This window comes from Poecile atricapillus, chromosome 2 (genome assembly GCF_030490865.1).
Source record: "Poecile atricapillus isolate bPoeAtr1 chromosome 2, bPoeAtr1.hap1, whole genome shotgun sequence".
Classification (NCBI taxonomy): domain Eukaryota; kingdom Metazoa; phylum Chordata; class Aves; order Passeriformes; family Paridae; genus Poecile; species Poecile atricapillus.
Genome location: NC_081250.1, coordinates 114,294,543 through 114,366,631, shown reverse-complemented (window position 1 = coordinate 114,366,631; position 72,089 = coordinate 114,294,543). Strand labels below are relative to the sequence as shown.

Below are 72,089 nucleotides of genomic sequence, written 5' to 3'. Positions count from 1 at the left end.
AATAATTGAAATATATCTTTAAAATCTATGCTGACTTTAAAGGATGACCCCTGCAACAGTGTTATGACAAGGGAGTAACTCTCCGCAACCAGGTATGTTTTCTCACTATTCTTTTTTACTGGACAAAGTTATTTTGCAGTTAGCAAGAGTGTAATAAATTAAAGTAAGCTGATTGCTCTGATCTAATTTCTCTGATGATCACTGATGATGCATAAGGCAGTTCTCAACATTTTCAAAGGAGAGCAAAGTCCCTCAAAGTGTGGATTCTCTCAGAGTTCAGGTGCACAGTCAGATAATTTGCTTTAACACACTTTTTCATTATTGAAATTCAGGTCTAATGAAAGTTACAAGCTCAGCCTCTCTTGGTATCTATGTGAAAATTCTCCAACTGCTGTTTTAAGGGGGCATAATTATTGAATACTTAAAACTTAAATATTATTTTGACATTGTAAGGTACTCAAGACACTTCTGTCTGTTATTTTAGGGGTCATAATTGTTGAATCATTAAAGCTTAAGGAAATAAAGTGATATTTTTAGGGAAAAGTTATAGTTGTCCATCTGAAAAAATGCAAAGAAATGAAGTATGTCCATATATATGTGAATATGAAAGCAATATCTAACTTAATTTCAGATAGCAGAACATCTATTTCAATTTCAACAGCAGAAGCATCTTGCTCCTAATTACAGCTTTTCTGTATTAAGACCTTATGGTAGCATATGCTACTTAAGCACTTTTAAAATACAGAATAGTCTGCTGGGAAAGCCTCACATCTTTGGGATGTGTAATGTGTTCAAGCCATACAAGAACACTCAGTCCTTGCAATGACCAGATGAAATTATTATAATAATAATAATCATTATTATCATTATTATAGTTATTATTATAATCATTTTCATAATCATTACTATCACACAGTAATTTTATGAGGACTCCTGTTCCAAACAAATGTAAGAGAAGTGAATTCTGCAAGGCCACTAGGATGGTAATTAAAACGAGAATCCCTACCAACAATTGCTGCATCATGTGATTGCCCCGAGTCCTGTTCTGATGCACAGAGCTGTTCAGGGTGCTGAATGGCTGTGAATAGCTGCTGCCAGCCTGCTGTCTGGGTAGTGCTGTAACACACTCTATTGTCTCCTCTTCCAAGGACCCCATTGAACTGGCAGGTGTGGAGTTGCAGAAATGTGTTTGAAAATACACATTTTCTGATGTTTATCAGAAAATTAGAAAGGATCAGCAAAAGGTACCTAAAATCAGAGAGTAGTGCAAAGATGATCCTGAGAGAGATGTTTTGTCAGTTGCTCTTCCTCTGCTCTGTCTGTCTTTACTCAGCTGCCTGCTCAGGCTCTCTTAAATAGATAGGACCCTATTAGTTTAAGAGTTACTCACCACAGAAATAATGAATGAGGTCTGTGAGAGCATCCCAATATATTTTCCTTTCATCATAAAAAAACCCAAAATCTTTCTGACAAGATCCAAATTTCTTCAGTATGGAATCTGTTTTTCCAGTTTTTCTTTTCTTTGTTGCCATTGCTTTTACAAATATAGAAAGGTTTATGTTTTCTTATGGGACTGAAAGAAGAGTCGGTTATCAATTCCTTCAAATTAAAATGTAAAATTTCCACTGTAACATAGGTTTTGTAGCAGTCTTCCATGAACATTTGTGCTTACATGGATATAGACTGTTACCCCAGTAAAGGTGGTACAGCTTGGTGGAAATGGATGATATTTAGCACTGGAGGGGACTATGTCCCTTCCTTTCACACCAATAACTTAGAATCATCTAAATGGTACCAGGGAGTCCATACTTTTTAACTGATGAAAATTGTGAGGATGTTTCTGTGAAATTGTTGCATTAGAAAGTCAGCTCATCTGTTTGTAGCATCAGAAAAGCAGCTGTAAATAAATAATTTTATATTCTGGTTTTTATGTCTTTATTGGAAATAAACATTCCATATACTAGAAAAAGAAATAAGATGCATTGAAAAATTATTTGCTTGATTATGTTTGATACATCATTAATATGCTTTCTGGGCCAAGACTTTAGCTAGATCTTCTGTATATCTCTATTTCAGTCATTAAAATCTGCATCCACTGATAATTACATCTCCCAGCATTTCCATTTGAAGTACAGTCTGGACAAAACTGATGCATGAAACCTGAAGAGCTTACAAGAGGTCACTTGTCTGTCATTGGTATTCAAATATTAGCATTTTCAAGATAAGAAACTTTTACTTCACAGTGGTAACAGGCGCATAATCCAGTCTTTGTACTTTGTCTTGTATATTTATGACTGATTTTATTATTGACCCAAGTTTACAAGCAAAAGCTGTGGAAAGGGAAAGGAAAAATGTCTTAATGCTCAATGCAGTGCTTTTTCTACACAAAGCAGTGACCAGGTAACAGGAAGGGAACATGCTATTTTTGAAACAAAGAAGCAGCAGAATTATCTATTATCTATTTTAATATTGAATAGGTAGATCATCAAATCCTTCTTAAGAGTCACAGAATCCTTCCTGGTAAGAGGAGGCTTCAGGAAGATCTAAGTGCAAACAGTCTCACTGGAGCTTAATCTTTCAACAGGTCAAAGGAGAGTAAAGCAGATGTTGAATACAAAAAGGAAAATAATCTCCCTTCCTCAGTGCAGCATCTGCTCCTTTTTATTTGCCAGAGGCTGCTACACTGCTGCTTCCCACAGTTCATAAAATGAGCTAAATAGATTGAAAAAGTTCACTGCTATTCCTTCAAATATATGTATTTTCTACAATTAAAACTGTAGGTGATTGACATGCTGAGAATGAATTTTGGAGGGCCTGTTTACATAGAGGCTCAAATTTAAAAATTCCTATGTAAAAATTTTTTTTGCAAAGATGAAAGCGAGTGGTCAACAGAAAAGCAGGTGGATAAGGAGGAGAAAAACAGATAACTCACAACAGTTTAAAATAAAACTTCTTGATGAACTAAGCTCTTTGAATTAACTGTTTGTAGTGAGGAGTCCATAAAATGGTGGTTTCTAAGGAATTTGTTCTTTCTCGGCCAGGAAATCTTCACCAGTTCCAGATAACAAAACCTGGAGGGGATTTGTGTAGTCATAACACCAAAGAGTGAGCACTTGTACTGTGTTACTGTACTGGAGACCTCTGGAAAAGTTTTAGGTCGAGGTTGCTGTAGTTTTCTTTACTCATAGTGTTGGAAGTGAAGGGAAATGAAAGAGTGAGTTGAACTGGGAAAACAGGGAATTCAGTAAAAAATACTGGATTACAGTGAAACTCTGAGATATGCAGCAACTCTCAATGCTGACCCCATGCATCTTTCTACAAAAAAAAAAAATAGATGTACACATATACTTATCTATAAACCTCCTAAATATATAATAAACTATTAATTATTTATGTATTGTTTACCCATATTACTTATATCAAAATTATAAAAAAAAGATATATACTCTGTCTGTCTCTGTACATATGTTTTCCTATTTAAGTGCATGAAAGTGTAATAGAGGAATAGCCTCCCCAGTTCGTACAGCTTGAATAAATTTGGGAGGTAAAGCAGGAAAGCTAATGATATTCTTTCTGGCAAAGAAACATGAGACTCGATAAAAGCAAGAACATGAGCTAATAACAAACAGACTTTTGTTTATTTCTCACTAACCTCCTGGGTTTATTGTACCCCCAGATGCAATATTTCTAGGGAAGCAGCGGTATTTTACAGCCTCACCTGGTCTGTACTCTGGTGTGTCAGGACAGGAAGACTTCCCTTTCCCTTTCTCTTCCCCTTCCCCCTCTCCCAAACCATGGTAACAGAATTAAAATGAAATTAAACAGAGCTATAGCTCTCTTTAGCTATAGTATCTTAAAGTACCATATTATATTTATAGGAAGTGAAACTACAAACCCCACTTCTGGGCTGAAGTATTGATTCACTATATTTGATCCTATTAGAGAAAAACTCTGGGGAAAATGACAGTCCCTGTTCATGAAATCATGTTATACAATTCCTTCTTTTATGGCTTGCAATTTCTCCCCCAGAAGTTTCCAGTCCTTACTGACATAGGATAATAGAATGGCCACACACTGGGCACTGATTCTTTAAACCTGTTTTTTTTTTTTTCCCCAGTTGGATCTGATCATGGAATGTCTTATTGATTTTGGTTATTAACCTGAAGTCAGAAAGGTGCATGTACAGCTGGTCAGACTGGGAATTAATCCATGGTTATGATGCCTGTTTGGGTTTTGTCTTTTTTTTTAATATGTTCTCTGTATTCTTCACACATATATTTGTAGCTTTGTAGCCTATTGTATTTGTGACTCACTTTCCCAGTACTTTTCCATGGCCTTTCCCTAGGCAGAAAGACAAAACAAATTCCAGAGCTCCAAGCCCTGGGAGATACAAGGTCCCTATCCCATCTTGGTTCTTCCTGGGAACCAAGACCAAGAACAACTCTTCAAAGTACAGTCTCATGGACAAAGTGCAACTGGTTCTGAAGGGGGGCTTCAGAGAAGGGGCTTGACCTGGGGGGGGGAGAATTGCATCACCACTTGTCCTCCTAATTGGTGCTTTTTATCAATTATTCTAATTTCCTAAAACCCATAAAAATGTACTCACCTCTGGTGGGGTGGGCTTTTGTGGACATCCTTCCATAACTGCCTCTGAAGGCCTTCAAGTAAAGATCCCCTTTTATATTACCTCCTTACTAAAATTATCTCAAGTTTCATTTTCAGGTTGGGAAAAAGGCAACAGTTAGCAACAATCTCTCTCAGTGCCACTTTCCATTTTATGTGGCCTTTCCGTAATAGTCTTGTTCAAGATGGTAAGGAACCTGTTTATGCTAAAATATGGAATAAAATGCAAATACTGAACTTCTTCCAGAAGAGGATTGCTGTTTAAGAAGCTGGCCTTTGTGGAGAAGACCACTCAGCCTTCCCTTGAAATCTGGGGCCTGACAGACAGCTACAAGACCAACTGGTGAGCTGTAAGGAGTCAGTACAATCCAAAAGGGAACTGTTGACCTTAAATGACCTTTTTCCAAACTAACAGTAGAGGGATATGAGCTCTGCAGGAGACCAGTGATGACTGGATAAAATCATGACAAGATGGTTGAGGAAATATCCAACCAAAAGCCAGACCAGTGTTCATTAAGAAAAGCCCAAGTCATGGTGGATCAAGGCTGAGAAGGTTCCTTCACTCACCCTCCACAACCTGCCCAAAGGAGAGAAGCAGCAAATATTGACCCTGGAAAGGAAAGTTGTCCTGAGTCAGAGTTAGTCACCCACCATCTCTGGCATGGGTACATTTTGCAGCCACCACCAGTGTGGTAGGATTCCAAGGTGCTGGACTTGCCAGGTGCTGCCCCATGGAGCTGGTGGTGGCAGGAAAGGTGGTGGCTGTGTGCCAACAGGGAGGTTAGTGACTGCACTTGGTGTTTGGGTTGCTGTATGTGCCATTTTTGCATTGGGTCATAGAATTGTTTGTGTGGCAAAAGACCTCCCCTTCCCCTGCTCCCAACTCTCCTTTGCAGTCTGTCCCTTCATCAGCAGGAGTCTGAAAAACAGGCATGTGGGATGAATAATGCATTTCTGAAAGGAAATTTGGGTGGCATTTTGTGCTTTTCCACAGCTTAAAAGGGAGTATTCTTCATCAGCAGTAAAAGGGGACAAGCTCACTGATATCCTCTAGTGGCACACCAGACTTTTGTGTTTGACCAGGGCAGCTGATGCCCAGCATGGCCAAGAGTTGGGCCCCAACATGTGGCAAATGTGTTCCTCGTGCTTTTTCAGTGTTGCCCCAGTGCTCCTTAGAGAAAACCACAGCAGTGTAGAATGGCTTGGAGCTGGGCAAGGACAGGAGGACACTTCCACTCCAAGTAGAGGCTGAGCAAGAAGTCCATTGTAAAGGGAGAAGACTGCAGTAAGCTGTGTGGGTCATCTGATATTCAGAATTTGATTCTTTGCTCAGTGCAGATATTTCTGTAAAAAAGCACTTGGAAAACTATTTGTCCTAAACCAAAGACATCTTATTTATTGAGCAGGTTCTATACAAGCTGATGTTTTTACACTAACATTGATTTTTCCAGATTCCAACTTAGATAGAATAAATCATTGTCACTTCTGAGGAGCTACCTATGCTAAAGCTTCACTTTCCTTCAAATGAATAACTTCAGTTTGCACTGGCTCTCAAACTGTCCTAAGAAGTTACAAGTTAATATCTCAGTGATATTAATATAGATTTAGTTGAATGTTATGCATACTCTTATGAGTGAGGAGAATGATCTTAATTACCTTATTTCCTTCTTTTCCGCGCTCTTCTGACTAGAAGCAAGCAGAAACAGTTCTGCATAAGTGATAGACCTATGTCTCAAATTGAACCTCGTGCTCAGTAATAATAAAAATGAAAGCAGTGGATTATAATTAATTCTTCTCTGTGTAAGTGGATGTGGAGTTTTAGAAAGAAACTCTTAGAAACAAATAAACCCATTTTAGCAAGAGGAATCTGCCTCTTGGGAACTTACAGAACAATATATGTAATGTTTGGAAGGTTATCCATTATCACTTCTGCCTTATTTGCTCAAGTGCTGTGTTAAAAATGAATAGTGCTTTGGCTGGGATAAGGGAAACTTACACTTGGTATTTATGTTTGCAGCTTTACTCCAGTTTTTGGATCTCAAGATCTCTCTAGGACTATTAAAGTCAGAACATAGTTTTTGGTTTTTCACACAAAATCCTTTTTTGTTGAGCCTTTCTACTGCACTTCTGGCTGGGAGGCTCTTCACCTATTAGTTAAAGACACCTCTAAACTTGTCCAGAAATGCAGGCTTTACAAAGAAGGTGGGTGAAAGATTTTGAAATATTTTGTTGTCAAGAACCCTTTATATGTGTCCTCCTTATCACGCAAAGAACTTTGCTGTTACTTAAATTTGGCTATGTGGCCTAAGAGCATGGACTGAACTGTGTATTTATATATAGATATGTTTAAGTACATCTTGGTTATGTAACTGCTTGAAGCTATGTCTGTGGGTGAGAAATAAACAATCAACTTGCCACAAATAAGCAACACCTTATCAAATATTCATAATGAATTCTAAGTGACACACTGCGCTTATCAGAATGAGAATGTTTAATTTACATTGACAGAGCTACAATAAAGGAGACATCCAACAGGGAATTAACCCAACTTCCTTTCTCTTCCAGAAGCCCATTTGAAGAGTCACAGCCCAAAAAGGTACCCCAATACCCTGTGATCAGGCTGTTCAGGGGGTGTTGTTTGAGAACTGGAGCTCCTGAAGGTGTTAAGGGCTGATGCTGCACAAAGCTCTCCTTGGTCCGGAGCAGTTGGACTCACCGTGGATTCAGGAGCCTGGATTGGCACTGTGGTTACCTGCTGTGAATCTCTGTGCAGCATGGTGGACCTTGTTACAAGCCTCTGTGCAGGACATGGGGGAAATCTGTATTTTGTGGTCAATTGAAGGCATTAACTTTATCTAATTTCTGAAGAGATGGCAGAAAGATGCAGCAGAAATTCAAAATAAATTCACACTGACACAAGGTCTAAGCACCTGCTTTATGTAACGGTGAGCTGAGGTGACACAGCTGCAGTGACACCTGTAGTTTAAATGACAGTTCCATAGGCTCTAAACCAGCTGGATAATTTAAAACCCCTTTGCTGTCTGAACCGATGCATTAGATGTATTATGGGAGTACTTTACATTCAAGGCTTGTGGAAGATGACAGAATGATAGTCCTAGACTGTGGAGTCTGCTAACTTAGAAAAGGTGCAGGAAGAAGCCAGCCAAGCTTCCTTTTTTATTTTTATCTATGTCTATATATCTATATCTATATGAACTTCAGTCAGTTGGAACATACAGATCTTTGGGAAATACTCTGCTAGCAAAATAATGTCCACAGGAGTGAAATTATGCAAAACCCATTTAAATCAGAAGAATAACTCAGTGCTACCTAGACAGATTAGAGCTGGAGACAAAACACTCTAAAATCGCATTTAAATTGAAAAAATGCAAATGGGAGTGGAAAAGAGGTTGGAAAGTTCCATATGAAGCACAAACCTTGAAAAATGTAATGTCAAAAGATCTCAATGTGACAGTGGGCAGCAGTCCAACTATAGATGGTGATATTCTTAACCCTTTGTAATCCTGTGATACTTGATTATGACAAATCATACAAGCACAGAGGAAAACCAGACAGGTTTCTGCTGGTCTAAAGGTACAGGAAAATACTATCAGAGGACATAGGTGTTTTTTCTACTTAACAGATCTGTAAATGCAGTACACTTGACAGTTTAAAAAAGAATGCTTTTAGCAAACAGGAAGGAAGAAAGGACTAATTTGGAAGTACAAACCGTCTTCATAATTACATGTTCAGCTAGACCAGAAGTTTGACTGGATGATCCTGAGGGGTCCCTCTCAACTCTGCAAATTCTATAATTTTATGATTTTAAGAGTTTATGGTATTATCTTTATTTCAATTAAAATTGGATTGATACTTCTGAAGGTAAAAATGCAAATGCCATCTGTAGTTTATGCACTGTAGCTTATGCACTGTATCGTCTGGAATAGTGTTTGATGATTATTTTAATTTAGGCTGCAGCATGTTTTTAGCATTCCCTGAGTCTCAGATGCTTGTAATGGCAGCACAGATGTACAATTGGAAATATGAAATGCCTGCTTCAGAAAGAATGTCTCCTCTCTTTATAGGTATTTTCTCCTGACTCTTAGCAACCTAGGGTGCCTGGGCAAAGAGCAGTTAATTGATATTTTGGCTCCAGGGAGGCAACATTTCCAGTGAACAGGAATTAGGCCAGAGATGGTGTGCTCATCAGTTTGGCCCTTGGGATGTCTTGAGTCTTTGGGAGGAAATTTCTCCAGGCACCAAGGAAAGCCACAGAGCAGTTTCAGACTCGAACCAAAGTGAAAATGATTTCACTGTTATATGGAGGTGTAAATAAGAGTGGTAAAAAAGTGACCACTAAAAGAAAAAATGTATGTTTAATCATAAAAGAGCTGCATATAGTGGAAATCGTATTGTTCAGGCTTCTAAAATCAGAGCAGTGAAATATTGCAGAGAATTATCCTGCCTGAAGAGCTTTGTTGGGTGGATGGATCAAATTTGCAACCAAAAGGGCAGTTGTTGAGATTAAATCCAGGTTCTACACTAAAAAGGGAAAACTTGAGTGGTACTGAAATAAACCAGTGCAAATCAGGAACTGCAGAGTTTTATTACAATAACAACAGAGCAGGCCATTTGAGATGCTTGGATATACAATTTGAACAGCAAGAATGATGCTGAGTGAGAGATGCCACTCTTTTCCAAGGAGGTCATCATGCTTATAGCACCATGATACCAATTTGCTCTTTTAGCTGAGAGAAGAAAAGCCTTCTGACTGAGCTTTTGGTATGAGAACTGCTTGACATGAAAGTTTGACATGTACAGGCAGAGCTACTGATTTATAAAGCCCCAGATTTGGCATACTTATTTTAAGAGGAATTGAAACTATGGGTGGGCATAGATGTTCCTTTCGCTGCTTTAGTCCAGTATCCAGGTATCAATTTTGTCAGGTTTCTTCTCCCCAGGTTGACAGGGACCTTTAAAGGAGGTGTTGGTGTGATGTATTCTCTTCTGAAGCTTGGGGATTGGTAAGGTCATGGAGCTAAAGGCTTTTTTTGAAGGAAAGGTCTGGACATGAGCAGCAGTATTCTCTAGAGCTGTGGTAGGTGTTAGCTTGGAGGACTGGAATACTTAATGATGCCTAATCACCACTGACACAGAGAAACTTACATTACCCAAGTTATGTTTACAAAGTTTGCACAAATTTATAGAATGTATAAACCACGTGTATGCACGATGGTGGGAGCAGGGCTGTCATCACAGTCCTTTCAAAACTTGTTAGGAGCAGAAAGTAGATGCTGCTCTGCTGTGAAATCAGGAGGTGTCTAAACAGCAATTGACTGAAACAGTCACTGACCTCTTCAAACAGTGATCTGATGTTTCCTGCGATGAATTCCTTTTGGCCAAACATAACAGTTATTCTTGTGGCCCTGTTGTTTATTCTGCTGTTGTACTACACAGAGAGCTGCAGAGGCAATCAAAACTATTTTATTTTAATTTGCTGTGGAAAAAGGGTAATTTAAAGACTAAACCATGAGCAGTAGAAACAGCCCAATTACTCCATAGGGTTCAGACTGGTATTTCTTTCTACTCTGTTTGTCAGTAGACTTTTATTTTCCTGACTCGTAATACTGGTCTCCCATGGATTATTGGTCACTTGTCTCTCTTTTCTGCCTGAATGTGTATTTTATTGTTTTAGAGTCATGAACACTTATATGGCCTGACACAATGTAAATAGTCTCATGTGAAAAAACAAGCCCATTCAGTCTGATTTTTTTCTTTTTGTGACATCTGGAAGGTGCAGCTACTCAGACAAGCAAACTCAGGAAAAATCTCACCATCAGAAAAGGCCTAGCATGGACAACAGCATAGTGCTAATTTGCTGTTTATCAGACAGTTTCTCTGGCACTGCCAAACCCTAGAACTGGGGGGATGTTGGGCTCAGAGGTTGGTGGTTAATGGGATGTATGGTGGAGGCTGGAGGCTGGTGGGAAGCAGTGCATCAGAGGGGTCTGTTCTGGGACCTTCATATCTTTATCAATCACCTGGAGGATGCAATACTGTTCACTCACTCATCAGATGAGCAGATGGCACCCTTTATCTGAAAGAGATCAGTGAGGAAAAAGAGTCACTCCTACTTTCTTGGGAGTTTGCTGCTTCCAGAGCCCAGGAGAAAAACCCAACACATAATATTTGTATATATTTCATTTCACCTTTTCCTCTGTATTTTATTTTATTTTATTTTATTTTATTTTATTTTATTTTATTTTATTTTATTTTATTTTATTTTATTTTATTTTATTTTATTTTATTTTATTTTATTTTATTTTATTTTATTTTATTTCCAGATAAAACTGGACTCCTTAGCAGAATTATTAGAAATTTTCATTATTCTCTACATCTGGATATTTTTTCCAATGTCTGGTTTGATTTATGTCCTATGTTCAGAATTATGCTTCCTAGATTAGCAAAGACTGTATACATCCTACAAAGTGAATCTGACTTCTGTAAAATTTTTATAGGATGTGTAAAAAATAAAAAAAAAATATTTGTATATATGGAATTTACATACATAAAAAGTATTAGTCAGAATAAATTTCTTTAGTCAGAAATTTCTTTTCTTTGATTTACGAGGATTAACATTTATGCTCTTTTTATGACAGCTCTCAATCAGTACTTCTGTTTAAAATGACAGGAAAAAAATTGCATTCTTATTCCCTCATTGCTTATGATCTGCCTCCAAATGTGTTTTGCACTTCCTCAAGAAGCAAGTGCGAAAGATGTGCCCAAATTTGTTAAGAGGAAATGTGCAAGTCTCTTTTGCCTGTGTGAAATGTATTTGATGTCATATAGATCAACTGATATGTTTAGTTCAAACTACTGGGTTTTAATCTGCTCATTTGACCTCTTTGATATACTAATGATGACACTGGTGCTTGAATAATGAATTTCATGTGTTCTAAGCGCTAAACTGATTTACACACCTCACAGTGGGTTTAAAAAAGTGTCATGTCATTCAAGTGGTACTGAAAGAGAATGATGAAATATTATGGAGGAAAATGATAAATATTGCCTTTAGCAAATGTCAAAGATACTGAGGCAAATACTTTGCAAGAAGATTAATGAAATGTTTCCCTCCTATAAAGTATAAAAAGAAATCTTCGATACCTTTTTATGAATCTTCATATTTTCTCATATTTCTCATGTAAGCACTGGAGTCTGATGTGTCCCAAAGTTTGGGCCTAATGTTAACTGATATTCAAATAGGGTGGGAAAGATGCAATAAACTCTATGGGATGGTGTCTGTATGGCAGGATTTAAGTGTTGGGGATGGTTTCTCTGAGAAGAGCTTAGGAGCTACTTCTGTGTCAGTAAAAACCACTTCCAGTGAGATCCAACATGGATCTGTCAGTGCCTAGAGCTGCACCTGTTGTGAGATGCCTCAAGGAGGCAAAGAGTTTCAGATAAGCATTGTTAAAGGAGAGGCATGGCTGTAGGCCATGTGTGTGAATTTTGACCCCCTGTGTTGGGGGATGGGTATGTGAGCCCTGGATAAAGTTACCCCACCCCAAACCCCTTGTGAAGGGTGGCCCAGGTGTTCTGATTGGGTTTGAGTCCCTGGGGGTTTCTCCCTTGCTGTGTTTCTAGTGGTCCCTGACCCTGAACTCCACTCTAGTTCTGTCCCTCAAAACCCGTCATCCTGCCTCTGTTTGGGGCTCTTTGTTCTGGATCTGGGTTTGTTCTCATGCTGAATAAATGGTTTCATGAACAAAGGCCCGTCTCGTTGGTGTTCAGTGCTGGTCCCCAGAATCCTGCAGCTTTCCTGGATGTGATCCTGGTGTTGTGGACTATGACATGCACCCATCAGCTGCTGCTTCTGAAAAAGATATTGAAGTAGAGGGTAAAAAATATTGTGCAGCAACTCTGAGAGAGAAGTGAAAAAAAGGGAGAGCTACAGCTCTGCAGACACCAAGGCCAGTGTAGGGGGGAATAGGAGGTGCTCCAGGTGCTGGAGCAGAGGTTCTCCAGCAGCTTGTGGTGAGGACCACGGTGAGGCAGGATGTTCCCCTGCAGCCCATGGAGGAACACAGCAGAGCAGATGTCCTTACTGCAGCCTGTGGAGGAGCCTGTACTGCTGCAGGTGGACCTGTGCCCTGCAGACCATGGGGACCCCATGCAGGAATAGGCTCCTTGTAGGAACTGAAGCCTGTGGAGAAGAGCCCAGGCAGGAGCAGGTTTTCTGGCAGTAACTGCAGTCTGGACCACTTCATAAGTGATCTCCCTGTCCTTACCTCAAGACACTGGCTTTTCCATGTTATTTTCTTCCCTTGTGCTGTTGAGGATGGGGAGTGAGAGAGCAGCTGGGTGAGGACCTGGCATTCAGCAAAGATCAACCCACCACACAGATATATGACATAAAGATACTGTTTAAGAATCAGCTGGGGTAAAGAATAGACAAAAATTTAGAAAATAAACCTAATTTCAACAGTACTCTGAAATGAGGAATTCCTGATCTGAGCAAGGTATGAAGTGAGTGGATGTTGAATAGATGATGAATATATATATTATTTGTCACCTTTCTTCCTAACTTTGGAGATAGGCAGTTCTAATAGCTGGTGAATTAAAGAGCCTGCAGTGAGAGGCCACAGGCTTTGTAGATTTATAATACCCCAAGATCAGGATGAAGAGAGGTGTTGAAACACAGCCCATGCAACTTCTTTTCACTCAGCATTGAATTAAGACTTGAATTTATTTTACAATTATTCAGTTGTGAGCAAATGCATGTTTGTGCCACATATTATATATATATATATATATATATATATATATATATATATAATATTATTTAATTGAACCTTAACCTGTCATTGTGAGATTGAGGAATATCTCTGTCTTTTCCTTAGCAAATGTGATGCTTGGCAGGACTTGTTTAACATCAAAAAGAAATTTGTCTCTGAGATTAAACTGGAACCCAAACTTCTGCAGGGTCCCACAGCTACAATGATGATGTTGGGCTGCTCTTGGCACCAGCTCACATCAATCATAATGAATAAAGCTATACTGATATTTTTACTACATCTCTCTCCTGAATGTGTTCCCTGCATGAAACAGAAATCCTGAAGGTAATAATGAAACAGTTCATCTCCTTCAAAATCTCCATGGTAATACGTTTGCACAGGAGGGAGAGTTGCACAGATAAAGCCAAAACCAAGCAATCTTCCCTCTGCCTTTTTTGGCTCTTCTGTGCCCAGCCTGGGGATATTCCCACATTGAAAATGTTGCATTTAAATAAGTAAATTTCAACCATGGTAATTAAAGATAAATAATAGTTACTCAGTAATCTAAAAAATGCTGCTGGAATTAAACACAGCACAAAATAGCTTTTAAAAATTTTTTGAAAAAAAATTTAATCAACTGTTGTAGTTTTACATTTGCATATTTCTGTTTATGTTTACATATACATACAGACATGCACGTGTATATACATGGACAATATTATGTGTTTTCAGAAGTTATGTGAGACTATCTCAGATCAAAAATACTTTATCAAATGTTAGTCCTTCAATAAATACATTCTAAAAATAGTGTCTGTTTACTGGTAACATTCAAAATAGCATTTTGATGCCAGAATCAAGATTAAAAATACTATAAAAATTTCATAATAATTCAATGCGAATTAAGGATCTCTGAGATGAAACATAGTTTTTTTGGTGTTCATTACAAATATGGATGGACTTTACAGATGTATGATGTCCTTCATGCTCTATGATTATTTTCTTTCTTCCGTTTGAATTGAATGAGTCCTGTGGTAAGGTTCTGTGACAAACGTGACATCAGGCATTTGTTCAAACTGAAATTGATTTGTATAGTATACAAATATTATGCAAACTGGAAATTTTCATACATTTTAAAGGACAAGCTAATCTTCAATCTGGACTTGCTTTTTGAAATTTCAAAAATAAACAAAATGTTTGAAAACAGCTTGGCTAGCTTTGGAAACATCTGTATAATAGCACTGACATAAATACATGTTGTCCTGGACCAGCACTGGACCAATGTATTACCTGTTTTATGTGAAGAAACAGTGGTTGATAGAGTTTTGGTTTTTAATGTAAACCAGAAGATCATAACTGGCATCATTGGTGGTAAGGTGTAAATGCATTGAAAAAAAATATTCAAACCCTCTTAAAAGTCTTTTTCTCACTCTGTGGATTTTTTTTTTTTTGGATATCTGTCAAGTTTTGCAACATCAGTGGTTTCTGTAGCTTGGTCTTTGTGCCACACGAAAGTAAAAGTCACACTTGTGTTCCCTGAAGTAGCACAGGGCTGAGGCAGTGCCTAGTCCTGGGCTGTGCTGGCAGTGGTCTTGCTAACAAAGAAAGAGAAAACATGTTCCAGCACATGAATGTTTCACCACACTAACTGCAGGGGAATGAAAGCTCCTACTGGCACTACACAGTAAAAGGCTCAAGATTTTACAGCCTTTGTGTGTCTGTATACATCTATCCATTATTTTTTCAAAGCAAATGCAAAACATTTTTATTTTGAGTCCAGGTGTACAACCAGCTCAGTGCTGAAGAGCAACATGAGGCTTGTTGGTCCTGCAGACATGTTGTTTACAAGGATAAAAAGCATAGTTGGGGAATATCAAAGGGAAAACATTTATGCAGTCTCTCCAAAGAACACTTCCCCGAAGCTCTTGTGGCTGCTTGAGAAACCATAACCTGTTTTCCTCACACCCTTTCATTCTTAATAGGCTGAGGGAGTGGCAGGAGTGACAGGCTATGAGTGACAATTCTGGACACAATCAGACTGGATTTAGTGAGGCCAGGATCTCAACCCGAGACGTTCTTACAAGGAAGAAAATATCAGTCAGATAAAACGTTTTATTTAAGCAAAATAAAAGGTGCCTTGCTTTTGCCCTAGGTAATAGTAGTGGTATGGAAACAAATGAACTGTTTAAAATTATCCCTTTTATTTTCCTCAGAAATTCACTGTGCTAGAAAATGCTGGAGCTCACAGGGTAAACCTTGATTGATGAAATAACCTTTTGATGTTGTTTGAAAGCATGACTGTTCTGATTCAACAAAGCCACAGTTAGTGTCACGTCAAAGAAACTCTGGCTAAACTGAAGAAATTTTATGTACCTACTGCTGAAGGAGATCACGGGCTGATGAATCTCACTGTTCAAAGTATGATGCTGTCACCACCAAAAGCAGGTGGCAAAGACTTAAATTACTGAAATTCAGGCAGGGCTAAGTTTTTGTCTAAAAAATTGTTTATTTCTGATCAGAAAGGACTAATAATAATAATAATAAAAAGTATAAAATCCTCTTATTCTTATAGGTGGTGTTGAGTCTTCAAGGTGCAGAAAGCCAGAAAACTGCCTTTTTATTATGTATACTGTATTGAGACACAGAAAACATGAAAATCAATGCCACCCTTGCAGTACCCTGTGAATTACAGGAATATTCCAAATAAAATGAAAATAAACAACTATGGAGATATTTCATATTTTATTTATATTTTATTTTATATTTTTTATCTTCTAGGGACAAAAAAAATAATTTAAATTTCTATTTTTTTACACTGAAGTGTAGTTATGTACTGATACAATGGACAAGTAAAGTGTTACAACAATTTCAAAATAAATTTTAGATATAAAGATTAAATTTTAGGGAAAATAAACAGAAACAAAAAAAGAAAACTCCATGCTGTTGAATAAGCATAAGAGTGGAATTTATCCCACTAATCCCAGGTCAGGAGACCTTTTTTCATTCTCTTCAGACAGAATATAATCCAACCAGAACAGGATAAAAAAAAAAAAATAGTTGTCTGTGAAACTCCAATAATTTTTTTATATTCCTGTAGGATTATAATCTCTTTAGAGTAGTGAAAATGCTTTGAATGTTTTGTATGTAATACTGGAGCCTAATATGTATTGAATCAATGATGGATTTCTTGGGGGGGAAGATTTCAGGTTTCAATATTTTTCCCCTTTGTATTTAAGAATAACTACAATATCATCTCAAATCATGGCATTAGAGGAGTCCGCAGGCATGAAGTACTTGTCTAATTTAATGGCACAAACCACTTAAACCAGGTGGTTGTTAAAATTGGCTATTAAAATTTTAAAGGAAGCAAGGAATAAAGCCTGCTTACATGGCTATAGACTAATGTATTTATTAAGAATTAATAGCAGTCCCCAAAATTTATGAAGCATTTTATTGACCTCGGAGCTACTGAAGTGTGGGCAAGTCAAACATTCTTCAGAGAACACTTCACTGGACATTTGGGTTTAGCAACAATACATTCTTTTAGATGTGTCTTTGAGTAGACAGCAAGTTCCCAGTGACCTGGAAGAGCCCCACCACTGCAGATGAGCTGCCTTTGGAGAATAAGAAATTTTCTTATTCTGTCTTTGGGGAATAAGAAATTTGCAGCAGATGTGGCGTACCACTGTGTGTAGGAGGGTCATTGTAAAGTATCTGAATTTTGGGGTTTTTTTGGGAATTTTAGCTTGCTGCTAGCAAGCACTGGTGGATGAAATGAGTATGGAATAGGGATCTGGAAATGCTCAGAATGCACCTGGTCAAGCACTCAGTGCAGTGGCTGTCATGGCTATGGGTGATGAAAACAGGAATGACCATGAGCTGCTACCTGTCCTGAGACTCCTGTGGCACTCCTGCCTTTTAGGAGACAGGAATTAGCATTTATAACTCATTTGGAGCTAAAATTCAGAAATCATTTAGTTCCCCTGTGTCAGGGAAGCACTGTCGCAGTGACTTTGTGAATCTATGCTGGACAGAAACAGAGTATACTAAGACAACATAATGAGTTTCCTTGCTGTTTTCATAAGAACAGCAAAATGGACTGCTGTGAATGTTAAATGCTTCTCATTGCAGTCCTCTTTTAATTGAAAATTTACAATATGGAAGACAGGTTAAAACAAAGTAATTTTGGATGTTTCTGTCACATAAATGTCAGAGAAAAGATCTCAAATATCAGAGAGACCTTTATTAAAAAAATAGAAAAAGCAGTAGGATGAATTCACACTAGCTGGAAATGATATAGTGGAAAGGTTGTTTAGGCAGAAAGAATGCTCCTGTCATTTATCTGGTTGGCTCTAATGTGTCTCTTATCACTAAGTGCAGCAGAAGGAGTTTGTGGGTAGAGATTAATTTTCCTGTTTCTTATCTAGTAATTAGGGCCATGATGTATCAGATGCCAAAAGGTCCCATCTGCACTTCTCACCATCAGTTTTGTTCTACCCACTTTAAGTCAGCACTATTCTCCATGCCAGAACTGTCTTTAGGCTGCTAGACTGGACTGAACTTTCCTGCTGCCCAACTCATGGGCATCTCATGGGAATCCCTGTTTTGAATCTCCTGAAATGTTCTCCTGTTCCATGTGTGGGGAAGTGGGCAGGATCCTGACCAGTGCTGGCCACAGTCAAGGGTTCTCTCTGGGGTCTCCAGTTTCCTGGGAGCCCCAGGTGACCACATCTAAAAGAGCTGTGAGAAATTTCCAGGCTCTCCAATCCAGTAACTTGGATATTTCAATCCAGCTGCTTGGAACCAAGCAGATTTGTTGCCTCAGGATCGAATATGTCGGATAATTTACTTTTCAGAATATATTATAAATTTTATTTCCTATGTTTTCTTTTGCATGCATTACCCTTTACAAAGAAAAATTTCAGCTCAAGTCAGTCATCATTCTTGAGGATTATTCCCTTTCCCCTGTGATTCAAGAATACCCCAAGATTTCTGCCTGCTTTTGAAATGAGTTTTATAAAAAAACCTCCAATCTATAGTCATTTCCATAACTATGAAAATTCTCTAGCTAATCTATTATGTTACTAATTACATTTTTATCAGTGCAGGACAAGTTAAAAACAGTTATCTACTTTTGCCAAAATTATTTCTCTTTTTCAAATCCTTGCTTCCTGTTTCCTACTGATCTTGAAACAACATTAATTTTACAAACAAAGAAAGTACTTATTAATTTTTATAAAGAATCTTTTGGAAGACTTTCAGAGATTTAGTAAATATAATGTATGATAAATATATCCAAGGTAAAAAGTAGGATGTTAAGCTTACTCTGAGTACTGCCAATCCTATCAACTGTAGAAATACAAAAATGCAAAATTAATTTAGTAGGAAGGAAAAAAACTTAAACTTATATTTTAGAAAACAAAGCCATGATGTTGATTACTTAGAGTTTAAGAGAGGAGGCAAATAGAAAATTATTGTTTAATTGAAAGCCATCAACATCATGCGGGTTTATGAAAATATGACAAAGGCATGACCTTTCCTTAGGGTAGGTAATATTTCCAATAGTTTGCTCCTCTTTTTCAATTTTAGCTTCAAATTGAGGTAAAGCCAATGTTCTGATAATTGCATTGTTTTAACATAGTCAAAATTGGCATTTTAAATGGACTGTGACTGACCTACTCCTGAAATGGGTGCAAATGCAAATGGTCACTGTATGCTAAGTGGGTGTCAAGGACATGTCATACTTTGCTTGTGATGTTCATCTGCTTTCATGACAGCAGAATGGCCACCAGCTTTAGCCCTTCCTTGTCAGCCTTTACTTTGGATGAAACAACCTTGCACCCTCTGGAGTTCCAGTGCAGCAGCACAGTCCTCCAACACTGCTGGCAAAAATCTCCATGAAAATATGAATTCACGCTTCTCTCAGTCATGTTTTCTCATGCCCATCCCAAGGCAATATCATACCAGAGAATTCAGAGAGGGAGCAATAAAGTAATGAAGGTGCAGGAGCCTTTTGAGCTTTTTTTTGGTCTGGGCGTGTGTATGACCAAATTGCAGAGAATTTGCACTTCCCAAAGCAGTAAGTCCAGCTGAAGAACAGGAGATACTTCCTGACTCTCCCCAAAACTGGGGGTTGTTGCGTTGTCAGTCAAAAACCACATTTTCTGCTCCATCAATAAATGGAGCAGCATTTCATGTGTGACACATATTTGTCGTATGTGACACATTTGTCCATGTGAGTCATTTTAATCTGTAGCCAAAATAAAAATTTTTAACCTGCCTCCTTCCTCCTTGGTTTCTGCATGCAGCTTTTAAACAAACCACCAACTTTGTAACTGTTAACCCAGCCAGTAGATAACTGATAATACGACACACTTTTCAAAGTATGATACACTCTGCAAATTCAGCTTCTTTAATTGGTAGCTTAAACATTAGTCCAAATAAGAAACTGACAGGGAAATGAGTTGTTAGATGTTCAATCAGATATATACCCCAGTAGCTTGCTTTTACTTAAATTAAAATTTCGTCCACAGAAGTGTCTGTGTGGTAATCTTCTGTCTTTAAAATGGAGGAAAGGCTCCTGATTCTGCTTTCTCATCTATTTCAAATCACTCAGCTACGTGTCATAGACCATCATCTATTTCCAAACCACAGAGACCAAAAATATTCTCATCATTGTACTTCCTGCTCCTGGTAAGCAATCTTTTTTTGGAAGAAAAGAATGCATTGATTTCTAAACCCCTGGTATTTTCTGTACTTAATGCTTCTTTTCAGCCTAATTTTGACCTTTTCACCCTGAGTCAACATCTCTGTTTCTTCATGAAATATACATTGGCTGTTTTTCAACTCCCTTGTCTTTTTTCAATGTAGCTGCAATAGCTGAGGAGAGTTCTTTCTTCAGTAACCACAAATGGGGCTTGGCTACAGAAACTCCTCTCTTCCTGATAAATATTTCCATTTCTCTGAATAATAATCGTGGTTTTCTTCCTTTCTTCTGGAAACTGCTTTTTCTAAATAAGTTGTTATTTACACTTTTTTACAAGTTTTAATCTTAAAAACCTTGGATAATATATTTGATTTTTATTGAGCGAGTAGGTTTCATTATTAAACTAGATTTAGGATAAAAATTATAGAATTGTAGACTTATAGAATGTTGGAAGGCATCTCTAAAGATCACTTAGTCCAAACCTCTTGCTCTGTGTGGCAGGGACACCTTTTGCTAGACAAGGTTGCTCAAAGCCCTGTCCAACCCTGCCTTGAACACTTCCAGCTATGGAGCATCCACAGCTTCTCTGGGCAACTTGTTCCAGTATCCTACCATTCCCACCATAACAAATTCCTTCCAGTTTAAACCTGCTCACAATTTTAAACTGTTTGCCTTTATATCCTCTTTATAGGCTCTGGTGGAAAGTATTTGTCTTTCTTATAAGGCCCCTTTAAGCACAGAAATGCCACAGTGAAATCTCCTTAATCACCCCAACCTTCTCAGACTCCCTTCATAAGATCAACATTTCAGTCCTCTGATAATTTTCATTACCTTCCTTTGAACCTGCCCTAGCAGGTACATGTCTTGTAAAAAAATTCTTTATGGACCTGTTGTCACATAGTTAATTTTGGCAACATTTTTCCTTGTAAGAAGTTCATCTTCAAAGTTTTTATTCTGTCTTTTTTTTTTTCTTTTGTTTTTTCTTTTCCATATATATATAATAGATTAGACATTCATTCATGTAAGATTGTTCCTTCCTTCTGTTGTTATAATCTCCAGATCTCCAATGCATTCCACTATAGGGACAAATTTTTATGTGTCACATTTATCCTGAAAGGAGAGAAGTTTCTATTCATCTTTACCTTCTCCAAGGCTGGTCCCTACTTATAAAAACCTCAGCTTCATTGAACTGGAGGGTGAGATAATAGTGTTTTTAGAATCCTATCTTCTTTTAATCTCCAGCCCTAGGAGCCTAGTCAGTTTTAAAGGTATGCCATGACTGACATGGTGATCTTGAGCTATGTACACAGTGCCTACAGTTCAGTAGGTATCAAATTACATCTCTTGTTTTTAAGCAGAATTAAGAAAATTAAATGACAGTTGTATCTTTATTTCTGTTTATTTTAATTATTTCAATTTAAAATTAAAATTATTGGCCAATTTTAACCCAGTTTGTCAAAGGATTAATCAAAATTCATGTGATGCATTTAGTGAAGTTGAATGGTTGGATGGCAAAGAGAGGGCACTTGAGGAGCCTCCTAATATGAGGCAGAGGGTAAAGAAGAAAGTTTAAAAAAGGATAGGAATTATTCCAATACCCCTAAGACAGCTGATTTTATTTTTTAAGCATTTATGAATTCTTAAAGGTCTCCATGGTGATCACTGACCTGGCTTGCCTTAGATTGTCTGGGGCACAGTGCACTATTTTATTATTTATATCAGGAAAGTAGAAACCAACAGAATTGATGTACACATAATTCCTTCCAAACCAAGTATACTTAAAAATGTACTATATGATTAAGTATTTTATAAATTTGTGTTTTCCAAATGCCAGTTAGAGCACCACTTGTCTCTAGGAACAGGGCTGTTTTGACAATCTCTTAGTGTCCCTAAGTCTGGATTGAGTGCTTCTCTGGGAATAGCGTGATGATTAACTTCAGAAACAACATGTTCTTCTACATTTTTCTCTAGACTGGAAGAATATAATCTCTGGAAAATATATATAAACTAGATAGACATCATATAAAGTAGGTAGACTATTATGTTGGTTTATAGCTTTGCATTCTAGAGTAGCCATGAAGATTGTGTTGGTATCATACAAAGAGCAGTATTTGTTACTTGTTTATTTTTCCAAAAATTAAAACTGCCACTTGACCATTCTTTGTCCCCATTTCAAATATTAAATACTTTATTTAATTATGTTCATTATCAAAACAAGCTTGAAAAACTGCTTTCATACTAAATTACTGTTATTTTTCTTAAGACACTTATTCATGGTAGTTTTATGTAGGTTTAATTAGAAGTACTCAAATGACAGCATAACTGTCCTTTCAAGTAAGTTTTTTTTTTATTTTTTATTTAACAGCAAAGAGGCAGTTCAACAAATTCTTCTTACAAAAGCATATGAAAGGTTTTCTGCACAAGAACCAGATAGAAATCTGTTTAAAGATTTTTAAAGAGGGAAGGATATGCAGTTAGGAAGAATTCAGTGTAGAAAAATTCCATCTTTCATGTACCCTAAATTTCCTTTACTATGTTTTCTAAAACCCATAAACACTGTAAATGTCAGATACAGTTGTAATGGTGAAGAAATCAATGGCTGTTATTCTGTAATTATTCTGGAAAATGCTCAGGATTTTCCCTCTATTTTTAGTTTAGGTTTTACTATCTCAGATTTATAGCTAGTCCTATTGAAAGTACCAAAGTGGTTTGTGAAAGAGTCTCTTTTTTTCTATAAATACATTCTTGGATCAAAGACTACAGAGTTTTGAAGGGAGAAGACCAGAAGGCAAAGGCAGCAAAATGGGGAATAAGCCTTCAACCCAAGGCAGATTTCCTGCTGTTTTGAGCACATCTTTTGTTTTTCTTATTCCAAAAAAGAAGTTAATTCCACAGCGGTGGAAAGTAAAGGCAACAAATATTTATCATCTGATGGGCCTGCCTGAGTCTGATCTTGTGGCTCTAGAAGGTTCTTCATATCAGACTACAGAACAGCAGATAATGAAAGAGGCAGAAAATGACCTCACCAGCTGCAGTGCTGAGTACCTGCAGACATCAAGCAATGAAATCACAGAACTTCAGAGGATCCGTCTTCTTTCCCAAGTCTAACTTTGATTTATTTGTGTGATTTACTTCAAAGCATTTTTTTAAAAATAAACTTAATAAATGTGATTGTAAAGGAGGTTAATTTTCACACCCAGCTTGTAATGAGGTGGAAAATAAGTAATTTTATGGTATTTCCTACGCACTTCTGAAGTAAAAAGACTTTTTTACTTCATGAAGTAAAACATGGAAGAAAGCATGAACGTAGTGATTGAATGTTGGAAGCTTGGAAATGCCCTGCTGAATGTGGCTTGTAGAAGAAAAGGATGATCAGTAAAATAAACCGTAAAATGGTAGTAGTAATAATTTCCTGTGCTAGTAATTCCCCATAGTCTGACTTGGAGAGCCTTGAGTCTTATGTTTGCTGCAGGCCAGAAAAATCAAAGCATTTGAATGTTACTTTTCTGTGGCTAAAATATGGGGAGATATCACCCAAATCCTTGCATTTTCAGCTGCTTTTATTCTATGTCATTCAATGATTTGTGTGCTGATGAGAAATGTTATGGGGAAAAATGTTAAAGTGGAACAGGTAGGAAAAAACTATTCAAGTGCTCAGAATTATGTTTACTGTCTCTGTTCAGAAGCTAAAAAATAATCACAGACTATTTTCTTAGACTGGACTCTCTCTACAGACCTTATAAAAATTATTTTTTTTTCTATGTAGTTTCTACAGTTATTATGTCTTAGTCTAAAGGCAGAAGGCAAACAGCCATCAGCTTTTATTTATCTCTGCCTCTTTCTTTGTCCTGTCTCCCCAGCCTCATAATATTCCTCTTTGTCCTTTCCCTCTGTGTATTTTTTTTCTTTTCTTCTTTACCAATTTGTCTCAAAATCAATAAACTAAGGGCTGAAAATTGGCATGAAGGGGAAAAAAAAATACAAGCAGATCCAGTATTGAAAGTTTTCCTAAAAACTGAAAAACAGTGTCTCGGACAGGACAACTTTTGAGCAATTCCTCCTGCTGCAGCAGTAACTTAAATGCTAATTTTAAAACCTCTGGGAATAGCCCTTCACTGGGGAATACGAGAAGGGGCAGGGAGAGACTTTCTTTGCTTATTGTCAATGGAGGTCACTCATTTTTCTCCAGGGATTAATAATGATGCTTTTCTGTTGGCTGCTGTGGGGCAAGGCAGATGGAGCCACAATCTTGTGCTTGTTTTGCTGAACTTGGTGATTTGACAAAGTGGCTTAATCCCAGCAAATACTTGTAGCTATCCAAGTCATTGGGAAAAATTTTCAAAGAAAACATATTTTCTTAATGTTTATCCTGGTTTTCCAGTTTTCAGTAGAAATATATTTAGGACAGGGTGGGTTAAACAAGCTTTTCAAATATTATTCATTCTGGAAGTGTTTTCCTTGTTAGTCAGGCATAACCTGTCCTTTTTGAGTTTGATGATTTTTTACTACTGACAATATGACTTAACATGAAAAGGGGAATGGTAGTATTAGTAAAACTATACAACTCTCAGAAGATGTTCAGTATCATCTACATTTTCTTTCTTTTCATATAACTGTCTTTATGATGCTTAAATGAAATACCTGATGGGTATGGAACAATTTTTTCTATTTTTAATTGAGGAATATTCACTAAGCTCATCAGGATAGAACAAATTTGGTACTTCAGCAGATAAAAAAGTCTCAATTTGAACTAAGGAAGCTATCCCATTTTATCTCACATTGCATCTTCTAAATGTGTGTATGTCAAAATGCAAATATGTATGCAGTAGAGAGCAAGTTTGAATCTCACAAGATTCAGTAGAAGAAGAGATCAATAGTTACATGTTCAGAATGTAGGTGCAGCATTGTAAAGGAAATATGTCTTTCCTGTTGAGGGAAAAATTATGAAAGACAAAAGAAAAAATATTGTTAAAAATAATCACGGGAAGGTTTGATAACTCAATTATTTTCTAGGGAGGTATCCATGTATAGTATTTTAGAAGCAAAAATACATGCATCTTCTATGGTAGAAGAATAGTGTGGAGTCAAGTATTTAGTGGAATAAATTACTTTGGAACCATTTTGAAATCTGTCTTAATATTTAATAGAATTTTTAAGCCCCCCCAAATTGAATCCTCCTCAAAAGAAGAAGACTATTACTTGGTATATATATTTCATATGTATGGTGTTTGCACCTATAGATAAATTTGTGTCAGACATGAAATGAAATGAAATGAAATGAATCATTAGAACAGGCTGCCAAGGAAGTGGTAGAATCACCACCCTAGGAAGTGTTTAAAAAATGTGTAGATGTGGTTCTTAGGGATGTGGTTTAATGATTGATCCGGTAGTGCTGGGTTAATGGTTGGATTTAAAGATCTCAGAGTTCTTTTCCAGCCTTAATGATACTAACTTCTATGACTTTCCATCCATTTTTATCTTTTCTTTTTCTTATTTCTTGGTTGTATTGAAAAGATCATAATGCTACACCACTTTGAAGATCCATGTATCAATTCATACTCCTTAAGAGATCTTTTTCCAACCTCAGAGATGTACAAAGCTTACCAAAATGATGAGCTCATGTGCAGTTCACTTACCTTCTGGATAAATAATTATAATTCAAACTGTTTAAGTGGAGTGTACCCCCAAAACCCAGTTGTGCATTACTCTAAAGCAACATGGGGCAGTCAGAGAGAGAAAGCAGTGAGTATATATAGTACATAGGTTCAATAATGTTGAACCTGGATCTTTTCTCAGAAGCACCTTCTCTCCAGGAGGAATTACTAATGTGGAAATGGTGAAGTCTTACTTACCCTACCAAGTGCCAGAATCTGTGAAAGAACAATATTCATGAACATAGCCTGCAAACTAATAAATAAAACTGGTATTCAATTTGTTGAAATAAGTTACTGCAGAAATGAAGTCTGTAGAAAGCTCATAGGATTTAGACAAGGTTACTATTTCACTGATTATCACCATCTTATTGCCTTAGATGTGCAGAAATAGCTGGGTTGCAAAAGTTAATCATTAACTTTTCTTTACAATTTTCTTTACAAATATTTCTTTACAATTTTCCCCCTAGTATATATTTGTCTGGTAAAATATGCTAAGTCATGGAGTAAACTAGCAGCTATGGAGTAGGAACTGCAGGGACAATGGGTGACCAGGAAAACCAGCAGTTCGAATGGAGGGCTAACAAGCCAAGACAAACCCTGGGTGTATATTAACACTGCCAGCTCAAAGACACCACAGGTCTCAGATTAATCACAGCACCAAGGGACTGGAGGCTCTCTGAGCCAAACCACCAGCTGGTAATTGCACAGCAAAGGCTTATCAGAGCTGAGTTACTAAGAAGGTTCCATGACAACATCCCTGAAAGAAGACCTTCACCTGAAACCTGGTGTGCCTGCATGAAGCACTTCCAGGAGCAGTGGGACTGATTTTTTTCATGGGGTTTGGCTCAACAGCAAGGGTGCCCGTGAATTCTGAAGAGACCTCATTACTTTGTTGCCAAGGACATTCAAAATAAGAGAAAATCTAATTATAGAAAGAGCTTATCTGCTTTTCCCCCCATGACACCTATAGAAAGCCAGGAATGTAACTCTTTGCAGCAGCCTTTAGATTGTTCCATTTTTTTTTCAGTGGCAACAAAAGTACAAGAGCAGGGGTCTTAAATGGTTCATTCTTCTATTGTCCAGGCTACATATAAAATTTAGAGTGTTGCTTCTCCTGTAGAATAGCTCCTGTCTCTTTTATTCTCTTCAGTTCCTAGAAGCTGGTCCTATTTTTCAGTATTCCTCATAATGGAAGGAAAGTTAATTGCCAGAGGTATCCTTCATTGTAATGAAAAATATAAAGAGCACCTCATCATGATCCTTTGCACTCAGTGGACCTGTCTATAAAAGCCAGAGACTTATTTTCTTAGAATGAGGTATCATCCCTGAAAATGTCTAAGGTGATCTCTGAAACCATCTTCTGAGAGAACACGTATTCTGTGATTTCTGAAACAAGACTGTGTGGATTACTGATAAACAGCATGAGAAGAATTCAGTATTTTCAAATCTGAAATAAGTATTTTAATCCTGTTACACTCACGTGACTATTCAAGAACAGTAGGACATAATTTTCCTTGAGTCAGTTTTTCTTTATGACTTTTAGCCTCCTATGTAACAATTTTAACATCATAATTAGTAACCTTATCTTGATGGTAGACCCTGAATTTATTGCTGACTAGCTGAAAAATCTTATCTGAATAGTTTTTGACTCTTTCCTAACTCTTCATTAATTTAAGAGGTGTATCAACCATTCTGCAAGTATCACATGACTTTAAAATAGACAACATCCTATAAACACTTGGTAAAAGCAACATAAAAATAAATCAAAATCAACAGTCAAAAGTTCAGATCTGAATGACCTAAGTAAGACACTCAGATTCACACCGAAAAATATAGTGAGATCATTTTATAATTTACATTAAAATATGTAAGTTTTATTACTAGAATTTGCAGGTTAAATTGCTATTGGAAATTTAAATATGAATATTCTGGATGAAATGAGAAACATTACAGGTGGAACAGGCCCATTTGGTCAGCATGTGGGAGATCAAGGCAGTTGCAGTATCTGGTTTGGAGCAAGGAGGTGAGTCTGGGCTTTCCACATGTCTAGCAAGAGTTTTGGTTAATAGACTAAAGAAGCAATCTGTCTTTCTCTGAACACCTGTTTAACTACAATGGGCTGGCTCCAAGAGAAAAGGCTAAAGCCTGAAAGTGCCATTTGCCAGCCCCAGCTGCTGGAGCTGAAGCTCCTTCTCTCTCAACCTCCCTGTAAATGTGTATGCACCCATTTTCCATCTTTGGTAGTAAAAATGTGCCATTGAAATAAATGGCTATTTTTTTCAGGAAAGAATTATTTGCAGATCTTAGAGCCATAGAATAATTTGATTTCAAAAGAGTTTTAAAGGCCATCTAGTCCAACCCCCTGCAATGATCAGGGACATTCTGAGCTAGATCAGAGTGCTCAGAGCCTTGTCCGACCTGACCTTGAATGTTCTCAGGGATGGGGAATTTATGACCACGCTGGGCAACACCTTTTTTTCTAGCTTGATAAAAACCTTCTATACAAGACAGAGTTTTGCTGATCACAGGACAGTTTCAGGGAATTTGTCTGTTTTTCTGTGCAAAATTGCTTAGTGGTGCACCTTATAGAAAGTGTTTACATTCTGATAAACCTTAGCCACAACTTTGGTTTTAATTATGAAGCAGATTTTCTTTGAAACTATATATCTGCATAAGAACTGAGTTCAGTTCTTCTAAGGTGAGTATTTTCTAGGAGAGTTTCTGTCTGTAGGATGAAAATAAAACCATGGGTTACATGCCAGGAACACAAACACAGCCAGCTATATGCATGTCTTATGCTTTCTAAAGCTAATCAGTGGGATTTTTTTTATTATTTTTTTTTAATTTTTTTTTTGTCATAGGAATGAAGCATTTTTATTAAGCGTGTTTAATGCATTGTTCTTCAATAGTCTTCATGGATGAGCCCCAGATTATTTCACTTTCTTTAACAGCCATCTTTAAGATGCCTGATTGGCCAACTCTCCCTACTGGTAGAAAACAGCAGTTTCTGTCACTGTGAGGCAGAGCAAGTATGAACTCTCAGGCAGTAAAGACACACTTGTGTCTTCACTTAAGTCATACTATTAAAACAGTGAAACTAAAGCCATTGGACAATAAAATACTTTCTACTCTTGAGATTTCAAAGGATTTTTGCATTTACTAAAAAAATCCTTCGGTATGTAGAGCAATTACCAATCTAAAGCATTTAGTAATCTTCTTTCATCACAATGGAAAAGTAATTTGGAAAATTAGCTGGTATGAAATTCTAGTTTATTAAAATAGAAAGGGACTGCCTTAGTGCCATTTACTTTATGAATATGCTGACAATTTGTAATAGTAGGCAGTTACACTATCTGTAAAAGAGGTGAAATCAGAAAAAAGGTCAAAACAACCCAGCCATAGGGCATACTTCAGTGCCATGATTAAGTCTTTGATGATTTTCTTTGTTCTCATTCCAAATTGTTGTCACTTGATATTTCTTAATGCCACTTGGTTGCACTGATGCTTAGTCAACACTTTCTCCTCTAAGTTTTGTTCAGCTTGTGTTGCTCTTGTAATTTTCTCTTATACTTCTATTGATTTTCTTTTCCTCCCCCTCCTCCTTTTCTTTTAGAAATTAAATTTTTAGCCTGGTATTTTTATTCCATGAGCAGTACCACTGAATTTAGTTGCGCTACACACAGCAAGTAGTGACAATAAAATTTGACTTAGTGTTTTATGTGTCCCATTAAGTACATTTCTAAATGGAGCCCGAGTTTTCCAGCTTTTTACTCAGCTCGGCTTGAAGCAATTGCAGATTGATCCCAGGCTAATTTTCTTTTTACGTTGCTTATTTAAACAAATGTCTCAAAAGGAGTGCTTCCATATGCTGCCAAACATTGGCAAGAGTTTTCAGATTCATTTTCACACTTTGTAATCTACAGTTTAGTAACAACATCAAACAAGACAGCATAAAACGGCCATTTGTCCTCTTCGTGACATTTATACATGAGCTTAAATGTTGTTTTCTACTTTATCAAACATGCTGAAGCAAATGACTGTAAAAGGCTTAAAATATGTACCTTGCTATTGCTTGACACTGCTAAGCAGTTGTGAGCATGGCTGCTCACATCTTGGATGAATCTACTCTTTGCTGAGTAAAATCTGGCTGGATGGCCAGGCACAGAGAGTGGTGGTGAATGGAGTTAAATCCAGCTGGTGGCTTATCACAAATGGTGTTCCCCAGAGCTTAGTTTTGGGAATATTCCCATTTAATTACTTTATCAGTGGTCTGGAAGAGGGGATTGATTCCACCCCTCTGTCAGTTTGGAGCTGATGTCAAAATGGACAGGAGTGTTGATCTGCTGGAGGTCAGGAAGGCTCTGCAGAGGGATCTGGACAGGCTGGATCCATGAGCTGGGGCCAATGCTGTGAGGTTCAAAAAAGTGAGGTGCTGGATTCTGCACTTGGGTCACAACAACCCCAGGCAGTGTTAAAAGCTTGGGGACAAGCCTGGGAAGCTGCCTAGCAGAAAATGACCTGGGGATGCTGGTTGACAGCTGGCTGAACATGAGCCAGCCTCTGCCCAGGTGGCCAAGAAGGCCAAAGGCATCTGACTTGGATTAGCAATGGTGTGGCCAGCAGGACCAGGGCAGTGATTGTCCCTCTGTACTTGGCACTGGTGAGGCCACACCTGGAATCCTGTGTCCAGTTTTGGGTCCCTCTCTACAAGAAAGATGTTGAGCCACTGGAGAATGTGTAGGGAAGGGCAGTGGAGGGGTGAAGTGGCTGAGGGAGCTGGGGTTGGTACTTCTGGAGAGGACTCACGGAAGACCTTATCTCTCCCTACTTCTACTCAAAATAAGGCTGTAGCCAGGTGGGAATCAGTATCTTCTCCCTGGTAACAAATGCAGAACCCAAGGAAATGTCCTCAAGCTGCACAAGGGGAGGTTTAGATTGGATATTAGGAAAAAATTCTAAAGGGTTGTCAAACACTGGAACAGACTGCACAGAGAAATGGTGAGGTCACTATCCCTGGAAGTGTTTATAAGACCATGTAGAAGTGGCACCTGGGGACATGGTTTAATAGTAGGCTTGGCAAAGCTGGGTTAACTTTTGGAATACATGATCTTACAGGTCTTTCCCATCCTTAATGAAGCCTTTTGTGATTCTGTGAAATATAACCAGGCAGAGTAGGGAGGAAGACAGCTGTGAAGGGCCACCTCAGCCTCACTGCTGGCACCCCCACTGCAGGTCGTCCCCCATCACGTACAGGCCACATGTTCTTTCTGGGAGAGCTCTGGCTAAATGGGCTTTCTGGGCAGTTGGACAACTTTTGGGCTTCACCCTGACCCTTGAGTTAGACCTTGCCAGTTTTTAGCCCTTTGTTCAGTGTGACTTAAATAAACCCAAAAAACTTCAAATAATTGAGGGTTTGTTTTGTGAGCTTTAGTGGTTACACATTTAAGTAAAGTCACTCCTCCTGCACTGAGAAAAACTGTGGCATCCACACCTTGTTTTACTTGATACTCCTCACCCTTAGCATCACTATGACTGCACTATTCTGCAGCTCCAGGTTCTCTAAAGTATTCAGTGAATGACTAATAGGACTTGATTAGCTGCAAAAGGGAAGGGGGAAGGACTAATCGGGGTTTAGCTCTCTCCACTCCACCTGCGAGTCAGCAGCCACTCTGTCCCAGAGTCAGCAGAGAACAGTTCAGTCAGCCAGTGCAGGCACAATCCTTATTCAGAGAGCTAAATTCACCCCTCTTTCATCACAAAACCTGTCTTTAAGTCATTAATTATGTATGAATGAAGGTGCCAAAAACAGGAGGCAGAGGAGGTGGGAGGGGCAAGGTTTAGGGGATGTATGAAAAATTAACTTTTCTCTAGTTTCAGCTACATCATTTTTCACTCTTACTTCTGCCAGGCACTAGAATAAGTCAACAAACAATTCTAAGTATGGAGCAAAGAAGATTAAGATTTAGGTATCATTGGCATATAATCGACAAGGTTCTTACCCTTTCTGGAAATGAATCATCCTTTTCTTGTTAAAAAGGTAAAGAGAAGACTCTGCAGGATCCTGAGCTCTTTGGGGAAAAGTCAGTACTTATCCCACACAATCCACTGGGATCATCCTAAAAAGAAGTGACCAGGCTAATCTTAAAGTGGCTTTTATTTATTCCCATAAAACATTTGAATGGCATGATAATCATCTCCTGCCTCAGAACCACAGTCAGGTGGAAGTTCCCCATTCCCTCACCAGAGCAGTGTAACCACTTACCAGCAGAGCTGTGCTTCCATGTGCTGGGAAGCCAACTTGCCGTGAAACATGATTAACCGATAATGCCCACAGAAGTTTTTGTAAATAATAATTAGAGAGACTTAATTGTTTTACTCTGTCATTGTTTCTTTTTGTTTGGTTGGTTTGTGTGATTTTTTGTTTTTGCTTAGTCGGGGTTTTTTTTTTTTTGTTTGTTAAAAACATCTGTATCAGATGAGCTGGTCTGTAGATCAGATATCTGTATCCTCATACAGACTTCTGAAGAATACCACAGTTTTCTTTTTTAAAGAGAAGTCTTAAAAGATGTTCTGTAGCTCACATTTATCTCCTTTAAATATTCTATTGTTTCCTTTGGAGTCACAGCTCTAGCCTGCTCCAGAGAAGTGAGAAGGTTATAAAACTTCCAGCTGAGGATCTTGATGAGATGAAATGCAGGGAAGATGGCAAGGTGGTGACCTGTTTTGGCAATTCTGCCTCTGCTCCAGAGTCCTGGCATGTGTGCCATGGCCAGCTGTGGACAGAAGTGCAGCTGGGGGAAGACAGCAGAGGTGTCAGTAGGGTGATAGAAGAGCAAGGCAGATGGCCTTGCTCCCAGCTCCTGCTGGGATCCTCTGAACTCCTTAATCCCAGCCAGTGAGCTCCTCAGTGCCAGTTAGCTCTTGTCTGTTTAACTCCCCTCATTTTTAAAGTCCTAGGGTCAGAAATGTTTCAATGCCTGCCCCAGTCTCTCCCTGCAGCAGTTTGAGGGTGGCTGGTCTCATAACCACCCAGGGACTTTTCTGTGGAGGAGCACATGTCTTGGGACAGAAGCTATCCCAGTGCTCAGGACTTTATTGGGTTGGTTTCTGAAGGTCACAATGGAGGTCTGTACCAATAACTTTTTTCAATATGTAACATGAACTTCTGTTATTGACAAGTAAAAGCATAGCACTAGTCTTATGCTAAATATTTAGTCTGCTGTGAGCAAAATAGGTGTACAAAAGCTGTTTGAGTAGCATTGGATATACTTTCTCGTCTCTCTTTTCCCCCTTGCAGGACTTTTGAAGAGCATAAAACACACCATTTCCTGAGAGCTGTGTTCACACAGAGAGCTAACATTTCTGGATGCAGAGAGACAAGAGAATTTTGTTTCCTTGGCAACTGGAGCCACCAGAAAGTGTTTCAAGCATCTCCTACCTTTACACAGGTTCAGCATCATTGTAGCTTTGGTCAATCACATAGTAAAAACAAATATTAGCTGAAAAAGCATCTTGATAGTGTGCTCTGCTTAACTCATGTGTTCTTCAGCATCTAGAACAGGTAATCTCTGGAAATGATCCTGTTCCAAAGTGTCCAGTGTTACAGCTCGTGGCTGAACCTCAAGGCCTGTCCTATCCTGCATTTGACTGAAACTCATAAAGTGTGATGGTTTTCTAGAAAACAGTGTCAGGAACTGAACAGCTTTCACTCAAAGCCTGAGTGTGCTGAGGTGATGGAGCTGGGTCTGTGCTGCAGCACAATGAGCAGATGGCATGGTGCTGCACAGTCGTGCCAGTGATTCAAAGATGTTCATTCCTACCTCTGAGTCAGGGCTGAATTAATGTCCCACCACATCTTTAAGGTTTTAAACCACTGTGCTGGTGGGGGCAGCTCTTTAACTTGTGGTAAGAAAAAACACAGTGCTGAAGCAATTCCTACCTGCTATTGCTAAATATCACATATTTCCCTCCCCCCATGTTTCTTATTCATTCAAAGAATTTCACTAGGATTGCAAAAGAAAACACTTTACAGATACAAAATTCTCGGTTTATGTTTGCCCTTCCACTTATATTGTGTAGCTGATTTTTGATTGAGGCAGAGAGCCTGGGGAAAATAAAAAATTGTGTAAATGCACATGTTGTAGTTCTTAGGTATCAGGCAGCTGAACGTGATATTTTTTTCACTTTTGAGGACTGGGATTTACAACTTAAACAACTTTCCATAATTATGGAATTTGAGATATAGTTTTGTATTCTTAATTTAAAAAGTCCAAGTGGTTTCTGTTGTGCTTCCCAAAGTCCAGTGAGGTGAACACTTATTGGTTCTAAAGTATTACAGAAAAAAGTTGGGGGGCATGCAAGCCACATGTTTGTAAGAACATTCCTGGAGAAAACTGGCAGCTGAGTGGTGAGACAATATTTTTTTTATGCTGTCTTTCTTCTCTGAGTATTTCCTTTCTTTCCTTTGAAAGCAAGGCCTTCTGTCCAATATAAGCCCTTAGAGGGAGCAGGGGTTTCTGACATTGGTGTGTGGGCAGTCTGGATTAGGTCACCTGCCTTTCTCTGCCTTCAAGACTCCAGGAGACTCCTGCTCCTTTGCACAGGACTGTCGGGAAGGGTGCAGAGACACTGTGCAGTTAGGTATTGAAAGAGAGGAAGATGGTGATGCACATTGGTTTTCCCTCTGCTTTAGTTTTTCTTTCGATATCATGGTGTTTGTTTCTGGTACCTGCAGTGAGACCAGTTGCTGCTGATAATCCTGATATTCTTGTTTTCATTAAAACATGAATATGCAAAGCCAATGCAAGAAAGGAAAATATTGTTTCTTTTAACAGTGCATATGATTTTGATTTGACTTTCAGAAGACATCCCATTTCTCTTAAACAAGTACTTTCTTTCTACTGCATCACCAAGTCCTACAGCAACCAAGTGCCAAAGCTGAGCCTTCAACATGGAACACACATAAACAGAAAGCATCAGGCAACTTAAACACTGCCTCTGGCTCAACCTGTGCTTTGCAGTGTTGTGGTCAAACTTCATCTCATTCCAGTCCCATGTAGCTATAGTGCAAATTCCATGAAGGGCCAGTGACTACAACTTTGAGCACACCTTTTTTTGTGCTAACTCTAAAACCCATGGAGAGTTTCAGTAAAAATTTAGCTAGAGAATAAGCAGCTTACTGTCTAACCATTAGTGTTTGAAGAAGCTGTGAGTATGCTATTTATCTTACCCTTTATGTATCATCTGTGCTGTAGACTTACTCAGAGCAATAAGAGATTTTCTTTCTCCTATGGAAGCTCTGGGTCCACCTGTAGCAGTTTCAGAGTGACAAAATGATTTATCATAAGAGTTAAATTATCAACGAGTGCTGAAACATTGCTATCTTAAATTTGTCCTGTATATTTTAATTGCAGAATGTAGAAAATTCTGGGGAAGATTCTAATAAGAAGCTGAAAATCGCCAGTAAAACTATTTATGAGAAGAAGCAGCTGTATTTCCCTTCAGTACATGGGCAGGAGACTATGGATTGAAGAGGATAAAAACAGAATTGGAGTATTTTTTATGTTAGGATCTACTTCATCCTCAGAGAAATGATTACTTCTCAGGTTTGTGTCCCCATCTCAAGGACATTTCTGTCACACATCTGTTATTTTGCATTTTTATGCATCATCATTAAATGTGAAAATTTTAGACAGCTCTATACACGTGATCATGAGTAATTACTGAAGTTCTGGAGAAAAGTGACCACAGTTAAAGCCATTATCACATTTGAAGGAGCCTTTTATTCTAAGAGAGGGGGTTCTGTACCTTTTAAGCCTCCTACACGACTTCTCATTCAGAGCTGACACAATTTAGTCTCTTGATTATAGGTTTAGAAAAAAATTAGTTTAGAATAGAAAACTCAGTCATATCACAGACACTCAACAAGAGGAACATGAAGTAAAATTTCAAGATTGGAAAAGCCTGAAGGAAACCCACAGCTTCTCTCTTTCTCCATAGTCTGGTTCTCTTGCTGCACATTTGAGAGGCAGACAGTCTGGCTGATCCCAGCCTCTTCTGAAGGAGTAGGAATAACTCAGGGTCCTGCCTTTTCACTCCTAGTTTGCCATTTAGAAAGAGTTCTGGTGGGGATTTCAAGGTCTGTGTGCAAGTTAAAGGATACTTGAACACACATTGGTGCCTTGCCAACTCCTGCTTGAGGGAGTATATCAGGGATAAGCTCTGAGGGATGTGATTCTATACACACCACATCCCTGTTTCTGGCTGCAGCTGGGAGAATGGAGTGCTACTGGGAATTCTGGGCTTCTCACGTGGTGTGGGACAGCTTGAAAAAATGTATAGTAATTAAGGTGTCCCCCTTTTCTTTAGTAGCCAGCTTCTGACTTTGGAGTTGCAGGTGTAAAGGAACAATGAGAAATGTTTTGGACACACAGTTGTGGAGTTGAGACATGAAAGGTGTTACCTCTGTCTCTCTTTTCTTGCCTCCTTTGGGCTCTGTTCTCTGTGGATATATCTTTTCTTTAGTCTCTCAGCCTTCTCTGGGCTCAATTCGCTGTGAATACAGCTTTCTATAGTCTCTCAGCCTCCTCTGGGCTGAATTCTTCTGTAGATACAGCCTTTCTATAGTTCCCCAGCCTTCTCTGGGCTGAATTCTCTGTGAATACAGTTCTTCTCTAATTCCCCAGCCTCCTCTGGGCTGAATTCTCCCGGGATCCTCCCTCGTGGGGAGTTCCACTTATCTCAGTTCTCATTATTCGAAGTAAACTCTCGAGCTCGTTAGAATCTTGTTTCTCGTGTTTATTGTAGGATCCTTACAAAAGTTAACAGGTTTCTTCAGGCTGGTTACAAGGTTAATCTTTGCAATTTGGTACATTTCTTTCTTCTGATGGTACAAACAAGGCCTTGTGGCACACTTCATGTCTGATACACAAAATGGCCCCGAATTACGCAGTTCTTTTATCTTTATACCTATTTTTACCCAATTAACAATAGACACGTATATTATTTTTCTTAATGACCCAATGACCCATCACCTCTGTGATGCACTGCGGCATTTTCTATCCAATTACTAACTATTACCCAAAAACCTCCAGGAGAAGGACATGAAGAAGAAAGAAGAAAGACAAGGGACAACACCCTAAATCCTCCATCTTGTCTCCTGTTCTCTAAACTACTTTTTCACCCAGTGATTTAAGAAACTTTCTAATCTACACACCTACTTTTCTTATCTAACTTTAACATTTGTTTTCATGTATCACTATGAAAACATGCTCATGAATTTCATATTATATGAAATTCAGTGTTTTCTTGAATCTCAGAACTAAACATTAAAAGCAAGGGCACACAGTCTGTATTTCAGACTCCAACATCTGCCCCTCTCTTTAAAAAAAAATTAAAAAAAAATCAACTCAAAGCTTTTCTTTGACTACTTTCCAAGAAGGGTTATTTTTCCTTCACTCATGCCTTATGCACTAACAACAGAACTGCTGCTCTGTTCTACAGAGCACTCTATCTCTAGTTTTAATCATCAGTTAACTAATTACCCAAAGCTAGAGAAATAGATCTAGGTTGCTTACTTGACCAGTAGCTTAATTTATCTAATTGCTCTAAAGTTTCTGCTGAAGCTACTTGAATTGAAAGCTAAGTTGTTATAAATCTCTATCTAAAATTTCAAAAGTCAAACTCTTCACAATCAGGTATAACTAAGATTGACATAAGATTACATTAAGATGTTGCCTCTTTGTATAGAGCATGATTTGGAGTAATATTCATTATCTCATCTTCATTCTGTTTTAACACAGAAAAATTGGATATTATACTAAAATCTATTTTCTGAGATAAGGTACACTTTCTTTTGAGTTAACTAAAAGAAGTGATGCAGGTGAAACTGCATCACAAAGTGATCAACAAAATGATACATCTCAAGGGTGATACCTGATTCACTTTCATATTCAAGGACTTTATCTCTCGTGCAAGATTCTGAATCTTGACACTGTTCAAACCATGCTTTAACAAATGAGGCTTTAAAATATCGACTTTCCCACTGTTTCACATGAAACCCAAAGTTCACTGTTCTTGCATGTTGGATCTAAGCTGTTCTGCTGTCAACTGTGGTCTTGATACAGTTCACATCAGTGTGCTCGCTCTTCTGCTCTTCGGGCTGTCTGCTTGTCTCTGCAGCTGATGAGTTTTCATGTTCTTTGCTAGGAAGTTACTTTTGCTTTGAACCTGTGAATACAGAAACATACACTTTCCTCCAGATTATTAATTGAAATAGATTTTTAATCTTCTTGCTTCTGAACTTTTGACCAGAATCAAAGAATTCTCTCTCAAATTTGCTTGAGTACTGTTAGAACAATACCTAATAATTGATGGAACTGGCTTCGTAAAAGACTTGTTTAAAAAGGACTGTTCAAGAATTGTTTGCAATAGATATAAGATCTTTACGCTTTTTCCAAAAATTTAAAATATATTAGGTTTTTATACTTCCGAGGCATAGCCTTGGTCCCCCCCTTTTTCTTTATATAATTAAGTTATTTGGTTTTTTGTTATGAAAATGAAAAACTATCAAATTAAAACATTTACACATGTATACACATAAGAAATAACACTTTTACAGAAATCAAAACTTATTAAGAAGATGCATAATTAATATTATGCGATATTAAACTTATCTGAATAATCTATAATATGAATTGCTAAATATACTAAATATATACTCTCATCCCAGAGTCTGCCACAGCTGATAAATCAATGGAAGATTGGAAAATCATGTCCGGATAACAATTTTCCAAGCCCAATGTAAAATCCAGCTGCTATATTAATTCACTAATTGCCAAGTCAAATTGACCTGAATATTGTTTTGATGCAGAAAACTTCTGGGTTTATTGGTAAATTCTCCATCCAGGTAAAGTCAAGGCTTGGCCAGAGCCTTAGGCTTCATCTGGAAAGATGTCTCCTAACTCATTTTCAAAGCAAGGGGTTTAAAAATAACAACTATAAGATGCTTAAAACACAGCAAACCTTTTAAAAGCATTTGTATAAAGCAAATGACCAGAAGCCTTAGATACCAGATCAATTAAACCATCCAGCAGTTGGTTTAATCTGAAGCTTCTCTCATGGCAGCTGACCCTTAGCAATGGTACATCTTCTTAAAATTCTGAAAACACTGAAAAATAAGAAAGCTATAACAATAGCAATAACAATATATCAACAATATAACAATAATAATATAACAACAAACAATAGAACTCTCGATGAAGTCAAAGGTGTCACTGACTGCATTCACTTCTGTCCACAAGCAGGTGTTCATCTTCATCTTTTTAGGAAAATAACTATACTTTGCAATTTAAACAAATATCTTCAATAAAACATAAAGCAATTTAAATTTAAACTTGTTAAAAATTAATTATGATAAAAGGGAGTAACAAAACCTAACATTAAAAAATACTAAAGTTATAACTTAACTTAAAAACACTCAAACTTAAACATAGTGAAATTTAACTTTGATTAATTCTATTAACACTTAATCTGTATCAGATGACAATACAACTTAATCTTACTCTATTATTATTAAAAAAAGGCAATTAAAAGTTTGGTATACACTTCTTTGAACACAATATAATAGGAATATTGATTCACTATAGAGATTATAGGGATGCAACAAATTTATCACCATTCTGTGTTATCTGGTTTTGAGAATAATTCTAATAACTGTAGATGTTATTAAAAATACCAATTCATAACAAGAATTTGCTTGGTATATGTTTACATTTGCAAGGATTTTTAGAATGCAGTTTTACTAGAAAAAAAATACAGCACCACAGATTTGGTAACTTGCTATTCAGCTTTTGTAGTACTTTTCAGAGACATTAAGTCTAACTTTTTAACTAAAATTCAAAATCCAAATTGATATATATGCTGTTATACATGTTTTTTTTAATAACAAAAGGACTCACATTAAAATTGCCTAATTATAAAAAAATACCAAGCAAATGGGTAATATATGGTTAACATAATTTTGAAATTACTGAAAACTGTATTGAACTAACTCCACAATACACATACTCAAATGAAAGGTTAAAAATGAAAAAAACTTGTCATTCAGTCCTTTTTCTGTAGGGTTAATCATATGATCTTTTAACTCAGTTTTAAAGAAATGCTTTTTGCAGAAACTGACTGTAACTACAGTAATAATGCTTGATGATCACTCTATATGATACAGTATTACATTATCAGTAGATGTATAGAGAAGATAACCTTTTCAAAACCTTCATATCTCTCCATGCAATCTTTTTAACCTCTAACAATATAACAAACTGCTCACTCTGCTTTCTGAAGTAACACAAGCTTCCCGATGTTCAGTTTTCCCTCGCATTCCTCCCTCGTCCCCCCACGTTCTCTGAAGGGACAGGGGCAGGGGAACCACGCCGCTGGGGAATTATCTGGGTTTCCCGCGCTTTCAGAAAGGGCAGTTCATCTCCCCCTATTCCCGGGGTTCTAACTCTTTAAACATCATATTTATATTTTCCCCCAAATCCTGGGTTTAAACAATCTCTCTTTATAAATATTCAACCCCATTATCTAGACTGTATACAGCTTACCAGACCTGGCTATCTTCAGATTACCGACCAGCAGAATCCAGTGTTCCGAGTCCAGGGCCCTTGGAATTTCGGAATGTGATAGCAGATGTTTTTCTCCAGACGGATTTCTTTCAGGAACTGGTTGCTGTGATCCTGCAGGTGTTGATTGAAGCTTCTGTGAGTTTGTCCTCACACGGGGCACCACTTGTTACCTCTGTCTCTCTTTTCTTGCCTCCTTTGGGCTCTGTTCTCTGTGGATATATCTTTTCTTTAGTCTCTCAGCCTTCTCTGGGCTCAATTCGCTGTGAATACAGCTTTCTATAGTCTCTCAGCCTCCTCTGGGCTGAATTCTTCTGTAGATACAGCCTTTCTATAGTTCCCCAGCCTTCTCTGGGCTGAATTCTCTGTGAATACAGTTCTTCTCTAATTCCCCAGCCTCCTCTGGGCTGAATTCTCCCGGGATCCTCCCTCGTGGGGAGTTCCACTTATCTCAGTTCTCATTATTCGAAGTAAACTCTCGAGCTCGTTAGAATCTTGTTTCTCGTGTTTATTGTAGGATCCTTACAAAAGTTAACAGGTTTCTTCAGGCTGGTTACAAGGTTAATCTTTGCAATTTGGTACATTTCTTTCTTCTGATGGTACAAACAAGGCCTTGTGGCACACTTCATGTCTGATACACAAAATGGCCCCGAATTACGCAGTTCTTTTATCTTTATACCTATTTTTACCCAATTAACAATAGACACGTATATTATTTTTCTTAATGACCCAATGACCCATCACCTCTGTGATGCACTGCGGCATTTTCTATCCAATTACTAACTATTACCCAAAAACCTCCAGGAGAAGGACATGAAGAAGAAAGAAGAAAGACAAGGGACAACACCCTAAATCCTCCATCTTGTCTCCTGTTCTCTAAACTACTTTTTCACCCAGTGATTTAAGAAACTTTCTAATCTACACACCTACTTTTCTTATCTAACTTTAACATTTGTTTTCATGTATCACTATGAAAACATGCTCATGAATTTCATATTATATGAAATTCAGTGTTTTCTTGAATCTCAGAACTAAACATTAAAAGCAAGGGCACACAGTCTGTATTTCAGACTCCAACAAAAGGCAAGGCATCTAAGTTTAAAATTCCTCTTTTATTCAATGTCTAATAGTCTGAAATCCTGTGGGATTCAATAAGGTAAAGAGGATTATTTCTTGAGGCCTGGGAGAGCAGGGGAATTGAGGAAAGACAACTTGGAAAAGCGTATTAGAATAAGCATTCATTCATAACAGAACTTATTTCTTGCTTTTCTTTTAATTTATCCGCATCTCAGTGTTTAGAAAGAAGTCATGTGAGCTTCCGAGCTGCGGGGACAGAGGCAGTGGAGAACGTGTGCATCAGTGCAGAGTGCTGCTGGAGCCCTGGCAGAGCGAGAGGGAGGCAGAGGGAGCCTGAGAGAGAAAAGGCGAAGTGGTGGGAGCTGGAACAGCAGCAACTGCTGCTGCTGCACGGAGCAGCTCATGCCTGGGAACCCGCTCTGCTGCCAGCACGCCTCTCTGAGGGCGCAGGTGCCTCACATTCAAAAGTCCTAGGTGGTCAGTGGCACTTCCAGGAGCCAAGCACAGCGGCTTTATTCTTTTCTTTTCCTGCAAAGAGCACCTGTTTGAGGACTCCGCTTCTTTTCCTGGACTGAAAGGTATTTTTTGTCATTAACGTGTCTTTTCCATGAAAGCAGGTATGGGATCAGGAAAAAATAACTCGGGGTAGGATGCTAAAGCAGGTGTGCAGAGAGGTGGTGGATTTCTCTGTCTCCTTTTCCCTTATAGCAGAGCTCAGGCAATGAGGAGCCCCTGTTAGGATAGAGTTTGACTTAAAATATGAAGGATGGGAAAAGACAGGGTTAAAGTGTGGGGATGGATCTGAGCTGTTCCCATCTGGCTTGCTTCACTGTGCAGCCTTTGAAAGTGGAGGAAAACTTTCCTTGTGCACTTGGAGAAGCAAAATTACATAGCAAGATGTAAAACTTGCAATCATTTAATATGAATATGATTTGCTTAAATCTCTGCTTGGCAAATTACAGTTCCCACCACAGCAGAGCTCCCCTTAACACATACAAGTTTCAGAGGTCTTAATGTTCCGTGCAGTGAAAATACTTCTGTTTCTTTCTCTCTCTTCCCTCTTTCCAGCTTACTTGCCTCCTGCTGGGTGCACTCTCCTCCTGGTTTCCCTCCTGCCTGTGGGGACTGTACCCCTATGGATGCCCCCATACAGATTTTCCGTGAGGAGCCAGACTCCACCTGCTCCCCAGGGCCCTGCCGACCCGCCAGCACCAGCAGCAGCTGGCTCCCGGGCTGGGCAGACTATGACAGCAATGCCACTGGGGCATTTGGGGACGGCCAGCACAACAACACCAGCATCTCCCCTGCCATTCCCATCATCATCACTGCTGTCTACTCGGTGGTCTTCGTCGTGGGCTTGGTGGGAAACTCCCTGGTCATGTTTGTCATCGTAAGGTAAGAGGTTTTGGGGACTGGCTGGAAGAGGTGCAAAACACTGTCCCCAAGTTTGGCAGGGTGGGGGAGTGGGTGATTATGGAAGCTCCACCGTGAGGAACTGGAAAAAAAGCAACTGAAATGACACAAATCTTGTCAGTCACAGTGGTTTGCCTGGACTTGTGTTAGACACAGAAGGGACAAGCTGGTTAAATGTGATAAATCCTGCAGCCTGAGGGAAAGCGCTTTGTGCCTGGAGCTGTGTTCATTGGCTGCCCTCTAGGGATGAGACGCTGCTGGCATCCGAGGGAAAAAGGCTGGAGTGAAAGAAGGAAACTTCTACAAGGCAGCTTTTATTTCCACTGTGAGGAGACCATGAGGGACAGCTTGTGTGTCATGTGGACACTGATACCTCTCTGCCTGGGCACCTAATGTTTTGTTTAACCAGGAGGGAAAGCCAGGAAATAATAAAGATAGGAGGAATGGCTTAATATAAAGCAAGGGATGTTTTTTCTCTGCTCAGCAGAGTTTAACCCCAGCTGTTAGAAGAAAGCAGAGAAGGTGCTGAAATAGCTTTTCCATTGCTTTTCAGGAGAGAGGAGAAAGCTCTGTGTGTGTTAGTGAAGGTTTCAAACTAAACCACTTAGTGAAATGCACTTATGCACTTATGCTTGCATTCAGTCTTGAGTATTGGTGAATATTTTAGCCTGTACTGTGCTTCCTCTCCCTTTTTATCCTTTTCATTTGCAATATATAGGCATGCTTGGACAGTGCTGTTCAGCAGCGTGATAATCATGCAACTTTTTGGAGTCTTTGCACAGCCCGTTTGAATTCTGATAAAGTTTCTGGGAAAAAGAATCCCAGAACTGTGGAATGTTCATTTCTCCAATGAAATCAGCTTGTACATGGAAAAATTGAGGTGTTGGAAGGGATTCTCTTTTGTAAAGCATGCACGATAAGGGTCAAACAATTGCAGAATGATGAAGTAACTGTCAGACTTAATGTAAGGGGAAGTTATGAGAACCTCTGAAATTGTTGATTTCAAGGTACTTCCAAAAGATGAGTTATGATCAGGTGAATACTCTTGAATAATGAAAATAAAATTCCATTTACTAGTCAATGCAATAAAGTACTGTCTGTCGCCAGTTTAAAAATGTGGTTGGCTCTAGTTTGTGATATTGTGATTTTTATACCCCTGCATGTCCTTTTGTCCTTCTTTCAGGGTAGAGATTTAATTTCCTTTTGTATTTCTCCTTTAAGAAAAGAGACTCCATACTTGACAGTCACACAGTTGCAAAGGCAGAGATTTTCTCAGGCATCATCAGTCAGTAACAAAGATAGCTGATTAACTGGCCTGGGCAGCAGAAGGAAATCCAAACTTAGACCTAGAAGTTGGCATATTTATGCACTGGTGCATATATATTTGCTTTTTTCTCTCCTTCTGCTATCCTCCTAAGACTATTTTTGTGAGTCTCTATATAGCTATTGCTCACTTTCCTTCTAGTTCCTGCATTAGCCTTTCCTTGAATTTTCTCTTGGCCCATCTCTTGATTCCATGATAAAAAATAAATAAGTATTACAAAACACTTGTTGGTTTTTTTTTATTTTTTATTTTCTTTTTGTTACCATTCTCTCCTAGCTTTTCTGTGTGGCGAATGCCTTAAACACTGATAGAATCATTAGCTGAAGTGCAGGCATATACAAGCCAACAGTTTTAAACATTTCTTATAGCCTTGAAATATTTCAAATGTTTATGCAAAAGGTTTATTTTCTTCATTTTTGTCCAAACCTCTCATCTCCCTCCATTTTTTCCTCACATATACTCTCTGCATGTCTCAGGATGGATTATAATGACCCATGAGCAATGCATTGCAGTGATGTCCTTTTGTGAGGAAAGACAAGGTCTATGGGCAGTTTGTGAGAGAAGATGGTAAGGGAGAGGCAGATCCAGTCCCCCACCCATCCCACAACACCCCCCCCTCCAGCTGCCACAACTCTAAAGTGGAATGGGGATATACATCTACATATATATATATACACATCTATATATATATATATATTTTTTTTTACCTTCCAGCTGAGTACAGGTTTTGTCTGAGGCCCTTTGCAGTCATTTCTCAACTCTGAACTACAGATCTGCTCTCCTCCTCCTGTCCCTCTGCGCAGGCAGGCAGGCAGGCAAGCAAGCATGACTCTTCTCCCTTCATTAAATGAAATATAATAAATGTAATAAAACAAATATTGTCTAATATTGTTAGAATAGTTCAATAATATAGCCCAACTGCCTGACAATCCACATCTGACACTGGGTCACTTTTTGGGCGATTAAAAAAAAAAAACCCTGGTGTTCTGAGACTTTCAGTCAAAGTGTTGAAGTGTCAGTGCTGTGGTAGATTTAGGGGACTCCAGAATCTTGACATGCCCCAGAAACAGGCTCAAATTCAGCCATAGCCTGTGAAATAGGCAGGCCTTGGCCAATCATTGCTTTAATACCACTACAGGACTGGATTTGCTACTTCTGCATAGGGGCTGCTAAAGAAGCTCACGGACACCAATGAGTCAGCACCTCAGCAGCTTGTGCTGGGTGAATGAAATCTCTTACAGGCCTGGTGGGGTGTTTTTCTGCTGAGAGGGAAAACTCAGAGTTTACTCAGAGGAAAAAATAACAGGGGAACGCCACTTCAATCACATGTATAAACTCCTGACAGAAAAGTAGCTGAGTTTGATACAGGTCCTTTGAGGAGAGGTTTGTGTTGAAGTCTGATTGGGAATGGTCCATTAGAACAGTGTTGACAGCCTGGCCTCTTAAGCCAGTTATCAGGAGACTTTGATTCTTCTCTTGGTTTTACTATCAGACTTCAACACTTTTTCCTGTGTTGATGAGGTCACTTCATGGTTTCCTCACATGTAAAATGGAGATACTGGCATTCACAGTCTTTAAAGACACAGCAACAGTTAGACTGAAAAGCCAAGGTCTTATCAATAAAGCTTGTAACAGAGCAAGACCAGGTGGATTGTAAGCACCCTGGGCTCCTCAGACACATGTGGAGTGGTCTCTTTTAATGAAATGCTCTGTGTTGGGTATACAATGGACTGGCACTCTGTTCCTTCCTGTGGGAGTTGGCTCTCCCAGTGTGGGTGGTTTGCAGGAGCTGTCCCCGTGTTTGGCTCAGCTGTACAGCATGTGCACATCCCAAGGGGCTCTGCAGCCAGCTGGGTGGATGGACAGTCCCTGCTGAACCATGGCACATGTGATGTAATCCTGTCCCGTGGCTGCCGCTATTCCTGGGGAGAGAGTGAGAGAAAAAGAGGGCATCACATTGCCTCGTAGAGGTGGGAAATACAGGCACGGGGTGGGGAGCACAGTCCTCTCCTATGGAGGAGGAGGGGAAGCATGAAATGGGGTTACAGATGCCAGGTAAAGTTATCTGACCTCACCTGAGGAAAGTCCTACAGCTGTGTGGTTCTTTGCATTACCAGAATCTACCCCAACCCCAAACCTTTTCTTTTGAGATTAGCTTTTCCTCTGAGGTCTCAGAAGATATTTCTGGAGGTAAAATAGTTGGCCGAAGGGGATAAAAAATTCTATTTGTCCTTGGAACAGAAAGGCTTTTATCTCCTTTCCTCTTCTCTCATGACTTTTTTTCTTTAAAATTTAGTGCTGACTGTACTCAAAATGGTAGATTCTTGTGACAGTTTCACAGAACAAAATCTCCCGACTAAAGCTGCAGCTTTAACTGTGGACTTGCACTTATCAGAACCAGAAATATACTCTGATAAAACTCTAGGAGATGTTCTCTCACCCTCTCCAGATGCACTTTTTCTATGTATTTATCTTAACTTCATTGTTTCTGAAGTAATTTACTGAGACCAACTGGTATCAACAGAATCTCAAAGAGCCAATCCTATATTTCTTTTAAAATTATCTTTCATGTTTCCAGTGAACTGAATAATTTTTTACATTCAAGAATTTTTAAGAAGAGGTTGTGTTACAGAGATGTAGATTGATTCCTAAGGGAAAAGAGAAACATTATAATCCTCCACTTAGTCTAATGTGGAAGAAAACATTTTACCACTAATACATTTTTGCTCTTATATTCATTGAACTGAACAGCATCTTACATAACAGGAAGAGTGTATTAAGAAATATCATATAAAATGGACTCCTTTTCAGATTGTTTTTAAAATTTCTTCATTGTTCATTCCAAACAGGAATGAAAATATTTTTTTAAAAAGTACACATCAATGAAATTGATCCAATACATTAGTTTAAATTAATAATAGATTTTGATACCATCAAAAGATCACTTGTTAAATTGTTTTAAATTGTTGTCCTAATTTTATTAAATTATATTTGTCAAGAATATTGTTCTGAAATGAAAATTTAAACTCCAGAAGAGTCAACCTAACTGAATTGCCTGTTCCCTATTGCTGGCAGTTTGTATGATTTCATTCTTTTATGAAATCAAGGGTTTGGCTGCTAAAGGAAAGGGTGAACTGTACTATACTTTGTGAAGTTTAGGATTTTTAGCCTTTCCTTTGCTAATCAAAAATCTGACAGCTTGCTACTACCAGCAGAGAGGCATCAAATGGATTGATAGCAATTCATCACGGACTTCAAAGAGCATTTAGCTTTACCTCACTGAATGGAGGTAATTTTGATCAGTTCTGCAGCATTAGTTCAAATGTGACATAATTTCCATCGCAACTGTGAAGACTGATCATTACCAAAAGCTTTTACAGATGGCACAAAGAACAAGGCAACAGGAAACATGAAAGAGGACAGGCTTAGAAAAGACTATCAATAGTTTGACAACACAGACCATTTAAACAAAATGTTACTATTTCTAATACTTTTAAAACCCAGCAAGACAGTAACTAAGTGAGACCTAGGATTTATAAATGACAAGAAACCCAGCTCATGGCCATGCTGTGATAAGAAGAGCTGATACTGAAAATAGGGGGGACAGAGGAAAGGCTTGAAAGGAATCTTTACTACAGACAGTATTAAAGAGAGGCTATAGCTTATAGTGAGCAATGTGTTTGGCTTCTGAAAAGTAATTTGGTATCCATCCAGACATTTCCGCTGGGCTAACAGCCAAGTAATCATTTAGTTCAGAGAACGGCATAACTGGAATTGGTGTCTGGAAGCAAGATGAATTACAGAGAACCTTTTTGAACTGGAAGAAAGTGAAAAATTAGAAGAACTTTCCAGTTTGGCTGCTGGCAAGGCAGAAAGCATGAGATAACTTCCCTGTTGTCAGATGGGAGAGTGGTGGGTAGCTCATGATCCTGGATGAAGCAAAGGGAGGGTGCACAGTGAGGAGATGGTGTTGGGGAGGGCAGACTGGCTAAGCCCTTCTGGTGAAGAGGATGAGATGAGGGAAGAGTGGGGACCTTTCATTTAGGTTTTTTTCTGAGAGAGGATTTTGAATTTGCTGAAAGGGTGTTGCAAAAGGAAATTCTTAACTGGGTGATTTGGATTCCTGGGACACATTATGGAGAAAGGAAGATAATCTTCCTATCTTGCCCATTCTCACTGTCTAAACTGTGATTAACTTGTCCCTTTAAGTTAAATTCTCTGAAACAGATGGTTCCCAAGAGGAGTTTTGATTCCAGTTACATATTTTTTTCTGAAGAAAAAGCATCCAGCTACACTTCCAGAAAGCATACTTCAGATCTCCATTTTGGTCCTCCTGTCTCTAAATAACAGGTAATTTTCGCAAACTGAGGAATCTGTGCTCTTCTCCTTAAGGAAGACTTTGTGTTTTGCTCATTGCTATCTTCTGTGAATTTAGAGATATGAGGAAAAGGCAGTAGGAATATAATTTTGTCTACAGACAGACATGAGTGCATAAACTATATTACTTGTGGGCAAAGGGGGTGTACAGATGCAACACGGATATTGGAAGAGGAATGTCTGACGGTGCTGGCATTCCACAAAATGTAAAAAAGATATGAATGAAGAATATGTAAAGCTGCACAGCCCTTTCAAAAAAAGCACACAAAAATGAAATAGATTTAAGACATTGATTGAAGTTAATACTAGATTTTGATAACATCAAAATATTACTTGTTAATTTGCTTTAAATTGACGTGGTTCATTGGGAAGTTGTCATGCCAGGCTGTGAATTACATTTGAAATATTTATTTCTCCCAAAGCCAGAAGGTTCAGCTCTCATTACTTCTAATCCTCATGCAACTTAATTTTAGGCAGCTTGCTGTTTTCGGTTTTGAGACATTATTTTCAATGAAATCTCTGTGTTCTCTGCATGAATATGAGTATGAGAAGACAATCTTCTTCATTTTATGAATTTCTGCAAATTCATGGTAAGAAAGTGAACAGAACCTTTGTGTTTTCTTCATTTCTTATATCAATCCACCTTTGTAATGTGCCGCTGCTCATCTCTGCTCCAAAAGTCAGCAACACATTAAGAGTGAATGTCTAGAGTTCCCAAATTTAGCTGTGCTGCATGTGGAAGACAGAGGATTTTATATTTGCTAAATGCAAATATATCACTGCGTTGTTGGTAGTCCAGCCACTGCAGTTAATGTAGAGCAACTGGAAAAAGCTTCCTTGAGTAGTGACAGGTGAGACAGGTGAGAAGCTGCATGGATTAGTCCAGACAGTCTATTCAATATCCATTTAGTGTTCACACCCAGAAAGGCTTTGTTTTACCATGCTGTGGGATGATGGACTGCACCAGGACCTCCTGTTAGACTCACCTTTCAGAATGACAGGCTTGTTTAAGTGCACAGGAGAAGAATATTTTTACCATGGAAGCTACAAGCTGTGCTCTTCTGTTGATTGTGACTTAAAGTTTTCTGCATTCTACTTGTGTCATCTCCTTTGGGAATGTATGTGTTCAGCTGGTCTGTTCTGTGGGCTTCCCTGAGGCAGGTAAAACAGATAAATTGGAGGAGTCCAGAGAAAACCTTCCAGCTGCCTCCTAAGAGGGACTGATGACCTCTTCCTGAGTTGGCTCACTACTGGTATGTGCATTTGCTGTCTTACCACATAATCCAATACCTCTTATAGAGTGAAGTCCCTCCTCTTCCATTAAACTTTATTATGGGAGTGTTGACCAGAGATCTGAGTCTCCATACATCTGAATGTGTAGTTGTCCTATAGAACACTCCCAGCTGTATCAGTTGTTATTCATCCCACTGGCAAAATGGAGATCAGGAGCATTGTTTTGGGAAGAAGAGTGATACTCATACCCCAAGACCCCTGAGTGAGTGCTTTCTGAGCTCTTTCCTTTCTTCTGTCCTGCCAAAACCTCTAGGGAAAGCAAATATTCAATAACAGTTGTCTGTTTCCAATAGGGGAAGAGAGACCCTGAGAAATATTTTCCTGGCGCTGTTACCCCTGCTTCCTTGAGCAATGAGATTTGTTCTCCTTTCCAGGCAATCTCTGTCCTACTCAATTCCCTCTCCCATAAACCCATGGGAAGCACTTTGCCAAGGGAACTCATGTCCTTTATTAAAAAAAAAAAAAAAAAAAAAAAAAAAAAATTCTTCCAGAAAAAAAAAATAACAGGAATAACAGGAAAAGTGGATGTTACCAGAGACAGAGATTCAATGTTCACTAAAGCAAAGTTCTTGTGATAAGTAAAAAGGATTAGGATGGTCTGTGTAACACCCTGGGAACTCCCCATGTCATGACTGGTCACTGGGAAACATCTGCAGCAGCATGAAATATTTCAAGAGATAGAATAAGTTGCTTGACAAGGTGAGTATTCATCTCTACTCTCTATTGAGAGCAAAAAAATCTGGTTCATAGTCTAAACTAATTTCCCAGGCTCTTTCATAATATTATTAGACATAATGGTTTTGGATAAAGTACCAGTTTAGTGAAATTCTGCATTCTTGCTGGTTCATTTTAAGCCACAGTGAATCACAGCACCTTGACCTCTGACCTCTCCTATCAAAGCCATGGAAGGAAAAATTTCACAGTATTTTTTTCTACCATTTTATAGTTTCTTCAAAGAGAGGCTCTTGAGCTCACATAAAAATATTGAAAGCCTTTATCATAGAAGGAGAAAATTTAATTCATTTTTGTTAAGTAGTGTGAATTTTCTTCCACATTGACCACGATATGTATAGACTTGAACGAATTCAGAGCCTTGTTCTTTAGCTCAGGAAAAAAAGCTTCCACATCCAATCTAAATCCACAAGAGCTTGTTCAGGCTCAGTTTATGGTTAGTGCAGAGAAGAAATAGTAGTGGAAAATTTTAAGGATTTTAACTATATCTTTTGACATTCACATAAATTATGCTCTCTAGGAGGGAGAATAAAAGACAAAATTGTGCTTTTCTTTTTTGAGTTGCTTTAAAATTGGAATCCTTAGATGCTTATTAGTAAAGAGAATTCCACTTTATGATATAATTTTTTAGACAACAATTTTTTATTGTGTCCTAAAAGGTTTGATGATTAAGACAGGCAACAATTAAATATGTGCACTAACAATGTTTTCCTTTATTTCAAGTGTCACCTGAGGTTCTCTTCTGCTAAAATGTGGCAATTTAAAATATGATAATGTTGTATAACCCAATACAAACATGAAAAATATATCACATTATTTTTTATATTCTTTAAACTGCCTTAGACTTAATTTCATATTGGCATAAGATTTTATATTGGATTACGAATATTCAAGAGAGAGCTGAGCCATCCTTTCAACATGGTATAGGTTTGGAATAGCTCCTTCTGTCTTGTTTTTTTTTGTTTTTTCTTCTTATTCTGACGCAGTATTAAAGTGAGTGTACTCAGAATACTGTCTTGAGATTTAGAGCTTTCCTGACTAAGCTTTTCAGCTGCTTGATCTCCATATACTTCATTCAGAGTAACCTAGCGGAACAGAGCCTGCATCCTGCTGATAGGTGTTTTTGCAATTTGCTTTAGATGTACTTTAGCTTTAATTTTCATTCACTTACCCAGGTATCTGTGAAAAAATCTGTGTTTGTTATTCCTCATTCTATTTTATGCTTTTGTACTTTCCCTCTGCAACTGGAGAATGCTGTAGTATATTTGTTAGTTTTGCTCCTTTCCCCATCCCTCATTTCACACTGCAGGGAACATTTCATTATTTCATCCTATTACAGTTACATGAAAAATTTGACCAGAATCTCTTTATCACCTTTTATCAGCCTTTCTGATGTTACAGTGTACTTTAGAATCACACTCCTCTCCTCTGCTTGAGATAATAACTTTAAGGGGCTCTTCTAGCAGATTTTTTTCTAAAAGGAACATCGGATCCTTAGTAGCATGCTTCCCTCTTCTGTTACCACAATTTCATTGATAGCGTAGGCTGAAGGTGTGATTTCTTCTTATTTACTGTCTTAAAAGCTTGTCTTAAAAGCATGTTCTACTCCAGAGGGAAAAGAACAGTAATGATGAGTCGACTGAGAAGCGGGGGAAAATTTCTAGGGGTCAGTCTCAAAGAACTTTCCATTTTTGGAAAGAGAACAATGCCTAATAGTTTTGAGAATTTTGTTTTTGACATGCAAGTAGACACAATTTAAAACTTGTTCCTTAAAAAATTTCATCATATACCCATAAAAAAAAAATTCCATATGAAAGTGTTGTGTTTCATCTTGAGTATTTTTCTGCTGTTTTGATATATCTTCCAGTTTTTAGTCTACAGAGGCTTGAGGCCTGCTTATAACTTTTCAAACAGTCTTGAGATCCACTAGCTTAAGTGATCAGAGTTTTTTATGCTGCTTGAAATTAGATTCTAGCACCTGGTTTAAAAGAGGGACTTCCTATTCTTATAGGAATATAATCTTCCTATTCTTCTATTGTATTAGAAATATTGCCATTCTCTTAAGAAGTCCCAGTATTTAACAAATCATTTTTTAGACATGGGATTTCCCATGAGTAGTTTATAGAGCCATGGATTATAAAATTATAATAATCATTGAAACTTGTACCTCAGGCACTAAGAAAATGTCTTTAATTGCTACTGTGCCACCTATGTTGCACTTATGTCCAGGTTTACCCTCACTGTCCTGAAAAACTAATTGAAGCAGATAGAAATATTTTTAACTTCAATGAATTCAGATATTTGATCAAGAATTTTAATTTTGCAAAGGAAGACAGGATTCCCTTAACACAATCACCATTTTGACTTTGTTCAAGTGGATGGAGAGTAGGGTGAGAAAAGCCCAGACCACAAGAAAATATTTCCTTCTATGTTTTGGCACAGTAGAATGCATTGTAAGAAAGCAGTCAAATCCCTCATCTTGTGGACTTTATCAGGGTCTGCTTGAAAGGGTCTGACAGCAACAGCAGTCACTCCATTACTTTATTTGGACTTTTGACTAAATCTGCAAGCACATGTCTTCAAAGGCATGTAGGCATTTAATAATTTTCAAGTGTTTAATTAAAAACATTCAAAGGAGTTTGCATGATTGAGTCCGGATTCTCAAGGGCATTTCTGAATTTTATAAACTTCTAAATGAATCTATGACTTTATCTATACTGCCTAATAACTTTAAAGGCCAATACCTCATTTATACAGGTCAGTATTTCCAGGGAAAAATAATCAAGCTCTTTACTAGCCCTATTTTACAGCACTTTGCTATTCTTCCACTGGAAGAATAGGGAGGAGAAAAAGGGAAAGGGGTACTGGGAAAATATGGCATATAGAGCTGTAATGACACACACATCAAAGAATTGAATTAAGCTTGCAACAAATGGGAAATGTGAGATATAAAGACTTTCAGATATTAGCTTTTTCAAGGTTAATAAAATCTTCTTAGATATTTTCTCCCAGTTTTCTGATTTTCTTAAAGGAAAACGGTCAAGCTATATCTATATTTTGAAAGCAAACTTTCCCTATCCAAACCCTTGATGAAGTTTGTAAAGATCTACAGAAATAATGATTCAGGAGAATGATTACTTATGTCACCTCTGCATATCAAAGGTCATTGCACTTCTTCTGAATGTTCCTGTGTTGAGTCTGGTAACTTGTATTAGACTGACTCAAACCCTTTGTAAAGCAGCAGACCTTGATTTGCAGGCATCAGTGGATGGAAAAATTACCCCTTTCTTTTTCCTCATAATAATCACCTTAGCTGTTAGGAAACAGCTGACATTGTTTCTATGTTGAATTTGTCTCTCTTAAGAGTTTTACGTATTTGTTCTTGTCATGCTTTTCTGTGTAGTCTGAAAGAAGTCTTCAGTACCTGCTATTTTCTCCCTGTGAAGGTCCTCAGACACTGTAATCAAGTCACCTCTTGGTGCTCTTTTTGATAAACTAAATGTGCTCAGCTCTTTAAGTTTGTCAAAGAATTTTCTCCAGTCCCTTCACTTATTTTTAGTGCTTTTTATGCAGCCATTCCAACTTTCTACAGTCTTGTTTTTTGCAATATGAACACAGCAATTCCAAATATCATCAGCGATGTCTATAAAAGTAAAATTGTCCTTCTACTGTTCTATTTCATTTAATGGAAATGAGTCCATTTTAGCAGAGAGTTTAGAGTGTTTAGTGAACTTCTATTTGGTCTTATAGCTGTGATACACTTGAAGACAGTATTTTTTATTTTGTTTTTGTTTGGAGGGAAGTTTTTTGTCTGTTAATATGTCTTATATTTGATTTTTTTTCTAGCCGTAAGGACTCATAATCGTGTTTGAACAGTGCCATAAGAGCTATAACGTGACCTAGAGGACAGAATGCCTCCTCTCCTGGAGGTTCTGTTGAGGAGATTTATCTAGTGGAGGGCAGAAGCCCATCTCTGACTGATAGCTTGGTATGTGGGCGAGAAGGATGTATTCTCTCTTCCCTTGCAGTTTTCTTCCCTTTGCTTCAAACGACCATTTGGCATTATTTCCTTGATAAGTCTTAATTAGAGTGTTAGAAAAACCAATGCTATTTTTAACATTTCATATTGGTCATAAAATGAAATTCCTGCCCACATTTTATTTAACAACTAATTTACATTTTGGCCACAATTTGTGGTCAAATTTTAAAGGCAAGTAGACACATTGTCCTATGTGTTCATTGACTAAAGTGGTTGAATCTTTTATTTTCACTGTAAATTATTAGTGACATACAGAAAAATGTAGCTATATGTGTTTCTATGTGTGTTATGTGTGCATATTCTAGTTAGGACACACATTCAAAATATGGGACTGAAGCAGGTTTGAGAAAGAAAATCTCATTAAATCCAATGATAAATTTACAGCAATGAGCAAACACAAGTACTGAGGAGAAGCATTTCAGAAGGGAGTGATAGGTAGATTTTAGCAGGCTCTCCATGATCCTTTGTGTCCATCACAGGGAGGGAAGCAGTCCTCCACAGGCTGTCTCCAAGACTGCTGTTGGGGCTGAACAAAGCAGGGTGTCTTTTCAAAAACCAGATCCTATTTTTCTGTGTAGGCTGAGGTTCCTACCAGCTGGACTTTTGATGAAATTAAAGAATGCAGAAAAAAATACTGCTATGACAGTTCTTTCCCCACTGTGGTATCCTACTTAAACAACAGTGACCTTTTACATTACCAGTCATAAAAGAGAGGACTGGGAAAAGCTGATAAGAAAGGAGAAGAAATTGGCAAGGAAGGAACAAGGAAGGTAAATGAGTAATACTGTATCAGCTGGCACTGTAGTGAATTCAGGGAAGACAAACTATCATATAAGAAGCAATCTGGCCCAGAAGACACAGCAATTAACTTGTTTTATTACTGAAGAATGGGATAACAGTTTCTTCCACAAACCGAACCCAGAAATCTCACAATCACTGACAGCTATAAGAAAAGGAAGCAAAAACCATTTTGATCTCTTCAAAATTTAACAGTGATATTTTCTTGTAGAGGGATTTGAGAAAATAGAATTTTGTCTGATTAGATTAAATGTATTCATATACCTGTGTCTGTGGTAAATAGCTCTAACTGCTAACGTAAGTGCTGAGAGATTTCATAGAGTGTGTTCACTTTTATTCCAAGGGTCTTGCATTTGTGTGCATTTCTATCACAGATGAGAAAAGACATAAAAAACCCCAGCTATGGCAAAACCTGACTGACAAACTGTTACATATCTGAATGGACATAATCATACCTAGTAAAGCCCTACTTTTTTTGTTCTGCAGGTACACGAAGATGAAGACAGCGACCAACATCTACATCTTCAACCTGGCTATGGCAGATGCACTTGTTACCACCACCATGCCTTTCCAAAGCACCGAGTACCTGATGAACTCCTGGCCCTTTGGTGACGTGCTGTGTAAAATAGTGATTTCTATTGACTATTATAACATGTTTACCAGCATTTTCACACTCACCATGATGAGTGTTGATCGCTACATTGCTGTGTGTCACCCTGTGAAGGCTCTGGACTTTCGTACACCTCTCAAAGCGAAGATAATCAACATTTGTATCTGGCTGCTGTCCTCATCTGTTGGTATATCAGCAATAGTTCTTGGAGGCACCAAAGTAAGGGAAGGTGAGTGTGAGCATTCAAAATTCAGTCTTTTTATTTCTCAGCTGACAATAAATTTTAGGTTCAAATATTGATCAAACCTTATTTGTTCCTTCTTCAAAAGTACATCTAAATTCCTGACATTTTGAAATATAGAGTGAAACATCACAGTATATTCATATAAATCATTTAAGCTTAGATGCCCATGCCAAATTAAAGAACAAAATGCACCTTGGAGCACTGCCTGTGCTAGAATGAGTCCATCAAAAACTACAAGCAGACAGCTGGGAAAAAATTAACAGGAGTTTAATCACAATGGGCAAACCCAGGATCAGTTTAGGCTGAAAATTGAAATGTGGCTTTAAGGTTCTTTTTATTCCTAAGGTGTTGTGAGAGTAGTTCCAATGAAGTCTCAAGAGCAGAAACTAGAATTCTTGGGAGTTCATTATCACCAGCTGTTTCACAGAACTTGAAGGTATGGTGAAGAAAGAAAAAGTCAGTAGCTGGAGAGAGAAGATTAAGATAAATTATGTATGACAACATCTCAAGATCATTTTTAAAAAGGATAGGAATTTATACGGAAACCTGGAAAAGCTGAGAATAAGGACTGTCACAGGAAATGGAAATTCAGGCTATGGCAGGGAAAGAGCTACAAGAACACAAAGTCAGTGAAAACTCTATGCAGAGTATGTGTAGGCTTTTCTTGAAATTTCTGTTCCATGAAGGACTGTGGATTTAGCCCCTACAGGTCCTGACTCATTACCCTGCTATGGGATTAATCTGATTTCAAGATCTTCCTTGAAAAGGAAGGGGGAGAAGCATTTTCACACACATGTGCTTCAGACCCACAGGTGTGAGTGCAGTGCAGGGGCATCTCAGTGTCTTCAAAGGGCTGGAGACTTCTAATGGTGTCCTTGGGTTGGGGTCATCCCATTGCTGGATGGCTGGATAAAATACATGGCATTTATGTGGTAGGAGTCTTCTATGAGATGTAAACAACCTTTTGAAAAATTATTCATAATTTCCTGCACTATCAACCTTTTTTATTTAGATCAGTTTCACTCCTCTCGAGAATGTTTACCTAAGGACACTCTTTCATCTGACAGAGACAATAAATGCTGTCTGTTAAGCTGTTTGACATAGATCAGTGTGAAAAATCATTTCAGTAACAGCTGCTTAAGGGCTAATAGATTTGGTTGAAGATATATAGATTTTTTTTTCTTGCTGTTAGTCTTCTGTTATGTAGGTGACAGAAGAGTCCTCTGGAAGCTCTTCTTTCAGTGCTTTGGGGGATCACGTGTCCTGGTCTGCAGTGCTGTAACTTCTCCCCAGTAAAGTTTTGACAGGCTCTATAAAACAAGGTCTAGCTGGGGAAACATTAACTTCAGGTGTATTTGGGAAGGATGTCTCGCTACGTACGAGATCTTGAAGGCCATGAGACATTGGCTCAGACAGGTGTTTTGCAGGAGCATGCTCAGCTAACAGAATATTCCTGTCATTCAATGCCAGCAGAATGTTTAGATCAAGGGGGTCCTCTGAGGCCAGCAATGATTAAATGCCTTTTCCATGCCATGTAGAAGGCAGGCCTTTTTTTTAGCTTATGAAACAAAGACTGGTAATACAGAAGACAGCTGGGCTAAATGATGTTGGAAATATTGGCAACTGCTTGTCAGCTGCTACTGTTCCTCCCTGCTTGTCTGATCTAAGGTCTCTCTTGGGTATTTAATGTCAATTACCTTGTCTGGTGTGCTCATGAATTGTGCTGATAAACGCTGAAGTGGAAAGGCGAGGATGCTCCCTTTGCCTGACAGCTGGAGCTCAGGCCTGAAACTTTATGTAATGTTGGTTAAAACAGTTGTTGTTTATATGCTTCAGGGCCTCTGATGGATTCACATTTAAGCAACAACTGAACAGCAAATGGAAAGTGATTATACTTGAGGTTATATATATATATATATATATATATGTATATATATACACAGACCCTACTCAGTTAATCCATTTTGTTATCACAGTTCAGAATTGCTCCCAGGTGTGTCCTTTTAGATACATTTTTCCTGCAGAATAAATTTTACATCTGTGTCAATTTTCCTACTCTGGCCTTAATGGAGCTTTTCTTGCTGAGAAATTGTTCAACTATCAAAAAAATAAAGGCATAAAATTAAATATTCATATCGTAAGGATATGAAGGGTATAAAAGTGACACAATCAATATTATATATCTAATATGTATGTTTCCTAGATCAAGATTAAGATTAATCTTAAATGGTAGTTTATCAAGTACATTATAAAATATATTTATACTGAATACCATATAGAATTCAGGATTTTTCCTTAAATATATCAAATGAATTCAGAATATTTGGCTTTCAAAGTGGAAAATGTCAGTATGAAATCTGAAGTTTATGACACTATTCATAGTTATGCAACTTTTCAGGCAGTAAAAATAAAATATAAATTAGATTTTATTATGTTCTATTTCCAAAGTTCCAGAAAATTAATATGATATTGTTATCATGACCAGAATTTCTATTAACTCTTTCTTACTTGTAAACTGGGAAACTGTAAATGGATTCTATAAAGTACTATGCATTACATATATCAAGTGCAATACATGAGTATTAATGAATTTAGAATAAGGTTTTTCCATAGAAAGCAAACCGCAATGAGATGTAAGATGATAATTAAGTTTGTATTTGATAATTTGGCATTCTAAAATAACATCGCCAATCACAAATTATAGCAAGATGTAGTAAGGATGACCTAATAATTTTGATAAACATGTGAAATTATGCCAGTAGATCTGAAGAGGCCATTTCTTCTGGGAGTGAGATTCAGAGGGTAGCTAGATGTGGTCTGGGGCAGCCATCCCCGATCACACCTCATTTTCATCCCACACATCTGGAGGCAGATTTGCTAATTTAGATAATACAGCTGCATCCTGATTTTATGTCTGCTGCTAAGTCATGATCTGCTACAAATAACAGTAACAATTGACAGAAAAACTACTTTGAAGATGATTGTTGGCATTTCTAGAATAGAATTAAGTAAAAGCAATTATGCTTATGAAAACTTACATCACAAAGGATTTAGATAAGTTCACAAAGGGTCAAGTCATACTTCTGCTGTCATCTGAGTATCCTGCATCTGCCTTGAAAAATGTCTTTTTCATTTTCAGCTTGCAGAATCATACATATTATTTAAAATAAAACCTCAAAATATTTAGCTTTTTGAGCTGTAAATGTTTATTATTAAAATGTTTCTGTATTCAATATTGCCCAGTTACAGCTTTCTGGTATCAAATCATGGAAATGTGAGTATGGCACTGTAATGATAACTTCCTCCTATAACTGTTTTTCAAAACAAATTCTCTGCAATATTTTTTTGATTTGGAAAGCATTTTTATAGCAGGGAAATTTGGCCTGACTTTTTTTCTGACATGTCCTAACGGAGACAGATGTGAAAAAGTGATGTGCAGGAGTATACTGAATCATTCCACTCTTAGATCTGAATCAATGAAAAACAATGCATAATAATTTGTAGAGGAATGACAAACTCAGTAGGGAAAATGATAAAATGTACAAAGAACTTTACAGGATAAAATCTAAGTTACAATTCAGAGTGAAAAATCCCTGTCTTTCCCTGACTTATCTTCAGAAGAGTTGAACTACTGACAGTAGTTGTAAATTTGCCCCTTCTTTTGCCTTTTCATTTATCTTGTTATTTTTGTTTCCATATGTTTTATAGCCTGGAAGGCTCTGATGAGATCAGCAAATGAAACCTCAGATATTTCATTCCTTAGCCGCCTCCTGTCAGATGAAATATTTCTGTTAAATACATTCAGGGGACAACCTGAGGCTCTGAATCCTGGCATGGGCAATGGGAAAGGGAGTGAGCTGATTTCTGTGGCCCAGATCCTGCAGTCTCTGCACAGGCTGCATTTTCAATGGCACGATCTGCAAAAAGAGTAGCTTCCATTTCACTCCATGCACACATGTACTTCATTTGCTTCTGTTTAACAGAAAAGATGATGTTTCCAGGGGTTTTTCTGAATGTAAGCATTTGTGTGTACTCTATTTGTGCTGAAAAAAGCCTGTGGGAAAAGGTTATTGCACAATTATCATATATTGGCAAAATTTTATAACTATCAAAACCTCCGTTGGCTTCTACCATTCATGTTATCAAAATTTTTTCTCCACCCACAGATGAAAACATATGCAGTTTGATGATAATGATGATATTTCTACTTCACTGAACATGGTACTCAGTCTTGTTTTAAATCTCAGTGAGATTCAAATAGCAACGACTTTACAGATTTTGTTTTTGTGCTCTGCTTTTTTAGGTCCTCCCATGGGAAAGAAATTTCATACAATATTTTTCATTTATAAAAGCTCAAAACTCAGTAATTTCTAGAGACAGCTGCATAAAACCAGTTTCAATGGTAACTGAAAGCTTCCTTGGAGTGATTTAATGATAACTCCATTTATTAATATCGCAGTACATGCTAATCACTTTTCCTTGGTTATGCTATGATAATGACATTGTTTAGAATATCTAATAACAAGGCAATTTTCTTCTTGCTTCCTTCATTTTTAGATACCGCTAGCACTGAATGCTCCTTGCAGTTTCCAGACAGAGATTATGTGTGGTGGGACATCTTCATGAAAATCTGTGTCTTTGTCTTTGCATTTGTAATTCCAGTCCTCATTATAATTGTTTGCTATACCCTGATGATTCTGCGCCTGAAAAGCGTACGGCTTCTCTCCGGGTCTCGAGAAAAAGATCGAAACCTGCGTCGCATCACCAGGCTGGTTCTTGTGGTTGTGGCAGTTTTTATTATCTGCTGGACTCCTATTCACATCTTTGTGCTGGTTGAGGCCTTAGGGGACGTGTCCCACAGTACTGCTGCCATATCCAGCTACTACTTCTGCATCGCTTTGGGTTACACCAACAGCAGCCTCAACCCAATCCTTTATGCGTTTTTGGATGAAAACTTCAAGAGATGCTTCAAGGACTTCTGCTTCCCCCTCAAGATGAGGATGGACAGGCAGAGCACCAGCAGAGTCAGAAACACTGTGCAAGACCCAGCTTACATGAGGGAAGCAGGTGGGGCAAACAAACCTGTATGACTAGTCGTGGAAATGTCATCTTACTGTCCTCAGGAGAGAGAGGAGTCCAACGACCTTGGACTGACACAGATTACCACTGCAGTTTGAAATTGACTCGCCCAGACAGACATTTCTGGAATATTTCAGAAATCCCAGCAGTTTCAGCTAAAGCAAGTTTATTATTGATAAACAAGAACCGCCTGAAAATGAGCTCAAATGAAAAGGACCTGGATGATAGCCAGGTTTTGGCACCGTATCTGTTGTACTTGAGCCAGCACTAAAACACACTTTTGCAGAGCGAAGAGATAGTGTCGCGCCAGGTGATTCTGGCTAAGAATAGTTCTGGCTCTTCTCTTTACAATATGTAACATTGTAATAAGCAACATTTGGTCCTAAAACTGAGCTATACCAGAAGCTTCTGCCCCAGCAGTGATTGCTTCTAAAGTACGAAGTTTGACAACCTCATCCTCTTTAACAGTGTTAGGTTTCTGTGAACAATGCCAGAGCTATAATCAATATTGTCCTCAATTAATATATCTGTAACCTTGTTTGTGCTGTGAAAATCCAATTTAAGCATGATCTACCTACACACCAAAGTGATTTTATTGTGTCTGTGTATGATAAAGCCTTTTGGCATTCAAAAATATTGGAATTTTAGGAGAATTGTTATCACGTTTAATCACCTGTGTGTAATGTTTTGTATGTGTGATTTTCCAAGGTGGTTGTTTCTTTATTGAGTCTGAATAATATGCATTTTCAGAGTGTATATTGAACAAGAGGCTAGAAAACTTCAAATGCTTCATCAAAATTGATGAAAAGCTGTGTTACATTAATTCCATGGAGGAAACACTTTCGTGTGAAACTTGTTTTCCTGGACAACATGTAAGCAGGCTGAAATAAATATTTGACAAATTAGAAACAAGTGAAGTAGCACATGAACTAACTGGATTAATACAAAGGAAATTAAATATTACTGGATGATTTAATGGCTGTTCATGGAAAAAGTTTCTGGTTTATTGATGCGGATATGTTTTCTTTGATACAATCCATTAATTCAGTAATTTTCTCTGTTTTCCTGTGAAGATGGAGGTGTCAAGGCACAGCTAAATAACTTACTAGCTTGCTGAAGATAAGTTTATGGTTAAACCGAGCCTAACTTCCAGTCTGCAGACTTTTGTCTTCCTGAAGTTATATATTGCAACTCCCACTACTGCTGTTGCTGAAATTTGGAGGAATGCTCTCATTGCCATCACCCTGAACAGATAGACAGATACAGATTTATATCTTCTTGTTAATTTTGTTCTTTTTCAAAAGAAACTATAAGGTGGGTGCCTTCACTTCATGGCAAATTTTCTCAGAAACACAATCTGATTTGGTCCTAACAGACCAAAAATGCTTTATGCACACCAGCATAAATAATGAGTTTTTTCTTGGACTAGCTGGCAGTCAGTTCCGGAGGAAGTGCTGAAGATATTCAGCCTTCTGCAGGACTTCCATATACTTTATTGTTAATACAGTCATATATATCAAATATTTTTGATACCAGGTTGATAAATGCTGTTATTGTTGAAATATTCAAGATATCTCTTTCTGAACAAGTCTACTGCTTTCTGATTTTTTTCTACATGAGGAATGAATAACTGACCTCAGGATGCTTGCTTTACCTGGGGAAATGAATGATGTTCACACGATGCTGAGTGAGTCTCATCTCCTATTCTGTCATTCATTCATTTTTTTAACATGCATCCACCTTTCTAAATTAATTCCTGACCTTTAAATGGCCACAAAAAAAGAATGTTTAAGGCAAAAATTGAAAATCCAAGGTGTTTATCAAGTTAGGAACAAGTGAAATGGGAAAGAACTAGAATCTAATGAACTATTTTCATTCAAAATAACCAATGTTCTTGTTCATGACTTATCCTTTGCATATGTATGTCTGTGCTTGAATAGAGTTTTTGTTCTACACATTATGTGCAATGCTCTGCATTGTAATGAAAAATCATTGTTCTTAATTTGCAAAAAGGAGGCTTCTAATAATATTTTTTCAGGTTTATGTTTTTAAGAAGGAGATCATCATTTCTATCACAATGGGAGGAAAGTATAACTTCCTAACAATTAAGCTTGCAAAATGTTATAAGAATGTGTCCTAAAGGTTTATTTCTATCATGGATCATTAACAGCCAAATTAGTCTGAATGCAGTAGAAAGATGTCTCGGAAGTTTTCTTGTCAAATTGAGCAGCTTTTGAAGCTACACTTCACTGAACAACAGCAGAAAACTGGTCAAGGTATCTTTAGCACACAAGGAAGAGCATTAAAAATGATACTATGGTTTTGTTCACAGGATCTGCCTCGAGATGACTGAATTCCCATTGCAAAGCACTTCACATTCTTTGTGACTCCAGGCCAATGACTTGCCTTGTCTCTTGCGCTGGCTCCTGGAGGCAGCAAGAGGTGAAGGCAGGGTAGGAGTTGACTGGCCAAGGAGTAGCTCTGGGTGGGGAATGGGGCAGCAGGGACAGCAGGGACATGCTGTGCTGTCCCATGGGCCCTGGAGGAAGGCAACATGTGGCAGACATGCAGGAAGCCTGGGAATTAGTTGTACTTGCTGCAACCACTCTTACCTCCCTTTCTTTTTGGAGGTTCCAAAAATTCAATACTGCAAAAGCATGGTCACGGACCTGCTTGTGGGCCTAAACTCCAGTCAATCAACTAGTGTGGATAGTTAATATTTCACTTTCTGTGTTTTTTGTGTCTTTTAACTGAGAAATCTTTTATTTGGAAAATATACTTGGTGTTCTGGTTCAGGACAGAACAACAGATGGCAGAGAAATAATGCTCAGATGCTGAGAAACCCCAAGTTTTGTTAATGAGCAATACCTCAACATGCTGAGAAATTCAGATGAAAACTGAAAATTATATTTTTTTTTCCTGTGAAAGGCAAAGGGAAAACATACCAATATGAGCCAGAATTCCTCTTGGTTCTGGTAAATTAATGAAGTCTTTGCAAAGAAGACAGGGAGATTGCGCTGGGATTTTTATTTTCCTTAATTGTTTATCAATTCTTAATCAAACAATCATTGTAAATATATGGCTGTTTTCTTCCCATTGAAGTTTTTTCTTCAGAAAAATGTGGATTCAGCAAAAATGATTGAGTTTATGATAACTTATGTAATCTGTCAAATAAAAAAATTAATTGTGCCTGGATAATTTTTAACTGCATCTTACAGGTGTGCAATACAATATAGTGAGTACATCTATTCAATGCCAGAGTGATAGACTGAAAGGTATTTCAATTTGATTTGATATTTGACTGAATCAAAGTATTTTGGCTTGGGTTTTTCTTTTTGTTGGACTGCATGTGGCTTGGGAACTGTTACTGCATAAAGCCCTGACGTGCAAGGTGGAATGATCTCAGACTCAGAACACTTAGTTAAAAGTGTTTTGACATCCAGCTGTGTGGCTAATGCAAGAGAGTGTGCAAGCATTGGGAGCTGCTTGCTGGAGCGAAGCAGCTGAGAGCAGGAGCTGCTTCCCCTGCTGCTTTGGGACAGGTAAAACCTTACACTGTGTGTAAGGACTGCTCAGCTTTAGGTTACACCACTGTGATTTAGCCCTAGCTGGCAACAAAGAACAACGGCGTCACTTTCTCACTGCCTGTTCCCTCCCCTCCAAAAAACTTGTGGGTTTGGAAAAAACAGTTTGATAATAGAAACAAAGTAAAATATACTAATATTAATGCTAATGCTAATACTATTAGTAATAAAAAGGACACTGTGCCTGGTTCCTCTCGGCCAGCTCCTCCCAGTTTACACACTGTGCAGGAAATCCTGTGGCATGGGATATCTCTTTTGGCAAGACTGGGGCAGCTGTTCTGGCTGTGCTCTCTCCTCTCTTCTTGTGCCTGCTGGAAGAGCATGGGAAACTGGAAAGTCAGGGTAAGCCTTGCTTGGCCACAATTAAAACATCAGTATGTTATCAACATATTCTCTTACTAAATCCAAAACACAGCCCTGTACCTGCTGCTCGGAGGAAAATTAATGATAACCCAGCTGAAATCAGGACAATAATTTCTGGAAAAGAATCTTGGAAGTTACCAGTGTACTTCCCCTCCAACGCTGATTTTTAGCTGGCATCAAATCTAAATTGTCTTATTCAGTTTCCAATTCTGTTAGTACCAGTGGCAACATCTCAGATGTTACGGATCTACAGAAGGGAAATACCCATCTCCTTCATAAGTAAACAAGCCCTGGGGCCGACTGATAGCTGTAGGAATCTAGGTTGCTACTTCGCTGCTAAAAGGAATAGCAAAAATACCTACAGCTTTGTACTCATCTGCTAAGTTGCAGCAAACCCTGTAGTAAACCTCCTGGAGGTGTTATTGTCTATTAGTGATTTAATGGTGTGAAGACTTGTTAGTGGGTACACAGTATGAGAAAATTGTATTGACAATGACAGCAGTTTAGGAAAGTGCTTAGAAAAAGTGTATAGAAGCTAGGAGACACGAAAAATAAAGGCTGTGAGCACGTGTGAACCAATGTATCAGTGTACAAAATTTCTGCTTGCTTTTAATTTATAAACTCTGATATTATATATTTATACTTATTATAAAGCAACTGATTTCTCCTCAAGTTAGCTGAAATGTGTTCTAAAAGTTTTGAAAATGCAAACAATTTAGTGGGCCTTGATGTATGGAGACAAAATAGACAACACTACAAACCAGTAGGTACTGAACTACAGAAATTTTGGCAGAGTGGGAGAACAGTGCAATGTAAAAGGAGAGTTTGGAAACTACTGTGAAATACAGCTGACTTTCTTGGTAGAGGCCACCATGTCCTGGAAGAAAAGTACTTATTACTGCTGATGCATTTCCTCCCAAACTGTCTCTCATTAAAGTAAATACTTAGCTGTCTGTCTCCAAAACAGCCTCTATAATTTTTAAAATACTTTCCTGCGCAAGAAGCTCTTCAGAAAGCAACACCAGGAAGCAGTCATGAAGGGAGTCTAATGATAGACCTGCAACTAAATCTTGCTCTTCAGTAAATGCTTAGTATGGGCAAAAAAAATGTGTTGACTGTATTTATCTCATATTTCCAGATATCTGAAACACAGCTTTGAAAGTCTGTATCTGTTGGACAGATATTTGACTGATCAGTGGAAATACCCTTGTACTGTGAAGTTATAATGTACTTGTCAAAACCACTGTTAATTAGCCCTGGGAATGGCAGGATGCATTTTAGGGATATGTACTTCCTTCTGTCTTCCCTGAAGCATAATTTTTTATGGCCAAAATTGCCCTAATTGAAAAATGCCTTTGTTCAGCTGAAACTAGCATTAATATGCTGCCATTTGTAGCAGGTAAGCTGGTATTTTGCACTTCTGGAACACTTTTTTCTTCAGCCTGATATTTTTTATCTCTGTTTTGTGTCATGATGCAAGAAGTGTCTAGAGTAGACAGCTCCTGCATAGAAGTTAGGCTTAACTAGTATATTCTTCCCCCTCTTCTTTCAACTCCTGCTTGAGTTCCAGTCTTCTTTTTTGGTGAGGGAAAACAAAACAAAACAAAACAAAACAAAACAAAACAAAACAAAAACATAGAAATTATATAGGCATAAAACAGTTATCTGCAAATCCATTTTATGTTTTTCTTTTTTTTTTTTTTTCCTTCCATTTTATTCCTATATTCCTATACTCCTATATGTGCCTAAAGCTCAGAGATTACCTCCAGCTGTATGAATGATATCAAAATATGGTGCTTTTGCCTAATGGGAGCTGTCAGGTGTTACAATTCTGCCCCAGATGTAAGTATGCACATACAGTGCCCCCTGGTATGGAGTTCCTCTTTTCTTGTCTGACAGGGCAAAGCAACATTTAGCCACTCTATTGCACTCTGTAGTTGATTCTTAATTGTGTCTGTGCATTTTAAAAGCTTTGTTACTGTCAGTGCCATAACCCAGATGTACATACAAATTGATTCCTCAGAGTGGCAGCCATAAAAGTGAGAAGTAATTATACTAATAATAATAGGATCACATAGAATGTTATGAAAATAATATTTTTCTTCACAAAATAAGACTTTATTGTCATTTCATTCAGTTAATGAAAATAAAGGCATGTACAACAGCAGTCTTCTCATCCCAGGAGAACACTTCAGTTATGGTGATGGGCTTTATTTGGTTTTATAGAGTGAAAAACAGAAGCTTTTCCATTTAAAACTGCAATTTTCATCTGCAGCAAACCTTCTGCAACACAGAGGATTTTCCATATGCATATTCACAGTGCTTTCAGCTGAGCAATTGATACAAATTTGAACCTTATGTGGTAGGACTCAGACCAGGATTCGAGCATGGTGTATGTGTACTGTGTCCCCGAGTTAATGCTTTCATTAGAATGCTATTTTCATCTACTTGAATACCAGCTGGTAGCAGCTGCAACTGCACTCGTTGTTGAAGCCCAAGAAGCTTGTGGCAGAGGTTTCCAGACCACAACTCTCAGGCAAAAGGATGAGCTAAGCAAGGAGTTTGGGTTTGGCAGAGGCTTGGCATAAAAAAAAAGCAAAATATTTGGACATGTATAGGCCTATAGGTTTCTGTAGTACTAAATGGCAGCTGGGCAAAACACAGAAAGTGTGCTACTGCTGTAAAAATTTCTGTTAAATTCTACCTATTCTTTACAGAACAGCAGACCTTTCTATCCACAGGCTTTGCACTAAGAGTAATTGCTCTACGTGTGACAGAAACCACATTTCTGATTTCACTCTGGTAGATGAATTTTAAACAGAGAATAAAATGCAGCTAAGTCACATAGATCTAATGATAACCCAGATCACAGCTGCAACTCAAAATCCCATTAGCATCAGATAAGTAATATAGACCTCTTTTCATGAACTCACCTGCTTAACTCTTCATACCAGTTCTGGACAGAACAAACAAATTTGGAATCCTACACACAATACATATGTAATAAATATATCAGAGTAGGTTCCCTCATAAAACCACTGTACAACATGTGTAACATTTTTGCTTGTTTCTTAATTTATATAAGAAAAGGTAGAAAGGTTTTTAGAGTCATATTTCTCATTTATGTGGCTTAAAAAAATTGGACAAACATTATGTTCTGTAGCAAGTATTTCTCATTATCTTACTCTGATTGGATTGGCAATATAATTAATTCCCCCGAGACAAGTCTGTTTTGTTTGTGCCAATAATTGCTGGGTGATGTCTCCCTGTCCTTATCTTGACCCACAAGCCTTTTGTTATATTTTATCTGCCCTGCCCAGTAGAGGAGGAGAATGATAGAGCAGCTGTGGTGGGCACCTAGTGTCCTGCCAGGGTCAACCCACCACAGAGACTTGGCTGTTTGCTTTGTTTCAGAGCATATGCCATGCCAGAAGATGCTTTGGAAAGTTTGGAACAGGCCATGGACTTTGCATACCCCTTCTGTTGATGTATATCCACTGTTTGCTAGACTTTTTTTTTTTCAGATGGAAAAACAAAATATGTTTTATTTTAGCTCTACCACTTACTTTTATTCCTCTTAAAGGCTTGGAAAAAACTCAGGCAGGGCCTAGAGAGTAATTTTTTTAAAGTGATTGCTTAGGGGAAGAGGTCTTCATGAGGTGAGCATTGTGGAATGAATTTCCTCTCCCCTACAAAGAGAAACAGGGATCAAAATCTGTCAGAGAGAAAAATATTTATGGATTACTATGATATTAGCAGTTTTTTATGAATTAGTGAGCTGTCTAGTGTCTTGATTTGATATGAACATTTCACACATCCCGGGTGTTTCAGCCTTGCAGGAACCCTCTGAGTCATTGCTTTAACAAATGAAGGAAAGGAATGGAAATTTGCTACTTAGCAGGGAAGGAGTAGGAGCTGGGGAAAGTTGCCTTGTTTATTAATAGAGCTGATCTGAATATGGATTTCCTTTCAGAAAAACATTATGATAGATGGAATGGAAAATAAGAGAATAGGAAAACACAGTCTTGTTTTCTTATTTTCTGGAGGAAAATGGCATCTTGTCGATGGCCTGACATGCTGGCACCCAGACTCTGAGATGAGGAATCCATTCTTGATGTGCCAATGGAAACATTAATATTATCTGTCCCTTAAAAGATATATCTGAACACCATTCAATCTAGCCTCTGAGAAAACAAAATATTATTATCAAGGATGGAGAAGAGAACCTATATTAGCTGGGTGAGATAACCAGTGTCTTCCCTGTTGGTGTTTTCCACAAATAGCATCCAAACTGCAAACTGAATGCACTACTTAGGAAAATTCTGCTTTATGGTGTTAGTGTGCCATGAATTCACCAGATGGTTCCTTCCTTACCTTCTGGCTGCACTTGCAGCCCAGAAAACCAACTGTATCCAGGGCTGCATCAGAAGGAGAGGGGTCAGCAGGTTGAGGCAGGTGATTGTCTCCCTCTCGAGAGTGATTCTAACCCCTCTCCCCCACCTGGAGTGTCACATCCTGCTCTGGGGTCCCCAGAATAAGAAGGATGAGTGTTAGAGTCTGGAATACAGAGTGTGTGCCCTTGTTTCTAATACTTAGTTCTAGGATCCAAAGAAACACTGAATTTCGTATAACATGAAATTCATGAGCATGTTTTCATGGTGATACATGAGAACAAATGTTAAAGTTAAATGGAAAAAGTTAAAGGTGTGTGTAGATTTTAGAGAGTTCTCTTAAATCACTGGGTAAAAAAGTAGTTTAGAGAGCAAAAGGCAAGATGGAGGATTTAGTGTTGTCTCTTGTCCTTCTTCTTTCTTCTTCATGTTCTTCTCCTAGAGGTTTTTAGGTGGTAGTAAGTGATTGGATAAAGAATGCCACAGTGCAGTACACAGGTGTTGGGTCATTGGGTCACTAAGAAAAATAATTTAGTTGGCATCTGTTAATTGGGTAAATGGACATATAAAAGACCTTAAAGAGGATCTTTGTGAGCCATTTTACCCCTTTCTATCATAGTGCACATAGCTCCATGTACCTTGTAATGCTGATAAGAAAAGAATAAACAACTGAGACTGAACAAGAGAAAACTGCCTCCCTCTCGTCAATCTTCAGTTCAAACGGAAAAAGAACCTAACCCAAAAGTCCATAACGAGACAAATGAGGACCTGTAGGAGTGACTCCAGAGGAGGGTCATGACTATGATCAGAGCACCTGGAGCATTGGAACACCTCTCCTATGAGGACAGGCTGAGAGAGCTGGGGCTGTTCAGCCTGGGGAAAAGAAGGCTCTGGGGCAGCCTTCCAGTGCTTAAAGAGAGCCCACTAGAGAGCTGAGGAGTGACGTATTGTGACGTATTGACATCCTTGTATTACAAGGACGTGGGGAACAGCTCCTGAAAGGGAGTAGGTTTTTATTGGGTATGGGGAAGAGGCTCTCTGTGGGGGTGGTGGGGCACTGGAACAGGTTGTCCAAAGAGGCTGGGGATGCCCCATCCCTGGGTGTGTTCAGGGCCAGGTTGAATGGGGCTCTGACCTCATCTAGTGGAAGGTGTCCCTGCCCATGGCAGAAGGGTTGGACCTAGATGATTTTTAAGGTTCCTTCCAACCAAAACCATTCTAAGATTCTGTGTTTCTATTGCATTCATAGGGAATAAAGGAATTTTTCCTTAAGTGGTCTTAGATTCCTTTCATCTGGATTGTCATTTGTAAACCTTGCATATATTCCTAACACATCCCGTGCTCTCAGTATGAAGGCTCTTTATATCTGTTTCCCTCAGTACATGTTTTTGCTAGAAAACTATTATCAGATGTCATGCTTCAAAATGCACCTGGTGTTGAAAGTCAGTGAGAAATTAGGTGGTTAAATGTGCTTTTTGATATGTATGATGGGTTCAGAAGTGTGGTGATTTTCCATCTGCAGAGTCACTGCCTCTGTGATAGAAAGACATTGATTTTGCTAGAGCAACACTCCGATTTGACATGATGAATACTACAAACTTTTGTTTGTAGTTTTGTGGTTCTTGATGAAATCTTTTCCAGTTCAACATTCTTCATTGTCCTCAGTGGAGACAAATACACTGGTGTAGCAAGAGTAAGGAGAATTTCCTTGTAGATATGTGAAAAAAGACAGATAGAAAAGGGCTTTGACTGGGAGCTATATCCAAAATTTCCCACTTGTTAATAAACAAGTTAAACTGGATGCGTTAGACCTTCCTGCAAATTCCCGCAGCACTTTCTCCCTTGTCAGCTAAAGTCTTCCCTGCCTTCTCTCCCAAGCAGATACACATTTCTGTTTGTTTCCACTCTACACTGACGAGCTGTATGCAGCGAAACCAAGCCTTCCATTAAGCATGTACCTAAATGCTACACTTGTTTTTCCCGTCTGATAAATGTTCTCTTTCTGATTTTCAATTTTCTGGTTGACAGCTTGCCAGAAACTTCTTCACTGAAAACTACCTTATTTCTAATTTTGACAGCTGACAGAAAAAGTTCCTGCCTATGCTTTCATTTTTGTAAACAGCAAACAGAGCTTACCACGTCCCAATAATTAGCATACAACGATGCCCTAGGATGCAGCTGCGAGAGTTGTACTCATGACTGGGAAGAATTCTTTTGTGAAAACTGAAATTATTTTTTATTGACTTTGCTCTAATAAAACTTTTCCAGGGGAGGTTTCTTAGGGTGAATTTTCAGAGAAAACAAGCACAACAGAAGGGCTGCAGTTTAGGTGCTTAGTGGGGATGAGTAAGAGGAGGATGAGTAAGAGGAGAGAGAGTTTAATATGGTTG

At 38.2% G+C, this 72,089-nt stretch overlaps 1 protein-coding gene across 2 annotated transcripts; it reads left to right on the top strand.

Moving 5' to 3' along the window:
* Nucleotides 1-41,648: 41,648 nt before the first annotated feature.
* On the top strand, nucleotides 41,649-61,604 carry OPRK1 (opioid receptor kappa 1). 2 transcript variants are annotated; one of them, XM_058832131.1, is made up of 4 exons: nucleotides 41,649-42,030; nucleotides 42,521-42,847; nucleotides 55,915-56,267; nucleotides 60,840-61,604. In XM_058832131.1, exons 2-4 carry the CDS (start codon nucleotides 42,588-42,590, stop codon nucleotides 61,370-61,372), a joined length of 1,146 nt encoding a protein of 381 aa, XP_058688114.1. In that variant the 5' UTR covers nucleotides 41,649-42,030; nucleotides 42,521-42,587; the 3' UTR covers nucleotides 61,373-61,604. The 2 variants fall into 2 exon arrangements, with proteins under 2 accessions (XP_058688114.1, XP_058688115.1); XM_058832132.1 differs by lacking the exon at nucleotides 41,649-42,030 and having other exon boundaries at nucleotides 42,743-42,847; nucleotides 55,915-56,271; nucleotides 60,850-61,546.
* Nucleotides 61,605-72,089: the final 10,485 nt, after the last annotated feature.

Excerpts from the sequence above, each read along its gene's own strand:
- OPRK1 (XM_058832131.1), top strand. The coding sequence starts at position 42,588 with ATGGATGCCCCCATACAGATTTTCCGTGAGGAGCCAGACTCCACCTGC. Across the intron at positions 42,848-55,914 it reads GTCATGTTTGTCATCGTAAG|GTACACGAAGATGAAGACAG; the intron begins GTAAGAGGTTTT and ends TTTGTTCTGCAG. Across the intron at positions 56,268-60,839 it reads AGGCACCAAAGTAAGGGAAG|ATACCGCTAGCACTGAATGC; the intron begins GTGAGTGTGAGC and ends CTTCATTTTTAG.